The sequence below is a fragment of the Mustela nigripes genome, chromosome 6 (assembly GCF_022355385.1).
Source record: "Mustela nigripes isolate SB6536 chromosome 6, MUSNIG.SB6536, whole genome shotgun sequence".
Lineage (NCBI taxonomy): Eukaryota > Metazoa > Chordata > Mammalia > Carnivora > Mustelidae > Mustela > Mustela nigripes.
Window position 1 is genome coordinate 53,867,360 of NC_081562.1, and position 72,089 is coordinate 53,939,448.

The 72,089-nt window shown below is 35.5% G+C and overlaps 3 protein-coding genes across 3 annotated transcripts in view; all 3 read right to left on the reverse strand.

Annotated features, from left to right (window-relative positions):
- Positions 1-1,441: 1,441 nt before the first annotated feature.
- LOC132020597 (NKG2-A/NKG2-B type II integral membrane protein-like) lies at positions 1,442-9,767 on the reverse strand. The gene is made up of 6 exons (XM_059404739.1): positions 9,649-9,767; positions 9,050-9,130; positions 8,516-8,569; positions 6,780-6,931; positions 1,840-1,943; positions 1,442-1,596 (listed from the first exon to the last, which is right to left on the reverse strand). The coding sequence occupies exons 1-6, from the start codon at positions 9,716-9,718 to the stop codon at positions 1,476-1,478; spliced, it is 582 nt and encodes a 193-aa protein (XP_059260722.1). The 5' UTR covers positions 9,719-9,767; the 3' UTR covers positions 1,442-1,475.
- A 17,233-nt stretch (positions 9,768-27,000) lies between these two features.
- On the reverse strand, positions 27,001-49,025 carry LOC132020598 (NKG2-A/NKG2-B type II integral membrane protein-like). The gene is made up of 6 exons (XM_059404740.1): positions 48,788-49,025; positions 48,306-48,383; positions 47,761-47,814; positions 46,577-46,728; positions 27,727-27,830; positions 27,001-27,483 (listed from the first exon to the last, which is right to left on the reverse strand). The coding sequence occupies exons 1-6, from the start codon at positions 48,990-48,992 to the stop codon at positions 27,363-27,365; spliced, it is 714 nt and encodes a 237-aa protein (XP_059260723.1). The 5' UTR covers positions 48,993-49,025; the 3' UTR covers positions 27,001-27,362.
- Positions 49,026-71,670: 22,645 nt separating this feature from the next.
- Positions 71,671-72,089, reverse strand: part of LOC132020278 (NKG2-A/NKG2-B type II integral membrane protein-like) — a 2,589-nt gene continuing 2,170 nt past the window's right edge. The window contains exon 4 of the mRNA XM_059404470.1: positions 71,671-71,811. Coding sequence (XP_059260453.1) covers positions 71,671-71,811 — 141 coding nt within the window. The remainder of the gene's footprint in view (positions 71,812-72,089) is intronic.

Consider the following 72,089-nt stretch of genomic DNA (forward strand, 5'->3'; position numbering starts at 1 on the left):
CTCAGCCAAATCACAAACTAATGAATGAGAAATAAATACTTGTTTTTATTTTTTATTTTTTTAGAGATTTTATTTATTTATTTGACAGAGAGAGATCACAAGCAGGCAGAGAGGCAGGCAGAGAGAGGAGGAACAGGCTCCCTGCTGAGCAGAGGGTCCAATGTGGGACTCGATCCCAGGACCCCGAGGTCACGACCTGGGCTGAAGGCAAAGGCTTAACCCACTGAGCCACACAGGTGCCCCAATAAATATTTATTTTTTAAAAAGATTTTATTTATTTATTTGTTAGAGAGAGAGAGCGCAAGCACGGGCAGACAGAGCAGCATGCAGAGGCCGAGGCTGAAGCAGGCTCCCTGCCAAGCAAGGAGCCCGATGTGGGACTTGAATTGAACATAAGAAATAAAAAAAAGAGAGAGAGAGAAAAGAAGAGGCTCTTCTTCCTGGTTTCATGGTCTTTTCAAGGTGTTTGGCTATGGCTTGGTTGCCGACTGCATGTATGCAGGAAGTCCTATGTATTTGAACAGACTCTAGCAGGTTTTTGTAGCTAGTCCCAGTCAGTTTCCTATCCTTTGGGAAGGGACTTCTAAGACTCTGACAGGGAATTCCTCCTGCCTGCCAGTCACAGTCTGAGATCCATGCTCACCAGTTTCAGTGTGTGGGTTATGGAGCTGCTCTGTCCCAAGCCAATACCATAGGCATACCTGTCATGAAGCCATGTATAGCCACATTGTCTTCAATAACATCTAAATCTCATCCTCAGGGAGTAGACCTAGCTTTCTCAGAAATCCCTCCTTTCGGTACTCTCCTTTAACCCTAAGGTATTACTATTTTCTTTATATTAGTAGCCTTTCCTCTTAGTAAACTTTCCCTTACAAATAGAAACTAATTGTTTACATCAAACTTCCTCTGGTTTCTGTCTCCTGACTCAATTCTGACTGATTACCTTGCCATCTTGGGTTGTTTAACTCGAATTTGCAGCCCTTATAAAGGTGAGGAAATATGAGCACAATTACTCAATATATTGGGAACTTCACAATAATATTATGATTTTCAATTTATATATATAATTATTTTAGTGAATAGCAAAAGATTAATAAATGTATAATATGTACCTTAGTATATATATTTTTTCACTTTAATATAAATAAATCTTGAAAAACAGTTCAACAACACCAAGGGTGAAACCTCATGTATAAACTAAATTTTGGATGATTATGACACATTGTTGTAGATTCATTTTTGGTCATAAAAGAACCATTCTAGTGAGGGATGTTGATAATGGGGGAGAGGCAGGTGTGTGGACAGGGGCAATAGAAGAAAACTCTGTAACATGCTCTTAATTTTGTTGTGAACATAAAACTTCTCTAAAAATCATATTTGAAAAAGATTCTGAGACAATAATTGCATGGCTTTTGGAGAAATGAGAAACATGTTCTTTATATATGGTGAGATAACATTACACCAAAATTAGATAACTAAAATGCCTGGTGCTTACAAGCATATGTTTTAATTTCTAAACAAGATGTAAAAAAAACTTTCTCCAGTCCAAAAGTGAAATATGGACAAACCCGGTCACTCTCTGATGATACTGCCAACCTGAAATATGAGAATTATACCTCATTAATCTTACCAATATATACCTTATACACCATAGTATTTTGATGAATTAACAATTTAGTTCAACTAATAGTTATATACCTCAATCAGAATATTTCCCATATAATTTACTATGAAAACACTTCAACAATTGTGTTTATATAATTGTTCACATAGTGCTGTTTTTCATTGTAAGATTAATTCTTTTAAGGTACAAAATACAAAAGTTCTTAAGAAACTTACGCTTTGGAAGAGAAAGTTGAGTGTTTTGGCCACACAGATGGATTATTATTGCTTTTCTGGGAGACTCCAAGCCATGAAGAAGAAATGAAGAGGCCTAACAAATGCTGTGAGAAAACAAATTTTATTAGATGTCAAACAGAAACTCATATTCATTTGAATTTTGTAGTAACAAAGTTAATTCTTGCCTTATAGAATCTTTCAAATTTTAATGTTACACAGTAGACATGTTACAAAACTACCTTATAAGTAGGTGTAAGGGAAGACAACAAAATTACAAAGATAACAATTTCAGGGTTCTGAAAATTGATAATTCATGAAATATTTACAGTGGGAAAAAATCCTAGAGATTCAAGTAAGAAGCATCATATTTGTTGCTTAGGATTGTTATTGTCTGGGATTGCTTTGTGGCTCCTCACCAGCCCACCCCAGCTCAGTGATCAAGACGAGTGGTCGTTTTTATAGTTTGGAGAAGCTGCAGAGAGCAATAGTGTTGGTGCCACAGGGGTTAGCAGTGGGGAAGACAGTGAGAGAGCCCACTGACTTTTCAGTTCAACGTGATTATTTTGCTTGGTAATGAATGAGAAAAACATATCCTTTTACTAGTCTGATGTTGTGGTTTTGTGTCCAGCACTGTGACACCCCCAGAAATATAATGGGAAGGTCTGATAAAGGAAAGTGTGACTGAAGAGATGACATGAGCTCTCTATACACTCTTGGCTGATAGAAAATATGTGCATGGGGAGAGGAGACCAAAATGATCCTAGTAGGAAGTAAAGGTGAAGAAGACTTGAGAACTGCTATAAAGGTATGAGGACTCCCTTTCTACACTCATGTGTGCACGTGTATATGTGTGTGTACACATACACACACATACACACATCACCTGAAAGAGGGTGGAAGCCCTACTGTCTTGTCATATTTGAATACAGACTTTAATATATATTTTTAAAGATTTTATTTATTTATTGGTCAGAGAGAGAGAGAGAGAGAGAGAGAGAAAGCGCACAAGCAAGCAGAGAGGCAGGCAGAGGCAGAGAGAGAAGCAGGCTCCCCCCTGAGCAAGGAGCCCAATGTGGGACTCGATTCAGAACCCTGGGATCATGACATGAGCTGAAGGCAGCAGCTTAACCAACTGAACCACCCAGGCATCCCTGGATACAGACTTTAAAAAAAATGATGGTTGACACCTAAGCTTAAAATTCACAAGGATCATCCCAGGAAGATAGGCTAAAAAATAAAAATAAACAATATGAATTTGGAAAAAACTAAAAAAAAATATCAGGAGATCAACTTTAGAGAAAATTCTGCAGTAAAGTTTATTCAACATACAAGAAAATAATAAATCTATGAAAAATGAAATAGAATGAATGTTCACTAAGGTGTATTATCAAAAATGTCTTCCAAAAAATTAAGAAATGGGGCAGCTGTGTGGCTTATTCGGTTAAGCAACCAACTCTTCATTTTGGCTCAGGCTCTCAGGCTTAGGCTTCATTGTGATCTCAGGCTCCTGGGATCAATCCCCACATCAAGTTCCATGCTGAATGTGGAGTCTGCTTGGGTTTCTCTCTGTCCCTCTCCCTCTGTTCCTCCACCCACTTGCACTGTCTCTTTATCTCTCTCTTGCATTGTCTCTAAAACAAAATAAAAATATCTTTAAAGGGAATTAATACACACAAAAAACTGGAAAATATCTTCCATGCTATGAGAAAGCATAGGCCAATAGAAATTTCTACTGGGATAAGATGTTACATTTGTTAGAAAAAAAGTATTTTAAAGTAATATTTATAAATACATGTAAATTATAAAGAAAACAATGTTCAAATAGTTAAGTGAAGATATGATGGCAGCAATATAGTAAGTAGGAAATATCAATAAAATAATAAAACTCTATGAATAAACCCCAGAAGATTCTGAGTTTATGAATACATACTTGAAATGAAAAATTCACTTATTAGCTCTATAGATTATGTGATATGCAGAAGAAAAAGTTGGTGAAATTGAGGAAGGAGTAAAAGAAGTTATTCATCCTATAAGATGAGAGAGGGAAGAAAAGAGAAAAATTAATAGAGTTCATAGATCTTCAAAACAGCTTCAGGAAATCCAACATAGGTCTAAGTACAAACTGACAAAAAAGCAGAACAACAATCTTAAGTCATGATGAGTAAATACTTATTAAATATCATCAAAAAATATTCATGGACACCACAGGCTAGGAAACTACTAATGGAATGATTACATACAAATCCACATCTCAAGGTATCATAATGATACCACCAAAAATCATTTGCAAACACAGACAAAGAAATGCTCTTGAGGGAACAGGGTGGATTATGAGGTGACTTAAGTCAGTGTGAACATCAGGGAATGGGTGATAATATCCTCCACCTCCCACAGCCTTAGACCACATCATCTACCGCAGAATCTGTATCTGCCCTGCACCCTGCACACTATTTCAGATGGGAGTGGATAAAATCAGCCAGACAAAGGAACACAAAGCCCAAGGTCCTATATCCTTTATGGAACCAAACTTCAAAATATATCCAGACACATAGTCCATGTATTTTCATTTTGATAAGGATGCCAACAGGGAAAGGACAGTATTTTTCATAAATGGTGACGGGAAACTGATTATCCCTATGCACAAGAATGAAGGTGGAGGCAAAGACTTACACCATATACAAAAGTTAACTCAAAATGGAGAAAAGACCTAATCATAAGTGTAAAACTATAATTCTCCTTGAAGAGAACATGGGGAAAAGTAAACATCATATTCGGGAATGATTTCTTGGGTCTGTCACCAAAATCACAGACCACAAAGGAAAAATTCACTGTAGGCAAATGTAGCACATCAAAACATTTTTGTGCACCAAAAGGTATGATCAACAAAATGAAAAGACAGAATGGGGAAAAACGCTTGCAAATCATACATCAGACAAGGGGTTCATATCCAAAATATATAAGGAATCCTACAGGTCAGTAACAACAACATATCCAAATAAGGCAATTAAAGAATGTGCAAAAAAAGTGAATAAACATTTTGTCCGAGAAAATAAATGGGGAAAATTCTTATGAAAGATGCTCAGTATCCCTAATGATCAGATAAATGCAAATAAAAATCACAAGTTGTATTTGGTAGGATGTTTTCAATTTTATGTCTAGCTTTAAGCCTATTTGCACATTTTCATAGTATTTTCTTTTGGTAATTTTACTGTAGTATAATGTGTATACAAATGAATGCTCATGGGATACATGCCAATAGCTGGTTGAATTTTCAAGTGTCATAATCGTATGAATGACAAAATGAATATTTTGAACTGCCAGTGAATACTCTGAACTGCCATTGCTAACTAACATCATCCCACAGCATCACAAAATATAAATTCCAAGTGGATCATAAACCCTAATTAAAAGTAAAAAATAAAGAAATAAAGAAAAAAGGTAAATCTTGGAAGTAATATAAGAAATTATATTCCTGAAATAGGTCCAAAATAATCACTAACATCCAAAATGATAAATTTATCTCTCTCTTCAATGATAACATTGAAATTCTGATCATTAAAAGACTCCAACAGGGGAGTACAAATGCAAGTCACAGCTATGTCCATCTCCTAAAACTCTCATAGCTAAAATATGACAAGGTCTAAGAAAGGAAAAGAAAGCACCACCTAAAAGAAATGAACAAGAGACACACTCGAGCACTTCTCATCCTCACAGAGAATATCCAAATGATTCACAGACCAAAAAAAGATACTATTTGCATAAGCACCAGAACTTATTGTATTATTTTTTCTAAGACCATTGAATTTTGGATAACAAGATTATTCTGTACAATGTGTATTTACACAATATACTAGAATAGTATAGGGATAATTAAATATATTAAAAGAAACAAATAAAATTGACCATGTAATTTTATACTAATGGTTAAAAGAAACAGTATTATAATTATATGTAAACACAATCATAATGTTACATTATACATTATTATTTATTATGACAAGTACAATAGTTACATTCCATAAATATAATATACTATATTCTATGTGGTTATGTATAATAAATTAGCATAAATACAGTTTGTGGGAAAGACATATAAAGGTTGGAGTGCCTGCGTGTCCCCATCTGGCTCTTGTTTTCAGTTCAGGTCATGAGCTCAGGATCCTGAGATCCAGTCCCAAGTTGGGCTCTGTGCTTAGCACAGAGTTTGCTTGAGATTCTCTGGCTCTCCCTCTCCATCTGCTCCTCCCTATGGTCTCTCTCGATAAATAAATAAATAAATAAATAAATAAATAAATAAATATTTTTAAAAGACATAGAAATGTCTTTTCATAAAGTGATTATTTATAATTCCCACATACTAAAAAGGAAATAAGTTTCTGAGAATAGTTTTTCAAGGACATATTCATTTAAGACAGCAGCGGTGAAAATTCACAAACTATATACAAATGTGATAATATATATGGACCACAATATCATGTGAGAGTGAAAGGAGACACACATACAAATGGTCACTGCATGATTCCATTGATATAAAGTCCAAAAACAAGCAAAGGTATTTCACATTGTTAAAATGGGTGGGACTGTATAAAGACTTGAAACTTCTATTTCATGCCTGATTTGTAATTACGTGGTTCTAACTACTCTGTGATCAAGTTGTACAATCATATGTTTAGTTTCTTTGATGTGTGTAAAATTAAATAGTAAAGTTATTTCAGGTAAAAGAGCATTCATAGAAGGAGGATTTTCTATTAAAAACAAGAACTGATAATTGTCAAAGGTACAATAAAGGCATAAAATATAAATACAATACAGTAGTCAAACTATGGAATAGTAACAGACTTCAAATAAACTAGAAATATGTACACAAAGATGAATGAACTCTAAAAATATAATTTAATTGATAAACTTTTAATAAAATCTGAAAGCATCTGAAATCTCACCAATTCTTCTTCATCCTCTATGGAGAATAGGGTAGAGTTCTCAGAAGCGCAGGCTGACATACTCTCATTCCATGATTTTCTTTCAGTGCTAATGTAATAGCAATTGATGGAATGTGTCATCCACTCTTTTGGACAATGGCTACAGCTATATACTGAACAAAGGTTATGAGGCATTATCCAAAAACTTTCAAATTTTAAAAATTTACAACGTGTATGCTTTCACATGTATATGACTTATCCATGCACCCTCACAAGCAAATAAAAATGAAACAAAACACAAAAACACTCAAAGAAGAGTCATACTTTCATACCCTAATTTATGTGCCCATATAAAGCAAACAGACAAAAATGTCCATCTCTATATGTCCTTTGTGTCACTGAACAAAATCACTTTTTTGGCATTGTAAAGTGACTTATCTCTCAGCATCTTTTTTAAAAAAGATTTATTTATTTATTTGACAAACAGAGATCACAAGTAAGCAGAGAGAGAGGAGGAAGCAGGCTTCCTGCTGAGCAGAGAGCCCAATGTGAGGCTTGATCCCAAGACCCCGGGATCACGACCCAAGCCAAAGTCAGAGGCTTTAACCCACTGAGCCACCCAGGCGCCCATCTCTCAGCATCTTATAGCAGGAGGAAATTCAAGACAATTGATGACTATGGGTATGGTGATTTTATGAAATAGTTTTTAAGGTTTTATTTATTTATTTGTCATATAAAGACAAATACAGAGCACAAGCAGGGGGAGCAGAGGAGGGAGTGATGCAGGACTCAATCCTTGGACCCTGGGATTATGGCTAGAGCTGAAGGCAGACACTTAACTGATTGAGCCACACAGACATCCCATGGGTATAGTGATTTTAAATGAGTATTTCTTTATACTGTTTCATAAGAAGTAGTATTCTCCTATAACCATGATTTCTAAAAGTTTATTACATGATTTTCTAATTTATTTTCCCCAAGAACATCTATCATAGCAGCAATATCCACAATAGCAAAACTGTGGAAAGAGCTGAGATGACCTTCAGCAGACAAATGGATAAAGAAGATATGATCCATATACATGATGTAATATGTATATGGTTGAATATTACTCAGCCATCAGAAAGGACAAATACCCAACTTTTGCATCAACATTGATGGAATTGGAGGAGATTGTGCTAAGGGAAACAAGTCAAGCAGATAATGTCAATTATCATATGGTTTCACTTATTTGTGGAACATAAGAAATAGCACGGAGGACATTAGGAGAAGGAAGAGAAAAATGAAGGGGAGAAAATCAGAGGAGGAGATGAACCACGACAGACAATGGACTCTGGGAAACAAACTGAGGATTTAGAGGGGAGGAGAGTTGGGGGGATGCGTTAGCCCAGGGATGGGTATTAAGGAGGACACGGACTGCATGGAGCATGGGTGTTATATGCAAACAATTAGTCATGGAACACTACATCAAAAACTAATGATGTATTTTTTATTTTTTATAAACATATATTTTTATCCCCAGGGGTACAGGTCTGTGAATCACCAGGTTTACACACTTCACAGCACTCACCAAAGCACATACCCTCCCCAATGTCCATATATAAAATATAAAAAATAAAAAATTAAAAAAAAACTAATGATGTGCTGTATGGTGACTGATAACATAAAGAAAAATTCTATTATCATATTTGTCTAACCTATGATAGAGATAAAATAAAAACTGTACTAATATCGGAATTTTGAAAATGATGATGTACCTTTCTGGATCCTTGTTTCAAGAGATATTTTGTTCTGCTCCGGTCCATCAGTAACTAGAAAAATTAAAGCAATCCTCATACAAACTTAATATTAAACTAAATAAAGCACAATGATTTGAGTTTCTTAATTTGAATTTTGGTGTATTGTTTAGAATTAGAAAAGTCTGTAATAATTTTGATTTTACAGTAAGTAATTAATAAAGTAATGAACTTGTTGGAGAAAATAATTAAAAGGCTTAAAGAACCAAAACTCAGCACTTACAGTATTTGGTTTAACCAATCTCAAGAATTAACCCATGTTTCTCAATTACATATGTATTTTTTTCTACAACCATTGTTATTTATACTTTTGAGAAATTCAGAATAAGTGCTTCACACTTAGTCTAAATGCATACATGAAAAAGAAAGTTCCATTAATGGTACTTGAAATGTTTAGAGGCACTGATGATCATTCAAACAAAAAGTGCATTCTTGAATCATTCAAAGGTTTACTCACAGGGAAGAGAAGTTACAATCATTCAAAGGTTTACTCACAGGGAAGAGAAGTTATCATTCTTGCTACAATGTACATCAAGACAAAGGAGATGATTCCCAAACTCCCAGCAACGATCTTCTCTAGAGATAATGGCAGGTATGTGGGGAGAGAAATGAAACAGTGAGAAAGGATAGGTGGATAAAGACTAAAGTTTAGACAGTTTACATACAAGAGAACCAAAGATGCAAAGGGAATCATAGGTATAAACATGGACCACAAACCCATATCTACCATTGTAATCTTCCTCACAATATACCATTTAACTGTTAGTAAGCATAATGCTCCGTGAGTTGTTCGTCAAGGACTGTGATTTACAACAATGCTGGAGTAAATTATTCCTCAGATCTCAAAAATAAGATTACCTTATTCCAGCTTCAAGTTCTGATCCTCACAAATGAAAAATACATGAAATCATTCCCTACTCTTCCCCACACATCTGCACCCCAAGTTCACATCCTAGAACAGTTGTGCCTTACTGTGTGCTTTATTTTTGCAGTGGGAGTTCTTGTCATTCCCTTGCAGATCTTATTTTGAAGATTTAATTCTGCACAGACGATTCCTTGCTCAGTTACTGAATTAGAGATTTTAGTGCCCTTACCTTTGGACTGTTGTCTTCTTGCATTCTTAACCAGATTTGGTTCTGAGAGGTTTTCTCTCTGGTTATTCATTTCAGCAGCTGAGAGATCTCAGGGCCTGTGCTGTATGGAAACTGGACTGATGTAGTTGACAAACAGTGTAGGTAATGACAAGAGCCCTGCTGGAGTCACACCAGGTGGAGTGCGAGGTAAGTGGTAACACTCCTTTGTAGTTGAATGATGTAAAACTCTGGTTCCGATTTCCTCAGAGCTTGAAATAAGGGTTTCATCAGATAATAAGTGATTTTTAAAATGATATTCTATGTTTGATGCAATATTATTGTGTAGCAATGAAAAGCAATAAATTAGTGAGGAATAAAGAAACTTGTAACAAATGACGCCCTTATTAACCTAAAGTCAGATTCCATAACACATTTTAACACTGCTAGAATAGCTGGGTCAAAACTAAAATGATGTTATTAGGAAACAATGAGACTAATTTTCTATGATAAGTTTTAAAATCCATGGATGGTTAAAGATTGAATGTTCTAAAGTTGGGGGAATAATAGTGTTAGTGTATTCAAGAAATTCCTGAAGTAAATTACTTTTATTTGGTGACTTATATATACTTAATAAAAGCATTGAGGTATTATCAAATGAATTTTTATTTTGAATAATTGTGGAATTCTGGAAATCATTAAATTTTGAAGAAATATTGTATCTGGTGAAAAATGCTACATGATATGCTAAACTTATCCAAAACATAAACAATACTGAAAACAAAACAAAACGACAGAAAAGATTTCTTAAACTCCTTATTTGACACCAGAAAATGGAAACTGATAATGGCCAACATATGAAACTGTAAAATGATAAATAAAAGTAGAGATCAGTTATGGAAGAATAGTGTTGTTGTGAACTCAGAAACAATCTATGGTTGTCAAAGGCAGTGAAGGTAACTTTATTGGGTAATCAATTGTAATAAATCAAATTTAGTATTTAATTTAACTTTTAATATTTAATATAATTTTAATATTTAATTTAAATTTAATAATTCACACAATTGACTCCGCAGTCCGTGAACTCTAGAATCACTTCTGGCTCTCAAAGTTACAGTGTGTGATCTTTTAAATGTTATTTCATGTCCAGCTATCTAGTTTACTAATCTATAATGGGAATAAAAATATGTAAGCTGTGATACATGTAAAACACCTAGATTAATCAGATTTTTTAAGTCTTGTTTTAATTATATTTTTAGCACCATACCATATTACTGTTTCTGACTCATATCAGTTAGACCATGCAACATGATTCATGGGAGTGTTTGTTTCATCAATGCAGTAAAACTTTGCAAAGTTTTGTTCAAATGCTTTAGAAATCTTATCATTGTTTATAGGTAAGTTTAAATTACCATATTATGGAAGTTTCCTCATCCTGATATGAAAAATTAAACTGGTTTTATTTAACTAAGAAAGTATATGAGGAATTATAGTTAGTCTTCATGCTTGCAAGATTGTATTTTAAAAACTATTTTTAAAGCCTGGGCTAGGTTAAATATCAAAAATATGTGTAATTATATGATGTCAGATCCAAATTAACTGTACCTTGTCATGCATGATGCTTATAAGATTTCACTTGAAATTATATTGATTTATAAACCTTTATTATATGTGTGTGTATATACTTGATTACTTCTCCACGGGCAAGAATTTGAATACTTCAAGAAATTCTCTGACATATTTCATATTTACTCCTGTTTGTGACCCAGAATTGTTAGAATAGGGATAATCAGTGTCCTCTGTGATTTCACTGTGTATTAGTTGTACCTCAGGTGTATCCCACCCAGCATTTGTAATCTCACACTAAATGAGGTGCTGTGAAGTGTGTAAACCTGGTGATTCACAGACCTGTACCCCTGGGGATAAAAATATATGTTTATAAAAAATAAAAAATTAAAAAAAAAATGAGGTGGCTAGGAGAGAGACAGTGGAGGAGTGACACATACCTTCTATTGGGCAGAAAGTCATGCATCTTGCAGTGGGAGACCAGGTTACTCTTGTAAACAGATAGTATCTGTGGTCTTCCCAGACCGCCAGCTCTCAAAGTTTTCAAAGTGAAGCAGTAGTAGAAAAGGTAGATTCTTTATCAATGTGTGACTTAAAATTTGAACAGGAAATCCTTACACTTGGTCTGTTTTGAAGACACTATCTCATCACACACCTCCAGAATGTCCGAGACTTTCAGCTTGTGGTGTGTCAGTTAATTGCGACATGACTCTGAGAAATGTTTATGTTCCACAAGATTCTGGGGTCAGAGGCTTGACCACCCATGCTGTTAGCTTGCTTTTTTCTCAGTCACAAATGCTGAGACCTGAAAATTCAGGTCTTTTAATAGTATGTAAGCTCTATTTTCACACGGGTTGCGTAGTCTTGGCATTACATACTTTCTTTGTGTCCACCTCAAGTTCTTTCATTACTGTTTTATAGTACTCAGAGCACAGATCTTTTACTTCTTTTGTGAATTTTATTAGGTAGCTCATGATTTTGGTGCAGTGGTAAATGGGGTCGATTCCTTGATTTCTCTTTCTGCTGCTTTATTACTGCACTACAGAAATGCAACAGATTTCTGTACATTTGATTTTATACTTTGTGACTTTACTGAAGTCCTGGATCAGTTGTAGTAATTTTTTCATACAGTCTTTTCGGTTTTCTCTATACAGTATCATGTCATCTGCAAATAGTGAAAGTTTGACTTCTTCCCTGCTGATTTGGATGCCTTTCCTTTCTTTATGTTGTCTGACTGTTGAGGCCAGGACCACCAGTACTATGTTAAATAACAATGGTGACAGTGGACATCCCTGTCTTCTTCCTCAATATAGAGGAAAAGCTCTCGATTTTTCTCTATTGAGGATGATATTAGCTGTGCATGGTTCATATGTGGTCTTTATTACTTTTAATTATGTTCCTGTATCCCTACATTACTGAGGTTTTTTGTTCTTTGTTCTTTGGTTTTTATAAATTGTGAATTGATGTTGCACAAGGTCAAATGCTTTTTCTGCATCTGTTGAAAGGATCATATGGTTCTTACTTATTTCTTCCTGTTTTGGGTTTGGTAGTTCATGTTTCAAGGAATTTATCCATTTCAGGTTGTCCCATTTGTTGGTCTATGTTTTTTAATAATATTTCTTATAATTGAATTCCTGTGATGTTGGTAGTAAAAAAATCTTGCTCATTCTATGTAAAAAGCACAGTTACACACATAGCACAAAAAGAGAGAGATAACATATTTTTGGTTTTGAATTTTCATGGTGATAATGTGTCTGTAAAGACTCCTTGGTTGGAGGTTTGGAGTAGATAATGAAGAAAATATTGACCAATGCTATATTACAAAGCATGTTGGAAGAGGGCTCAAATCACCCAGGTTTTTGTTAAGTAAGGCTGTCCCTTCTTTATCAAGAAGCAAGATCACATGAGTAAGATGCTCTGATTATACTTTACTAGTCTCAACTTGGCATATAGATGAAATTCAAGAATTATGAGCAAAAAAAGGGAAATGCAAAATCCTACAGGCAAGATATGGGGTGGTCTGGACTAAGGTAAAGCATGGCAATGGTGATAAGAGATTGGACTCTGGAATACTTTGAAGTCAGTGTTAACAAGACTCTAATGTGAGAATGTGGCATGAGAAAGGAGAGGAGTCATGGATGAAGCATGTGCTGTACCTTGAGTATCTGAAAACAGATAAAATCTGTTTCCATTCACTAAGATGGAAAAGACTGTACATGAGGTAGTTGTGATTAGGAGACTGTGTTTGGATTGGATATGTCAAGTGTGACTAATCCATTAAACACACAAGAGGAGCAGTTGAATAGGGACTCAAATATCAGTGCCCTGAGATGAATGGTGAGGTTTGGGGCAGAAAGCATAAAATTGGGCTCTTCAGCTTGCATGTGTTGCTTAAAACTACATAACTGAGAATACCACCGAGGAACTTAAAGTGGATATAAGTAAGAGGAAGTTCTAGGATAAGCTCTGCGACTCTCTCATGTAAAGAGGAAGAGGAGAAGAGGTGAAATCAGCAACAAGACTAAAGGTGTAATGATGAGATGGGACTCAAATCTAAGAAAAGGTATTGCCTTGAGTACCAAGTGAGAAACTTGTTTCTAGTAGGAATGAAAGACCCACTCTTGTCAAATGCTGCTGCTAATCACTAAAATGAGATTTTATTATTTTATGTATAAAATAGGGAATTATTCCAATGAATAATTGGGGCAAAAATCCAATTTGTCATAGTTTTTAAAGAAAATGGAAGGATGGAAATTAAAAATAGTTTTACTATGATGCAGCATGGTGTTCATTAAAGGTATCTTTTCCAATAGTGATGAACTGTGTTTCTTGAATGGGAGGATCCAGTGGACTACCAGTCCTGACTACCACCACATATGCTCTCTTCCAATATGGCTTATCTGAATTTTCCCTATGATCCTGACCCATGCAGCAAATGTTATCCCTCATGCCTAAGTAGCTTTTATAGTTTCTCCCTCCTTTTCTCTTGTTTTCAAGTGTTCATTCAATTCACTTACTTTCTCCTTAATTCTTTCTAATTTGTTCTTTAATCACTACACCAATTATTCTTTTAAATGTTTTGATTTACATTTCTAGAATACTTCTTTTTGGCTTTTTCAAATTTCTCTGGGTTTTCCCCATCACCCAACCCTCAGACACTAACTTCTTTTTTAATGGTCCCTCTGTATCCCTTATACATTTATTGACCCTAAATATTTTTACTTTATAATCAATATTCAAGAATTTTATCATTTGGGTTTTTTTCTCTTTTACTTTTCTTCTCCTTCTCTTTCTTCTTCTTTTTTCTTTTTTTTTTTTTGAATGATTTTCAATTTTTATTGTAGCTTCCAAATCCTCTGTGGCCTGGGTTGAGAATAGCCACAGAACTTTATCTTCAGCAAAAATGATCACTGAACTCTGGGAAATTATTTTTGTCTATGATAAACTGTACATATAGGGATTTTTTTCTTTACTATGTGGAAGATAATGGCAATGATTATGTGGATGAAAGATAAGGGCTTTATTTTTTATCTGCTAATTATATTTGGAGATTTAAAAATAAGAAACATAACACTTCTTTTTAAACCCATTTCTTTGTAGTCTGGGAAATACTATATCCATTTCAAGGGAAGGCAGCCTAAACTGAAATGCCAAAAAATACTAATTTAATCTAGATAGCACGTATTTATGGTGAACAACAACAACAACAAAAAACAGAGTAGGAATTTGGGATAGAAGAATTCTTTTCTTAATGATATCATTTATATATTATTCATAGTATATAAGTGTTAATTCCAAAATTACATACTACTGGATTTATAATTTATTTGTTCTTTGTGCACTCTGTGCCTGCCTTCTCTGGGATTATTTGAATATTTTTTTAGAACTCCATTTCAATTAGTACATTGGCTTCTAGACTATCCCTGTTTACATTTTATTTTTAGTGGTTGTTCTAAGATTCCAGTATATACTCTTTTTTTAAAATTTATTTTTTATTTATTTTTGGCATAACAGTATTCATTATTTTTCACCACACCCAGTGCTCCATTAATTCCATGCTATCCTTCTGTCCATACAACCCCTCTATAATACCCACCACCTGGCACCCTGACCTCCCACCCCCTGCCCCTTCAAAACCCTCAGATTGTTTTCAGAGTCCATAGTCTCTCATGGTTCACCTCCACTTCCAATTTCCCCCAACTCCCTTCTCCTCTCTATCTCCCCATGACCTCCATGCTATTTGTTATGCTCCACAAATAAGTGAAACCATATGATAATTGACTCTCTCTGCTTGATTTATTTCACTCAGCATAATCTCTTCCAGTCCTGTCCATGTTGCTACAAAAGTTGAGTATTCGCCCTTTCTGATGGAGGCATAATACTCCATAGTGTATATGGACCACATCTTCCTTATCCATTCGTCCGTTGAAGGGCATCTTGGTTCTTTCAACAGTTTGGCAACCGTGGCCATTGCTGCTATAAACATTGAGGTACAGATGGCCCTTCTTTTCACTCCATCTGTATCTTTGGGGTAAATACCCAATAGTGCAATGGCAGGGTCATAGGGAAGTTCTATTTTTAATTTCTTGAGGAATCTCCACACTGTTCTCCAAAGAGGCTGCACCAACTTGCATTCCCACCAACAGTGTAAGAGGGTTCCCCTTTCTCCACATCCCCTCCAACACATGTTGTTTCCTGTCTTGCTAATTTTGGCCATTCTAACTGGTGTAAGGTGACATCTCAATGTGGTTTTAATTTGAATCTTCCTGATGGCTAGTGATGATGAACATGTTTTCATGTGTCTGATAGCCATTTGTATGTCTTCATTGGAGAAGTGTCGGTTCATATCTTCTGCCCATTTTTTGATATGATTTTCTGTTTTATGTGTGTTGAGTTTGTGGAGTTCTTTATAGATCCTGGATATCAACCTTTTGTCTGTACTGTCATTTGCAAATATCTTCTCCCATTCCATGGGTTGCCTCTTTGTTTTGTTGGTTGTTTCCTTTGCTGTGCAGAAGCTTTTGATTGTGATAGAACAAATTAATAAGAGAAGAGAGAAGAACCATATGGTCCTCTCAATTGATGCAAAAAAAGCATTTGACAAAATCCAGCATCCATTCCTGATTAAAATGCTTCAAAATATAGGGATAGAGGGAACATTCCTGAACTTCATAAAATCTATCTATGAAAGACCCACAGTAAATATCATCCTCAATGGGAAAAAGCTTGCAGCCTTTCGTTGAGATCAGGAACATGACAGGGATGCCCACTCTCACCACTCTTGTTCAACATAGTATTAGAAGTCCTAGCAACAGCAATCATACAATAAAGAGAAATAAAAGGTATCCAAATTGGTAATGAAGAAGTCAAACTCTCTCTCTTCGCAGATGACATGATTCTTTATACGGAAAACCCAAAAGACTCCACCCCCAAACTACTAGAACTCATACAGCAATTCAGCAATGTGGTAGGATACAAAGTCAATGTACAGAAATCAGTGGCTTTCTTATACACTAATAATGAAAATACAGAAAGGGAAATCAGAGAATCGATTCCATTTACTATAGCACCAAGAACCATAAGATACCTGTGAATAAACCTAACCAAAGAGGTAAAGGATCTGTACTCGAGGAACTACAGAGCACTCATAAAAGAAGTTGAAGAAGACACAAAAAGATGGAAGACATTCCAGTATATACTCTTAACTTTCCACAGTCTAGGTAGAATTAGTTGTCCAATTTAAGAATCCTGTATGGAACAGGTTTGTTGATCTTCTCCTCTACCCATTATGGCATATAGTTGTCATATGTATTACTTATTATGAACATTGTAAAAACAGGAAGAATCTTACAAATTTTGCTTTGAATAGTTAGCACACTGCAAGGAAACTAGCAGAAGAGTGTCTTTCCTATTTACCTAGATATTTATAACTTTACATATCCTTATGCTACCCTAAATACCCAGTTTTCTTTTTTTATATTTTTAATTTTAATTGATTAATTTTAATATTATGTTCAATTAGTCAACATATACTGTATCATTAGTTTTTAATATAGTGTTGAGTATAACACCCAGTTTTCTAATGAAACTTACATGTAAACCTGACAAGTTTCCTTTCTTTAACACTTATACTGCAGGTCTGCTGGTGATGGATTTTCCGAGAAGTTTTTTGAAAATGTCTTAATTTTCATTCATCTTTAAAGCTATTAATGATATCAAATTCTGCGTTAGCAGGGTTTTTTTTTTTTTTACTTGAGATGATTATTTTATTATCCCCTACATTTAATTATTTCTAATGAATTTCTAAGCATATAAAGTGTTGTTATTCTGTCATTGCTTTCAATATTTTTTGTCTATTTCAGAAGTATAACTACAATGCCTGTAATTTAATTTTTATTTGTTTTATTTGGGTTTTGCTGGGCTTTCTGAATTCAACTTGGTGTTTTTCAACAAATTTGAATTAGCTTCAGCCATTATTTCTTAAAATAACCTTCTGCTAATTGTTTCCCTTTCCTTGTAAGATGCTAATTACATGTGTTATAACTTTTGATATTATCACGTTGATCTCTCTTGTGAAAAATATTTTTGGGGCACCTGGGTGGCTCAGTGGGTTAAGACTCTGTCTTCAGCTCAGGTCATGATCTCAGGGTCCTTGGATCGAGTCCTGCATTGGGCTCTCTGCTCAGCAGGCAGCCTGCTTCTTCCTCTCTCTCTCTGCCTGCCTCTCTGCCTACTTGTGATCTCTGTCTGTCAAATAAATAAATAAATTCTTTTAAAAAATTATTTTTGATCCCCTCTCAGATTCCATTATTATTCTTATCCAAGCCAGAGCATTTGAGGAGGACAAAAGCTAAATATTTGCATATTGCTTTAAGAGGATCCACAAAGAAGCAATGGTTTTAATTAAGAGGAGAGGAACAACTTTTAATGTTAAATTCTTATTTTATCCATAACTTAAAACCCATTAATTTTCAGAATATAAAATTTTCAGATTAATAAATTTGTTACACAAGAGTGGACAGACACAGCTTTGTCCTTTTCATTTTTTTTGGAACTGAGTGCCTGCAAAGAATACACTTTCTCCTCTGCTGCAACCACAGTAAATTATAAAAGGCACCATCTTTTCTGAATCTAGTATGGAAATGAGTATTGCTTATCTCTGGGAACTAGAATAACAATCCCATAATATTCAACACCTAATGTATATTCTCAGAAAGTTAGACACAGAGAAAACTACCATGTTGATCTTTATTTCCCTGAATTATCTGAGACTTTCTTTTTTCTTTTCTTTCTTTCCTTTTCTTTTCTCTCTTACTCCTCTTTCTTTCTTTCTTTCTTTCTTCCTTTCTTTCTTTCAAGTTTCAGAGGTAGAATTTAATGATACATTATTTGGCTATAACACCCAGGGCTCATTACCTCAAGTGCCCTCCTTAATGACTACCACCCAGTTGTTCCTTCCTCCTATCCATCTCCCCTCCAACAACCCTCAGTTTTTCTCCTAGAGTTTAGCATATCTTATAGTTTGCCTCTCAATTTTCATCTTATTTTATATTTTTTCTTCACTTCCCCTATGCTTATCTGTTTTGTTTCTTAGATTCCATATATGAGTGAAATCATGGTATTTGACTGTCTCTTACTGACTTATTTTGCCTATCATAACACCCTCCAGTTCTATCCACATCATTGCAAACAGTGCAATTCCATTCTTTTTGATGGCTGAGTAATATTCCATTCTATATATACTACTTCTTCTTTATCCATTCACCTCTTGACAGACATCAAGACTTTTTCGATATTTTGGCTATTGTGGGCATTTCTGCTATAAACACTGGGGTGCATGTGCTCCCTCAAATCACAATGTATCCTTTGGATAAATACCTAGTAGTGTATTTACTTGCTGGGTCATAAGGTAGCTCTATTTTGAACTTTTTCAGGAACTTCCATACTGTTTTTCAGAGTGGCTGCACCAGTTTGTATTCCTATCAAGAATGGAAAGAAGTCAAACTTTCACTCTTATTAGATGACATGATAGTTTATGTAGAAAATCCAGAGAACTACACCAAAAAAAAAAATAAAAAAATAAAAATCACTAGAACTCGTACAGGAATTCTGCAAAGGTGCAGGATATAAAATCAATGCACAGAAGTCAATAGCATTTCAATATACTAGCAATGAAACAGAATAAGTAGAAATCAAGGAATTTATTCAATTTACAATGACACCAAAACCCATAAGATACACAGTAATAAACCTAACCAAAGGGTAAAGGACCTGTAATCTAAAAACTATAGAACACCTATGAAAGAAATTGAGGAAGACACAAAGAAATTTAAAAACACTTCATTCTCATGGATTGGAAGAACAAATATTGTTGAAACAGCTATGCTACCCATGGCAATCCATGCATTCAGTGCAATCCTTACCAAAACATCACAAGAATTTTTCAGAGAGCTAGAACAAACAACCCTAAAATTTGTATAGAACAAGAAAAGCCCCCAAATAGCTAAGGGAATATTGAAAAAAGAAAGCCAAAGCAGGAGGCATCTCAATTCTGGACTTCAAGGTATGTTGCAAAGCTATAATCATCAAGAGAGTATGGTCATTTTTTAAAAAATTTATTTATTTGAAAGTTAGGGGCTGGGTATAGGCGAGGGAAAGAGAGTCATAAGCAGGCTTTGCAATGAGTATGAAACTGAACACAGGCTCCATCTTATGATCCTGAGGTCATGACCTGAGCCAAAATCTAGAGTCAGACACTTAACTGACTGCCCCACCCACGCACCCCTCCATGACTCTTCTTATTCTGACTTCACACTTGATTAACTTCCTGAAAATAATGTTCAATGTTTACATATCTCCAGTGCTTTTGGTGGATCCTCCACTTAAGCTCACTCTACCAAAGACTTCCCATGGCTTCTTACATGGGAGCATGTAAGATGTTAGGCACTTTTTCAGAAGTATGCAGATATGTAAAAATACTTTGGGAGAAAATTGGAAGGCTTTCCACATGAGAATGTTAATATTAAGTAGTTTGTCTCTTACTTTTCTCCATTCTCCATGGTAAGAACTACATATATGTAGATGGGATACTCAGCACTGGAAGGAAAAGGGAATTTCATTGTCTTCTTCTTCTAGGCACCATTAGGTTCCCCAAATCTAGTAACCAAACAGGCTATCTTGCCAAACATTGAAAATTCATTTAAAAACATCTCCAATTCCAAGAAAGACAACCATTATATACGTCCAAAGTAAAACTCTGGGTGAGGAGGATGGGGTTCTTGACCAATAAGAGAAAAATAATTGCAGCTTGATTTCAAAAATGGAAATGCATGTACAGAAATCTTACTCTTGTTTAGGGTCCATACATAAACATGTATTCCATTTTTAAAACCCTGTTTTCAAATTCAAGTATCTTTTTGTACAGCAAAGGAAACAGTAGACAAAACCAAAAAACAACTGATAGAATAGGAGAAGATATTTGCCAATGTCTAATCAGATAAAGAGCTAGTATTCAAAATCTATAAAGAACTTAACAAACTCAACACCCAAAGAACAAATAGTCCAGTCAAGAAGTGTGCAGAAGACATGAACAGACATTTCTCCAAAGTGGACATACACATGGCCAATCGACACATGAAAAAATATCCAACTTCACTCAGCGTCAAGGAAATAAAATCAAAACAAAGAGATACCATTTCACTCCAGTCAGAATGGCTAAAATTAGCAAGTCATGAAATAGCAAATGTTGGTGAGGATGAGAAGAAAGGGAAACCCTCTTAAACTGTTGGTGAAAATGCAAAGTGGTGCAGCCACTCTGGAAAACAGTATGGAAGTTCCTCAAAAAGTTGAAAATAGAGCTACCCTAAGACCCAACAATTGTGCTACTGGGTATTTACCCCAAAGATATAAATGTAGTGATCCAAATGGGGCACCTGCACCCCAATATTTATAGCAGCAATGTCCACAATAACTAAAGTATGGAAAGAGCCCAGATGTCCATTGACAGATGAGCAGATAAAGAATATGTGGTATATATTATACAATGGGGTACTATCCAACCATTAAAAAAAATGAAATATTACCATTTGCAAGACATGGATGGAACTAGAAGGTATTACACTAAGTGAAATAAGTCAATCAGAGAAAGACAATTATCCTATGATGTCACTTACATGTGGAGTTTCAGATACAAAACAGAGGGTCAAAAGGAAAGGGAAGGAAAAATAAAACAAGATGAAATCAGAGAGGGAGGCAAACTATAGGAGATTCTTATCCATAGGAAATAATCTGAGGTTTGATTGAGGCGAGGAGATTGGGAGATGGGGTAACTGGGTAATGGACATTAAGGAAAGCATGTGATGTAAAGAGCACTGGGTATTATATAAGACTGATGAATCACTGAACTCCACCTCTGAAACTAATAATGCACTATATGTTAATTGAATTTAATAATATAAAAAAACAAATAGTTCATTAAAAACGAATGGCAGAGGAACACAAATTAATAAAAGCTGCTAAAGATAGAAAAAATATTTAAAAATGCTAATGTTTTTGATCTTCATGATGGAAGTGATTAAGTCAGAATATATATCTGATGTCCAGTTAAACAAATATATTATAACAATAGAAATTGGATGGGTGAAAGAAGAAGTCAGTTTCAGACCTTTAGTGTTCTTGGAAATCAGTCTTTATTTGAATATTTCAAAAAACAAAATATGAAGATACCACATATAGCAAGAACATCATGTGGTTAGCCTGCATTTTAAGGATCTTCAGGCATTATATTATTGATTTCTTATGTCAGCCCTATCAGATGATTACTATTATGGTCATCATGTTATAGATGATGGAAATGAAGCATCAAGTTCTTAAGTCAAAATGACTAACCTAGTGAATACTTTTGTGCCAAGAGGGACTGTTCAAATAATCTTCAAGCAATTCTGTGAATAACTATATCTATCATATTTTCCAGGACAAGACACTGACCCAGAGCAGTCATGTAATTGACACACAAGCCTAGTGTGTGCATTTAGAAATTACACTGAAGAGGCCTGATTTCATTGTCAATGTCCTTAAACTTTACCCCATACTACGTATTTCCATTTGTAAATTGACCCAGGACCCTAGTACAAGAATCTATGTGATGATGTTTAGTACTATACAAAACTACAAGAATTTTGGCACAGAGGAAAAAAAACTAGATGGGGAGATAAGAAAGTACTTGGTTTTCCATTTATTTCCTAATATTTTTCTTTCACAAACTTCTCTATCTCATGAAATAATAATGAAAAAAATAATCTTATAGCTATTATGGTAGATTAGGTTGTTCAATAAAACTATATTTCTACTATCTGATCACTTTAAAAAGAGTACACCTTGAAGAAATTCAATGACAGATTCAGCCCTGTGACTTGTTTTCACAATATAATGTGAGTGGGAATGTGATAACTTATGAGTTCAGAGTCCAGGCATTAAGGAGCACATTTCTCCCAACTGCTAATCTCTACTATAAAATGCTATACCAGGTATCCTGATCTTCAAAGAAAAAAATATATCAAAAAGGTCTGAGCTGAATTTGGAGTCTGGAGTCAAGCCCATGCCAAGCCTCGATCAACTAAAACCCACCAAAGCACAAACTGTTGATGAGAAATAAATGCTTATTTTTCAGAGAGTGTACAGTCTTGGGCTGTTCATAACACAACTTTACCAATTAGGTACAGCTCCCATTTACATATTGTATGAATTTGATTTTAAATATTCATATAATTGTTCTATCAGAGTATAAGAAATCAGTACAGAGAATATAAAGAATAAGTTCAGGGACACCTGTGTGACAGTCAGTTAAGCTTCTGCCTTCAGCTCAGGTCATGATCCCATCATCTCGAAATCCAGCCCCATATCAAGCTCTCAGCTCAGTGTGGAGACTGCTTCTTCTGTTCTCTCTAGTTGCTGCTCCCACTGCTTGTTTTCTCTTTCTCTCTCTCTTCCAAATCAAATAATCTTTTAAAAAGAAAGTGTATTATTAGTTTTTGAGTGTTGAGTTTGAGAAGTTCTTTATAGATCTTGGATATTAGCCCTTTATTTGTAATGTTATTTGCAAATATTTTCTTCCATTCTGTGGGCTGCCTCTTAGTTTTGTTCATTGTTTCCTTTGTTGTGCATAAGCTTTTTATCTTGATGGAGTCCCAAAAGCTCATTTTTGCTTTTGTTTTACTTGCCTTTGGAGACATGTCTTGAAAGAAGTTACTGTGGCTATATCAAAGGGTAACTTCCTATTTTCTTCTCTAGGATTTTGATGGATTCCTGCCTCACATTGAGGTCTTTCATCCATTTTGAGTTTATCTTTTGTATGGTATAAAGGTACAGTCCAGTTTCATTCTTCTGTATAGAGCTGACTAATTTTCCCAGCACCATTTACTGAAGAGATTATCATTTTTCCATTGGATATTTTTTCCTGATTTGTCAAAGGTTATTTGACCATAGTATTGAAGGTCCATTTTTGGAGTCTCTATTCTATTCTGTTGGTCTATGTGTCTGTTTTGTGCCAATACCATGCTGTATTGGTGATGCCATCTTGGTGATCACAGCTTTGTAATATAGCTTGAAGTTAGGCAGGTGATGTCTCCATCACCTTTGTTTTTGAATTTCATCCTTCCCTTGGCAACTCAGGGTCTTTTCTGGTTCCATATAAATTTTAGGATGTTTTGTTCCAGCTTTTTAAAAAAACTGACAATGGTAGTTTAACAGGATGACATTGAAAGCATCAGTAGTTCTGGGGAGGATAGACATTTTAACAATGTTTATTCTTCCAATCCATGAGCATGGAATATCTTTCCATCTTTTTGTGTCTTCCTCAATTTCTTTCATAATTGTTCTGTAGTTTCTAGAGTATAGGTCCTTAACCTCTTTAGTTAGGTTTATTCCCAGGTACCTTATTGTTTGTGTTGCTATTGTGACTGGAATTGATTCTTTATTTTCTCTTTCTATAGTTTCTGAATAAGAAAGCTACTGACTGTTGTGCATTGATTTTGTATGTTGCCACATTGCTAAATTGCAGTATGAGTTCTAATAATTTGGGAGTGGAATCTTTTGGGTTTTCCATAAAGTATGATGTCTTCTGTAAGGAGGGAGAGTTTGACTTCTTCTTCGCCAATTTGGAGACTTTTATTTCCTTTTGTTTTCTGAATGTTGTTGCTAGGACTTCTAGTATGATGTTGAACAATAGTGGTGAAAGTGGGCATCCGGTCAAAAAATGAGAAGTCATGAACAGACACTTCTCAAAAAAGGCATACAAATGGCTAACAGACACATGAAAAAATATCCAACATTACTACCCATTAGGGAAATGCAAATCAAACCCACACTGAGATAACCACCTTATACCAGTTAGAATGGCAAAAATTAACAAAATAGGAAACAACAAAAGTTGGTGAGGATGAGAAGAAACAGAAACCGTCTTACACTATTGGTGAGAATGCAAGTTGGTACAACACTGGAAGACAGTATGGAAGTTCCTCAAGATGTTAAGAATAGAGCTACACTATGACCCATCAATTACACTACTGAGTATTTACCTCAAAGATACAGACATAGTGAAATGAAGGGGCATGTGCACCCCAATTTTCATAGCAGCAATGTCAACAATAGCCAAACTGTGGAAGGAGCTGAGATGTCCTTCAACAGATTAATGGATAAAGAAGATGTAATATATATACACAATGGAATATTATTCAGCCATCAGAAATTATGGATACCCACCTTTTGCATCTATCTACATGGATGGAACTGGAGGGGATTATGTTAAGTAAAGTGAGCCAAACAGAGAAGGACAATTATAGTTTCACTCATATGTGGAACATAAGCAATAGTATGGAGGCCTATAGGGGAAGGGAGGGAAATCCAAAGGAGGAGAAATCAGAGAGGGAGATGAACCATGAGAGACTATGGACCCTAAGAAAAAATCTGGAAGTTTCAGAGGGGAGGAAGGTGGGGGAAGGGATAACAGAGAGATGGGTATTGAGGAGAGCACATGCTGTGATGAGCACTGGGTGTTATACTTAACTAATGAATCACTGAAAACTGAATCAAGGACAAATTATGTACTATACACTGGCTAATTGAACATAATTGAGAAAAAGGGGGGAATCAATGACAACCAACTAATGAATCATTGAACACTACATCAAAAATTAATGATGTACTTACTATATGATACTTAATAAAAAAAATGACAAAAAAAAAGAAAAAAAAATCATCAAAACAGGGAAGTCTGAAAAACTGCCATAGAAAGAAAAGCCTAGGGAGACATGACAACTCAATGTAGTAATGTGGTGTCCTGAATAGAATTCTGGTTCACAGAAAGGACATAGGTAAAAACTACAGAAATCTAAATAAACTCTGGACTTTAGCAATTAAAAAAGAATATGTGTAAAAAGAAAATGTCTATATTCAAAGAGATAAATATTTATAAAATATGGATTTATTTTGCAAGTAATAACTGTGTTCAATCTCTCTCCCTCTTGTAATTGAACTGAGGTAGAAATGTCTGAATCATTATCAAATTCCTAAGGTTTGTCATGAATTCTGGCAAGAACTAGCTATTGGACTCACACAGAATCTTTATACTTTTATTCTTGTTTTTGTCAACATTTAACATTTTATTTTTGCATCAAAGTATTTTCTAGCTTGGGTAAAGGCAACAGAAGTGGGGACTTGGGGAATTTAATAAAGCAGGATGTCTTTTAAAATATCTGAAATCCAGGTAAGGAAAATAACACACAAGAAAAAGTAGTGAAGGACATTGGTTATTAATGATTGAGAAGAAACCAATCTCTACCATAAATAAACCTAATTTGGTAGTGCTCCACTAAAAAAGATTCATAAAATACCCTTTCATTCCATTCTGTAAGGATGTGGGACAGATGTGAATGGCTCTTATATAGTAACCCTGTGGTTGTTGCCTGATAACCCTGAGTGCCTTTTAACAATTTAGTATTCTTGGCTTCATATCTACCCATCCCTCTGTGCCCTGTTCTCAGATAATGGAGCAGGATCCTATAAACTTCTCTCCCTTGTTAGCTCATATGAGGTTGAGTTTTGCTGGTAAAAGACAATTGAGAGACCCTGTAAGAGAAACGGCTCTTCTTCCTGGTTTCATGGTATTTCCAGGGTGTTTGGCCACTATGGCTTGGTTGTCAGCTGCATTCACGGGGAGGTCCTGTGTATTCACCCTCCAGCAAGTACTTGTGGCCAGTCCCAGTCAAAGCTTCCTGCCCTGTGCGCCATCCCTCCTAACAAAGGTTCTTCCTGACTGCCAGTCACAGCCTGAGATCCAGCCTCACCAATTTCAGCCTGTGGACTGTGGAGCTGCTCTGTCCCAGGTCAACACAATGAGCATCTCTGCCATAAATGTGTGTATCCATCTTGTCTTCAATGATATCTAAATTCCATCTTCAGAGTAGACCTGGTATCACAGTGATCTCTCCTTGGGGTACTCTCCTTCAACATTAAGAAATTCTTTATGATTTCCTTTATCTTAGTAGCCTTTCTTCTTAATAGGCTTTCCCTTACAAATAGGTAATAGTTGTTTGCATCCATCTTCCCCTGATTCAATTCTGACTGATTACATTACCACTCTTGTTGTTTAGCCCTCATTTGCAGTCCCTATAAGGGTGAGGACAAACCAATTTATTTGGAAATATGAGTAAAATTCACTTTATTGGGAACTTTACAATAATATTATGATTTGTAATATATATATATAATTTATTTTAGTGAATTGCAAAATCTTAAGAAATGTGTAATATGTACCCGAGTATATATATTTTTTTACTTTAATATAAATAAATCTTGAAAAACAGTCCAACAACACCAAGGGTGAAACCTCATGTACAAAGTAAATTTTGTATGATTATAACACATCGATGGATATTCATTTTTGGTCATAAAAGAACCATTCTAGTGAGGGATGTTGATAATGGGGGAGAGGCAGGTGTGTGGACAGGGGCAATAGAAGAAAACTCTGTAACTCCCTCTTAATTTTGTTGTGAACATAAAACTTCTCTAAAAATATATCTGAAAAATATTCTGAGACAATAATTGCATGGCTTTTGGAGAAATGAGAAACATGTTCTTTATATATGGTAGCATAGCGTTATACCAAAATTAGGTAACTAAAATGCCTGGTGCTTACAAATGTAGGTTTTAATTTCTAAACAAGATGCAGAAAAAACTTTCTCCAGTCCAAAATTGAAATATGGACAAACCCGGTCACTCTCTGATGATACTGCCAACCTGAAATATGAGAATTATACCTCATTAATCTTACCAATATATACCTTATATACCACAATATTTTGATGAATTAACAATTTATTTCAATTAATAGTTGTATACCTCAATCAGAATATTTCCCATATAATTTACTATGAAAACACTTCAACACTTGTGTTTATATAATTGTTCACATATTGCTGTTTTTTATTGTAAGATTAATTCTTTTAAGGTACAAAATACAAAAGTTCTTAAGAAACTTACGCTTTGGAAGAGAAAGTTGAGTGTTTTGGCCACACAGATGGATTATTATTGCTTTTCTGGGAGACTCCAAGCCATGAAGAAGAAATGAAGAGGCCTAACAAATGCTGTGAGAAAACAAATTTTATTAGACGTCAAATAGAAGCTCTTATATTCATTTGAATTTTGTAGTAACAAAGTTAATTCTTGCCTTATAGAATCTTTCAAATTTTAATGTTACACAGTAGACATGTTATAAAACTACCTTATAAGTAGGAGTAAGAGAAGATAACAAAATTACAAAGATAACAATTTCAGGGTTCTGAAAATTGATAAAAGCTCCATAATTCATGAAATATTTACAGTGGAAAAAAAACCCTAGATATTCAAGTAAGAAGCATTTTATTTGTTGCTTAGGATTGTTATTGTCTGGGATTGCTTTGTGGCTCCCCACCTGCCCACCTCAGCTCAATGATCAAGACAAGTGGTAGTTTTTACAGTTTGGAGAAGCTGCAGAAAGCACTGGTGTTGGTGCCACAGGAGACTTGATGAGCAGTGGGGAAGAGAGTGAGAGAGCCCATCGACTTTTCAGCTCAATGTGATTATTCTGCTTGGTAATGAATGAGAAAAATGTATACTTTTACTAGTCTGAGGTTGTGGTTTTGTGTCAAGAACTGTGATGCCCCCCCATAAATATAATTTTGTGTCAATCACTGTGCCCCCCCCCCGTAAATATAATAAGAAGGTATGATGAAGTGTGACTGAAGAGATAACATGAGCTCTCTACACACTCCTGACTGATGGAAAAAAATATGTGCTTGGGGAGAGGAGACCAAAAATTAAAAAGATCCTAGTAGAAAGTAAATGTGAAGAAGATTTAAGAACTGCTATAAAGTTATGAGGACTCTCCACACATGTGTGCGTGTGTGTGCACACACACATTCACACACACACACACACACACACACACACACACATCACCTGAGAGAGGGTGGAAGTCCTAGTGACTTGTGGCATTTTAACACAGTCTTTAAAAAAAAAAATAGTGGTTGACATCTAAGCTAAAAATCACAAGGATCATACCCAGGAGGATAGGTTAAAAAATAAAAATAAACAAGATGAATATGGAAATACTAAACAAAAATATCAGGAGACCAACTTAAGATAAGTTGGTTTATGCAAGTTGGTTTATGCAAACTTGTAAGTTTATGCAACTTACAAGAAAATAATAAATCTAAGAAAAATGAAATTGAATGTTCACTAAGCTACATTATCAAAAATGTCTTTCAAAAAATTAAAAAATGGGGCAGCTGGGTGGCTTATTCGGTTAAGCAACTCTTTTTTTTTTTAAGTTAACATTTCTTTTTTTTTTTTAAATTTCTTTTCAGCGTAACTGTATTCATTGTTTTTGCACCACACCCAGTGCTCCATGCAATCCGTGCCTTCTCTAATACCCACCACCTGGTTCCCCCAACCTCCCACCCTCTGCCCCTTCAAACCCCTCAGATTGTTTTTCAGAGTCCATAGTCTCTCATGGTTCACCTCCCCTTCCAATTTCCCTCAACTCCCTTCTCCTCTCCATCTCCCTTGTCTTCCATGCTATTTGTTATGCTCCACAAATAAGTAAAACCATAGGATAACTGACTCTCTCTGCTTGACTTATTTCACTCAGCAGTGAGACTCTTCCAGTCTCATCCATGTTGCTACAAAAGTTGGGTATTCATCCTTTCTGATGGAATCATAATACTCCATAGTGTATATGGACCACATCTTCCTTATCTATTCGTCCATTGAAGAGCATTTTGGTTCTTTCCACAGTTTGGTGACCGTGGCCATTGCTGCTATAAACTTTGGGGTACAGATGGCCCTTCTTTTCACTACATCTGTATCTTTGGGGTAAATACCCAGGAGTGCAATGGCAGGGTCATAGGGAAGCTCTATTTTTAATTTCTTGAGGAATCTCCGCACTGTTCTCCAAAGAGGCTGCACCAACTTGCATTCCCACCAACAGTGGAAGAGGGTTCTTTCTCCACATCCTCTCCAACACATGGTGTTTCCTGTCTTGCTAATTTCGGCCATTCTAACTGGTGTAAGGTGATATCTCAATTTGAATCTCCCTGATGGCTAGTGATAATGTTCATCATCACTAGCGATTAAGCAACTAACTCTTGATTTTGGCTCAGGTCGTGATCTCAGGGTCCTGGGATCAATCCCCACATCAAGTTCCACGCTTAGCATGGAGTGTGCTGGGGTTTTTCTCTGTCCCTCTCCCTCTGCTCCTCCCGCTATTTGCACTCTCTTTATCTCTCTTGCTCTGTCTCTAAAATAAGATAAATATATCTTTAAAAGGAATTAATACATACAAAGTCCATGAAAATATCTTCCATGCTAAGAGAAAGCATATGCCAACAGAAATTTCTACTGGGATAAGATGTTACATTTATTAGAAAAAAAGTATTTTAGGGGCGCCTGGGTGGCTCAGTTGCTTAACCATTGCCTTCAGCTCAGGTCAGTATCCCAGAGTCCTGTGATTGAGTTCCATATCAGGCTTCCCCTGCTCTACAGGGAGCCTGCTTCTCCTTCTCCTTCTCCTTCTGCCTGCCACTCCCCCTGCTTGTGTTCTCTCTCTTTCTCTCTGTCAAATAACAAAATCTTGAAAAAATTATTTTAAAGTGATATTTACAAATATATGTAAATTATAAAGAAACAGTGTTCAAATAATTAAGTGAATATATGATGGCAGCAATATAAGAGTAACAAGTATCAACAGAATAATAAAAATATATGAATAAACCCCAGAAAATTCTGAGTTTATGAATACATATTTGAAATGAAAAGTTCACTTATTAGCTTTACAGAATATGTGATGTGCAGAAGAAAAAGTTGGTGAAATTGAGAAAGGTATAACAGAATTTATTCATCCTATAGAATGAGAGAAAAAAATTAATAGAGTTCATAGATCTTCAAAAGAGCTTCAGGAAATCCAGAAGATCTGAGTACAAACTGAGAACCACAGAGACAGAAAAAAAGCAGAACAACAATATTAAGTCACAATGAACAAAAAACTTATTAAATACCACTTTAAAAATATTTATGGAAACCACAGGCTAGAAAACTAATAGGATGATTACATACAAATCCACATCTCAAGATGTCATAATGATACCACCAAAAATCATTTTCAAACACAAAGTAATGCTCTTGAGGGAACAGGATGGATTATGAGGTGACTTAAGTCAGTGTGAACATCAGGGAATGGGTGATAATATCCTCCACCTCTAGCAGCCTTAGACCACATTATCTACCACAGAATCCATATCTGCCCTGTGCCACTTCCAGCCGGTGATGGGAGAAGAATTAGGCACAAACAAGTCAGCTGCAAGAGACTGGGAGCAGCGGACAACAGTCGAAAAGGACTGCTGCCAGTCTCTTGGAGCTGACTTGTTTGTGCCTAATTTTTCTCTCGTCGCCGGCTGGAAGCGGCAAGTGGCGCCTGAACAGGGACCAGACCAGACCCGATCTGATCAGAAATAAAACAGGAGAAGAAGCCCCAACGTGAGTTTTGCACAGCCGTGCCATTTTCCCACTGGTGGGTTGTGGGCCATTATCGCAGGGTATGGGTAATCTAGAGAGCAGAAACGGTTATCGCCTTTATGTTTATTTATTGAGAAGGCTCCAGAAAGCGGGAGGAGCAAAAGTCAGCGAGGGCCAACTTATGGAGCTTTTAAAGGTAATTAAAGAACATTGCTCCTGGTTCCCTGTATTAGGGACTTTAGATTTACAAACATGGGGAAAAGTAGGTCACGAATTAAAACCTTTGTATACTAAAGGAAAGGAAATTCCAGTTACTATATGGCCTACTTGGACCCTCATTCGCTCCGTTTTGGAGCCTTTACAAACCCCTGATTCGGAGAGCGATAATGAATGTTCAGGAGAAAGTGAAAAAGAGGAACATGAACATGCCATCCAGGAGGAGAAAGAAACTATTAAGGCCACCAGAAAGGAATATAGAAAGGAGGAAACTCCTCCTCCTCCTCCAATAACAGAACAAAAGGTGCCCACGGCACTGTCGCCAACAGCTCTGCTGTTCTATAAGAAGGCACCATTTAATGAAAAAGATGAAAAGTACATGCTATCTGCTGTTCAGAAAGGCCTCCTTGAAGCACAGAGAGCGGGAGACCTAGATGTCTTACATTTTAATTTCCCAGTTATTATTACAGAACATGTTGTTCCAGGACATGATCCTAACAACCCTAATGGTATATGTCCTAACAACCCTAATGGTATCTATGAGGCCAAGCATGAGCAATTTCCCTTCAAATTATTGAAGAAACTAAAACAGGCAGTACAAAACTATGGGGCTAATTTTTCATTTACAATGGGAATCATTCAAGGCATCGCAGAAGGCAATCGACTTATTCCGACGGATTGGTCATTGCTAGCAAGAACAGTTCTATCTCCAAGTGAGTTCTTGCAGTTCAAAACATGGTGGCAAGATCAAGCAGAAATAGCAGCTGCCCATAATAGAGCTTATAACATTCCTATTTCCATAGAACAGCTCATGGGTCTTGGACCATGGGCCCAGGTTCAAGACCAGGTATTAATGAATGATCAAGCTGTTGAGCAGCTCTGGCGTTGCTGTTTGAGAGCATGAGAAAGAATAGAATCTCAGGGAGATAAATGCTCTTCTTTTCAAAAAGTGGTACAGGGTCCAAGAGAGCCCTATACTGATTTTATTGCAAGATTACAGAGGCTGTCAGAAGACAGATAAATAATCTTGAGGCTGAGGATACCATTATGCAACTGTTGGCTTATGAGAATGCTAATTCTGATTGTAAGAAGTTGCTAGCACCCTTTAAAGGCAAGGGAACATTGACAGATTATATTAAGCTATGCCAAGGAGTAGGAACAGAAACCTATAAAGCTGATTTGTTAGCTCAAGAAATGGCTGCTCTGACCACAGGAAAATTTAAAGGACAGTGTTTCAACTGTGGGCAAGCAGGGCATACTAAAGCTCAGTGTAGGCAAAGAGGAAAATTCCCTCTGCAAAATGTAAAATAAAACACCTGGTCTCTGTATGTAATGTAAAAAGGGAAACCATTGGGCGAGTCAGTGTCGTTCTAGAGTTGGCAAGGATGGATACCCCTTTCAGGGAAACTTATTTCAGTGCAAGCCCTCAGCCCCGAAAAACAAGAGGGCCAATTCTCCCATAACACCCAGCTTTCAGACAAATGTATCATTTTAAATTTATTACATGCCCCACCTGGTAGTGCTGGATTAGATCTCCCCATCCCCAGAGATGATCTTTTAATGCCTACCAAGCTTCCCGTTAAAATTCTAATTAACATTTATGGCCCTCTATCAAAGGGGACCACTGGGTTACTTTTGGGAAGATCAAGCCTTACTTTAAAGCGAGTGCTAGTTCATACTGGTGTTATTGATTCAGATTATACTGGTGAAATTTCAGTGGTGTTAACTACTGTGGCGCCATACCGTTTTCAAAAAGGAGACTGCATTGCTCAGTTGTTGCTTTTACCCTATCTCTGGGGTCAATCTAAAAATAAATAAAGAAACTCCGATGGGTTTGGGTGTACTGGAAAGGCAGGAGCATATTTGACTGAGAAAATATATCAAGAAGACCAATTTGTCATCTTAAAATACAAGGAAAGAAATTTTCAGGTCTAATTGATACTGAAGCTGATGTGTCTATCATAAGCTCATTACACTGGCCTAAGAAATGGCCATGCAATTCCTCTCCTGTTACTATTACAGGATTAGGACAGACTGGCAATGTGCATCAAAGCGCCAGTATTCTTTTCTGTGAAGGCCCCGAGGGTCAAAAGGGTTATCTACAACCATATATTGTAGACTTACCCATTAACATTTGGGGGCGAGACTTACTAAGTCAATGGGAAGCCTCTCTGGTTTTACCTTCCCCTAAGCAGGATTCCCAGATTTTTCACTGAGGGCCACTGCTCCTGAACCCATTAAGTTAAATTGGAAGGATGACAAACCGGTTTGGGTGGAGCAGTGGCCCTTACCACAAGAGAAATTACTTATTTTGCAAGCCTTCGTGGAGGAACAGATAGAAAGAGGACATATTGAAGGATCTCATAGTCCTTGGAATTCGTCAGTTTTTGTTATTAGGAAAAAAATCAGGGAAATGGAGACTTTTAACAGACCTATGTGCAGTTAATTCTACTATCTAACCCATGGGGTCTCTCCAACCTGGATTGCCTTCGACTAATCTAGTCCCACATGAATGATCAATAGTAATCATAGATATACAGGGTTGCTTTTATACTATACCACTTGCTAAGGAAGACTGTCCTCGTTTTGCTTTTACTATTCCCAGTATAAATTTAAAAGAACCAGCCAAACGATATCAGTGGAAAGTTCTTCCACAAGGAATGCTGAATAGCCCCACTATCTGTCAGGAGTATGACAAAACTTATACAGACAGTTAGAGATCAATTTCCACAAGTTTATCTTATCCATTGTATGGATGATATATTATGTTCAGCCTCCGATAACATGCAATTGCAGGATGCATTTAGAATGCTTCAAATGCAATTTGAGAAATACAAACTAATTATAGCTCCAGAAAAAATACAAGTTACCACACCTTTCTCGTATTTGGGGTTCATTATGGACAGGACGTCAGTTAAACCCCAAAAAGTTCAAATCCGTAGAGATAAAATTACAACCTTGAATGATTTGCAAAAGTTATTGGGAAACATTAATTGGATAAGACGTAAAATTGGAATTTCCACATATGCTTTACAGCATCTTTTTGCCTCTTTAAAGGGGGATCCTAATTTAAACAGCCCCAGGACCCTATCAAAAGAGGCTTTAAAAGAATTACGGTTTGTTGAAAGCCAGATTCATTCAATGCAAACGGACAGAGTTCAACCTGGAATACTGATAAATCTTCTCATTTTTCATACCCCACATACACCCACTGGATTAATTATCCAGGAAAAATTAATTGTAGAATGGATCTTTCTCCCAAATAATACTGTTAAAACACTCATTATCTATATATACCATATTGGCAATATTATTCAATTAGGAAGGAAAAGAACTCAGCAAATACAGGGGTATCATCCACAGGTTATTGTTCTGCCTTTATATAAGGCACAAATTGAAATTGCATTCCAAAATAATTTAAACTGGCAAATTGTTCTTAGTGGCTTTACTGGAGACATTTCTTCTCATTATCCCTCTTTACCTATTGTTTCCTTTTTAGAATTACTTCTAAAATCCAATAACAGATGCCCCTACTTACTCTTCTGATGGCTCTGTTAAAGGTAAAGCTTGTTATTATGGTCCTACTTCAAAAGTCATATCTACTACTTGTCTTTCAGCGCAAAATCAGAATTAATGGTGGTTATTGCATTGTTTCAAGATATTTCTTCTGCATTTAATCTGCCATCTGATCTGTTATATACAGTGTATGTTTTGCAGCTATTGAAACTGCTACTATTTCTACTTCTGATGTCTCCCTCCATTCATTATTTTATCATTTGCAATCCCTTATTCACCAGTGCTCTGCTCCTTTTTATGCTACTCATATCTGAAGTCACACTGGCCTTCCAGGGCCATTAGCTAGAGGTAATGAAATAGCTGATTCTCTCATTTGCTCAGCTTTTCAGGAAGCCTCCAATTTTCACTGTCTTACGCATGTTAATCAAAAAGGACTTCGGCATAAATTCCCTATTATTAAGGAGCAAGAAATTCTATTGTCCCCTCCTGCCCTTCTTGTGCTGCCATCAATCTGCCTACACAGCCAGCGGGTATCAACCCACGAGGCATAACAGCCAATGAGATATGTCAGATGGATGTTACTCACATCCCTTCATTTGGGAAACAACCTTTTGTTCGTGTCACTATAGACACATACTCCGCTTCATATGGGCTACAGCTCAAACAGGAGAAACTGCTGCACATGTTATCAGACATCTCCACTCTGCTTTTGCAGTCATGGGAATGCTTAAAGCCATAAAAACTGATAATGCACCTGCTTATGTTTCCTATAAGTTACAGTCCTTCTTTAAACTATGAAATATTAAACATTCCACTGGCATCCCATATAATCCTCAAGGTAGAGGAACTGTCAAACGGGCTAATCAAATATTAAAATTACAGCTTCATAAACATAAGTAAATACATGGTTCTCCTCAAGAGGTATTAGCGCAACTTTTATTTACTCTTAATTTTTTGAATCGTGATGATAAAAACACTGAAGCAATAGAAAGACATAAAAATATATGTTTATAAAAAATAAAAAATTAAAAAAAAGAAAGACATTTTAGTAAACTAAAACAAGATAAAATTTATCCTCCAATCTGGTGGAAAAATATTATTTCTGGTAACTTAGTTACCTGGGGAAAGGGATATGCATGTGTATTACCCAATGGGGCTGTCGAGCCCATGTGGGTGCCCTCTCATTTTATAAAGGTTCGTCATGAACAAGAAGTTCAAATTCGAACCGGTCTCACCTATCATCAACTTCGAGAATCTCACCTTAAAGAACACTCAGGTCACGTTACCTGGGACAGACAGAGCAAAGATTCCAACTTGGGGCCAGATAAAGAAACTGACCAAGAAAGCAGAGGAAGTTCTGGAGAGTGAGGAACATCCTCTCACCCCTAACAACATGGTGGTAACTATTATGGCTCTCATCACGGTAGCCATAAGTCATCCTGGATGTTATGCACAAATAAATAACTTTACTTATTGGGCTTATATATCCAATCCTCTTCTGCTCCGTCCGGTAGAGTGGGGAGAAGATACAATACCAATTTATTTGAATGCTTCAAAATGGGTACCTGGAATTTTGGATCCTAGATTGCCTCTATTGCCCTCAGAGGAGGGAACAAATATTAATCTTACTTTTGGATATCAGAATAGGCCAATATGTATTGGCAATCATTCCAGTTGTCTTGTCCCTGCACACTATTTCAGACAGGAGGGGGTAACATCAGCCAAAGAAACACAAAGCTGCAGGTCCTACATCCTCTATGGAACCAAACTTCAAAATACACCCAGACACATAGTTCATGTATATTCGTTTTGATAAGGGTGCCAAGTCCATTCAATAGGGAAAGGTTGGAATCTCATAAATGATGCTGGGAAATTTACTATCCACATGCAAAATAATGAAGGTGGAGGTTACCATTTACACTATGCACAAAAATTGACTCAAAATGGACTGAAGACTTAATCCTAAGATGTAAAACTATGACATTTCTTAAAGAGATCATGGAGAAAAGTAAACATCATATTAGGCAATGATTTCTTGGGTATATCACCAAAATCATAGACTGCAAAGGAAAAGCTCACTGTAGGCAAATGTAGAACATCAAAACATTTTTGTGCATCAAAGGGCATGACCAAAACAATGAAAAGACATAATGGGGAAAAATGTTTGCAAATCATACATCAGACAGGGGTTCACATCCAAAATATATAAGGAATCCTACAGGTTAGTAACAAAAACAAAACCAAATAACCCAATTAAAAAATGGGCAAAAGAATTAAATACGCATTTTGTCCATGAAAATAAAAAGTGAAAAGGCTTATGAAAAGATGCTCAGTATCCCTAATGATCAGATAAATGCAAATAAAAACCACAATGAGATATTTCTTCATACTCCGTAGGATGGAATCTATCAAAGAAAAAAAGTGTCAGTGAGAAGGTGGAAAAAGAGGACCCTTGTACACTGTTGGAAGTACAAACTGGTCAGCCATTATGAAGAAGAGTATGGAACTTCTTGAAGAAATTAAAATAGGATTACCATATGAATCAGCAATCCCACATGTAGGAAAATATCTAAAAGAATTGGAAGCAAGATCTCAAAGAGCTCTCTGGGCACCCATGCTCACTGCTGCATTATTCATAAAAGCCAAGTGGTAGAAGCAGGCCACGTGCCCACTGAGGGAGGCAGGAATCAAGAAAACATAGGACACACATAACATAATAATATTCAACCTTAAAAAGGAAGGAAATCGTATCACATGGGTGAAACTGCAGGCTGTTATGCTCAGTGAAATAAGCCAGTCTCCCTCTCTCTCTCTCTCTCTCTCTCTCTCACACACACACACACACACACAAAATACATGATTCCACTTATATGAAGTATCTAAAGCAGTCAAGCTGAGAGAAACAGAAAGAAGAATGGTGGTTGAGGGTAAAGTACAGAAGGGAAATTATTGTTTAATGAGTAGAGAGTTCCAGTTTGAGAAGGCGAAAGTTCTAGGGATCTGTTGGGCAACAATGTGAATATACTTATCACTCCTAAACTGTGTGCTTAAAGTTGGTGAAAATGTGTGGTATATTTAAATGTAATGTAAGATGTGAGAGAGTGTATGGTTCCCACCATATGACAGCATGGAAAAAAACAAAACTCTGGAGACATTGAAAATCGGTTAATGGTGTTTTGTGGGGAAGGGAGGATGGATAGGTGGAGCACAGAGGATTCAAAGCAACAAAACTATTCTGTATAACTTCACAATGGTTGGTACTTGTCAGTACATATTTCTTCAAACTCATAAACTGCACAATATCAAGAAGATACCTCAAAGTACACTATGGCCTTTGCATGACAATGAGGTGTCAATATATTTTTATTAACTGTATTAAAAGAACCACTCCACTGAGGGATACGGAAAATGAGGAAGTCTACCCACTGTGGGTGTACAGACTCAAAGACAGTAGGAGAATACAAGAAATCTCTGTGCTTTGTCTCTGATTTCCTGTGAACCTAAAACTGCACTAAGAAAACAGTATATTTCTTAACATGAATAACGTGGTAAATTTTACATTATGTGGGTTTTTTTTTTTTTGCTACAATTTATAAAATAAAAGGCAAATATGCAAAAAGGGTGATCTTGACAACAGGCGGAGAAAACTAATTCTTATATTTAGGAAAATAACAATATGATTAACAGGTGAATTCTCAACAGTAACAAGGAGGAATAAGAGACAAGGCAGGTCAAATCAAGAGCTGAAATACGAAAAGAAGAAGAAACAAAACAACTTCTCTCCCACACAAAACCCCCATATAAACACACAAAAAGAAAAAGACTTTTCAGATATGTATTGTAAATTCAACAAAACCATCTTTCAAAAAAGAGGGTGCATAGAGGCACCTTGAGTGTGGGTCTCTTGATTTTTGGCTCGAATTATGATATCAGGGTCCTGGGATTGAGTTCCATGATAAGCTCCTTGCTCAGTGGGAACTCTGCTTGAGGATTTTTCTCCCTCTCGCTCTGCCCTCCCACATTCACACTTGCTCCCTCTCCTTCTCTGTCAAATAAATAAACAAATCTCTAAAAAGGAATAGAGGGTGCATAAAGACCCCAGGACACAAAACTTAAGAAAATTTCTACTTAGTAGACCTGCTATCCAAAAATATTCTTCAAGTTAAATGCAAATGATGGCAGATGGTAATGCATATACATGAGAAGGAATAGATCAGCAGAAATAGTATGTTGGTAAATTTTAAAATATGTTTATGTATTTCAACTCTTAATTGCTTTAAAGGATAAGATTATTTAAAGCCATCATTATAACAATATATAGTTGGATGTATATCATATACCTTATTATTTTTAGCATTTGTTAATTTTTTTGTGTAAAGTCACCTTAAATGCTTCATTTCAAATCATTAACATGAAATCATGAACAGAGTGTAGGAAAACACATGCATGATGGGTGTTCAGAAACCAGTACTAGCTCGCTTCAGTACAACATGGTTGGAAGTACATGTTTTCCAATCTTTCTGAAAGTAGAGTGTTCAATGAAACATTTCCAAATGTTGTAAATATTGTCTATGTTGAAATGGTGTAAATAGAAGAAGCAATTACCATTATTATACATGGAAAATTTGTTCAGCATTCCCTGATCCAAAAAATAACTTCTCAGGTTTTTCTTATACTTTAAGACACATTTTGCTAATGCATGCATAAAATAAATTGAAATGAAGCATAGATGCTGAAAAACACCATTCAAAGTTATGCTTGATACTGAGATGCTGAGTATCGTTTCTTAGGAAGGAACCTGATGGGGTCCCTCTCACTACTTGGGGTGTGTGCTGCCTCTGTAACAGCAAACCCAGCACTGAACACAATTTTCATTTTTTGCCGTTTTCCCTAAAAACAAAAATCCCCTTCAGATTTCTGTTGCTCGGGGAAAACTGCCACTAACATAGGTCTTTCATAAAAGCAAAGTGACATTACACAAATTTTTGATAAGTTGAGGTATACCTGTAATAATTAGGATCAGGAAATGGGTTATGTTACTGTTCATTTAATATATCTTATCAGAATTTAGTCAGAATTCATTTGAAGTAAATGGCGACCAGTTAATAACATGTGTGTAAAGAGTCCCATCAGTAAGATGGAGAACTAGAATGTCCCAATGTTTATCTGTCTCACAACAAACAATAAGAATAATTACTAAACAGCTTCAAACTAAATACAACTCAGGAAAATCTCTAAACCAAAAACCAGCAAGAAACCTGATAGAGTTCAAAAGTCCAGGATGACGCCATAGAGAGTAAAGCAAGAATTTTGACTGTATCACCGAACCCTTTAGCTGAGAGTGATTGAGCCCTGCAGGAATCCCCTCAGAGGAAGTCACCACATGGAGAGAAAGAGAGCGGGAGACTCCAGGAAGTTTCACCTTTAGGGACGTCTGTGGCTTTTGCATCAAAAGTGCCCACCAATGCTGATCCTGATTGATGGAACACCCCAGAGGGCCTTACACTGCATCTACCCCAGAGGCTGGAGCTGTTGCTACTGCGAGACATGACTTCAGGGACCCTAGTTGTTACTCTTAGGTTTGGGCAGATGCTGCTGCTGTGCTGAGTCCCATCCACTGGGTCCATGTCAAGCGTCTGGGTCTTCACTGTAAAGGTGCTCCTGCTGCTCTGAACCACACCCCTATCCCAGGCTTGGACTCTGAACTGCCATTGCTAATACCAGGTTGCTGCTACTTGGACATTTTCCTTCACCTAGTTTAAGGCAGTTTAAGTGACCCATCATTGCTAGTGGCAAGCTCCGACTGTCTTGACCCCATCTTTTAGGTGCCCATAGCAGGGCTCTGAGTCCTTATTACTGATACCATACTGCCGCATCCCAAGACACTCAGTTCTCATTTCACAACCTAAACTACCATTGCAAGAGCTCCATCCCAGCTCCCTCAGTCCTGACACATGGCTATGACTGGCCAGCACTCGGTCAAGGTGTAATCTAACATAATCATTGTGATCATACTGCAATACACAGTGTATCAAATGAACACAATGTATGTCTAAAATACATAGAATGCATTATGTAAACTATATCTCAATAAAACCAGACATAAGCTATATTTGTGATACCTACACCAACTACCAAGGAAATAGCTTAAGAATATAGCTAAGACATTAATAGAAGAATTAAAATGGAACACTAAAATAATATATATTTAATTCAAAAGATATCACATAATGTGGAAGAAACCAAGAGATTAATACATAATAAATAACAAATGTCAGACTTAAATCCAACTAGCCCAATATTCACATTAATGTAAATTAAATAAATATTCTAATGAAAATATAGAAGTTGTCATCCCAAACAAAAAAGGAAGATCCATCTATATGCTTTCTGTAACAGACACACTTTAGAATCAAAGGCACAAATAGGTGTAAGAAAAGATTAGAAAAATATACCCCTGACAAACAGTAACTGTGTATGTGAGCAAAGAGGGCTATCTTAATACCTAAGTAGCTGTTAAAATAAGAAATATTATTAGAAATTAAAAGAAACATTTCAACATGTTAAGGCTCTCAATATAAGAGGAAGATAAAGCAATGATAAACATAGATTATTCACCTGACAACAGAATCCAAGCCTCAAACACATGAAATAGAAAGTGACAGATTTGGAAGGATAAATAATTCAATGAGCATAGTTGAAGATTTAAAAGCTCTTCTGTCAGTAGTGAGAGAACAGCTAGTCAGAAAATCAGGAACCCTATGGAAGTCTGTTCTGTAAGAACCGGTTTTACATAACTGACATGTATAGAAAGGGGTCTAGGTCATAAACAGGGATGGAAATTTTCAAAGTATAGTGTCTGAAGACAAAGGAACATTAGAAGCAACAACAGAAGGAAATATGGGCTATTTTCAAACGTGGAAAAAGATACATTTCTGAAAAATCTCCAGTTCAAGGGTGAAATCTTTGAAAATACCCTTTACTGGATGATACTAACCTAAGAATACATCAAAACCTTATGTAGGATTGAATGTAGTGTTTAGAGACAATTTGTAGCTTTGTCATTTACACTCAAAAGGAAAAAATGTTATAAAAAGCCTGGTCTGAAGAGTTCCCTTTCAAGAAAATATAAAGAAAAGAACCAATTAGAACTACAGAGAAAGAAATAATAACATACATTTAGCTGAAAGATGATTGTGAGGTATGTATAGTAGAATAACTCAGGGAAGCCTCGAATGGATCAATACCCAAATATCCAAGGGCATCAGCAATAGGATGGATAAATACTTTGTAGTAGAATCAGGCAATAGATCAGAAATGAGTTTGGACAATTTGGAAACTTCATGCAACTCTATGGATGAATTGCACAAGTTTAGCTTCTCTTGAAAATATCAAAAATAAACTCTGCATACTATATGGTTCCATTTATATAAATGTCTTTTTTTAAATACAGGTAAGAACTTGAAAGGGACAATTTGCAGTGCTGCTAAAATTAATTTACACATTGCTGGTGATGGTGACACTTGAAAATGCAGCCATCAGGTGGCAAGTGTCCCATGGGCATCCATCTGTAAGTACATTATATCACAATAAAATTACCACAAGAGAATATTATGAAAACGTGCACAACTATTTAAAACGGGATTTTCATAAAATTGAAAAAATCCTAGAAATACAACTTGTGAAGACTGAAACAAAAAGAAATAAAAATATCAAGTGTCTTATAACTCCTAATACATTTTTATCTGTCATTCTGAAAGCTTTCCACACTCAGTGACAGAATATTGAGATGTTTATGAATGAAGAAAATGTAAGGCAATTAAAAACCAAAGACCCCTTGTAGGGTAGAAAAAGAAGCTAATAGAATATGTGATATGTGCATTTTTTTTGGACTCCTATGTTTTTTTTAAATTTATTTTTTATTTTCAGCATAACAGTATTCATTATTTTTGATGGGAATATTTAAAAAATGAAATTATGTGTCAGTGGCAATAATAAATATATTCAGACAATATATAAAAATAATGGATTATGACATAAGTAGATTTATTAAAGCAATACCATCCTGGATTTACATTTACAATTCCATCAGCTTAGTCTGTCATATTAGCAGAGTAAACAAGGTCAAATAATGTGACATCTGTGGTGCAAAAGGCTACAGATAAAACTAATGTTCATTCTTTTTATTTTTTTATTTTTTTTAATATAATTTTTTATTTTTTATAAACATATATTTTTATCCCCAGGGGTACAGGTCTGTGAATCACCAGGTTTACACACTTCACAGCACTCACCAAAACACATACCCTCCCCAATGTCCATAATACCACCCCCTTCTCCCAAACCCCCTCCCCCCAGCAACCCTCAGTTTGTTTTGTGAGATTAAGAGTCACTTATGGTTTGTCTCCCTCCCAATCCCATCTTCTTTCATTTATTCTTCTCGTACCCACTTAAGCCCGCATGTTGCATCACCACTTCCTAATGTTCATTCTTAATTTTAAAATAGCTTTACAAAGATAGAAATAAATATGAAATGATTCAATGATCCAGAATATATATGATAACTCTGAAAAAGAACTATTATAAACCCACTGTTTAAAAAAGAGGTTGTTTTTAAAGTGTGATATTGACATAAAAATACATAATGATATTAATAAAATAGATTATAAAGTGCAAAACTATACCCACATACAAATGGAATGCAGGTTTCAACAACATTGCAGTCATTCAGTGGAGAAAGTAAGTTTTTTCAGCATATGTTGTGAAAACAATGGAGTATCAATATTACTAATAAATATATACTTTATACTATGTACAAAAATATTAAAAATTGATCATCCTTAAGTGTAAATGATAAAATTTCAAGAAGATGGATGAGAAAAAAAATGCCTGACCTAAAACTGGGCAGACATTTCTCAGAACACCAAAAATATGATCCATGAAAGAATAAATTGATGAAGCGTGGCTCATCAGGATAATTTCTACTTTTTGAAGAGAAAAGAAAGACAAGTCATAGACTTGGAGGAAATATTTGTATATCATACATCTAATAAAAAGCCTTGCTGTCAAGATATAAAAAGAATTCTCAAAATACAGTAACAGAAACTAAAAATATAATAAGCAAAATATTTCAAGAAATGACTTCATCAAAAAATGTGTATGGGTGGCAAATGAGTACAGTGAAAGAAGTCCAACAATATTAGTCTTAGGAAAATTCATATTAAAACATCTGTAGATCAGACGTCCTCTTCCTTCTACTGAATATTGCTAAAACCCCTGGACTTTACATACAGGACAGCATACGAAGATTCAGAAAGATGATGAGAAAGCAGATAGACCTGCACACTTCAGACCCAAGGAATGACATGGCAATGAGCTCCCTAGAATTTCTCTTTCTTTTAGATGTCCCAGTCTGGTGCCAGAGAGGCTGACAACTCACAGACCCACGGGGTACAGGCAACAGCCCTCAAAATGTTTTTTTCTCTCTAGCAAAATAATGGAAGAAATGCATGCTAGAAAGACAGAAAAGTTTTAGACTAGTGCATTATCTCAATCAAATGCTTCAACTGTCCAGGAAAAATACTGCTCAGGAATGCAGGTGAATTATAGCATTCTCTGAAAAAGGAAAACTAAGAAAATGTGTCACCACCAGACTCACTCTGAATGAATTGCTAAAGGGAAATATCTAAACAGAAATTAAACAATGAAAGAAGAAATCTTGGATCATCAGGAAGAAAGGGACAATAAATTAAAGAATAGAACTACCATTAGGGCTAATGGACTTTCCTTCACCTCCTGTGATGTCTAAATTGTTTGATATTTGAAGCAAAATCATCGGTTGAAGCAAAATTATAACATCCATGATTCTCAGCATAAGTAGAGAAATATTTAAGACAATTTTAGTATAAATGGGACACAGTAAAGTACATAACAGAAAGTAAGGCTTTACATTTTACTGAGAGTGTTGTGGGTTGTGTAGACTGTGTAGACTGATATATGTGTATACAATTACCCATATAAACATATCTAATACCTATACTACTTATATAAAGTATGTTAGAGCATATATGGATGTATATTTATAACTTTATATGGATGTATAATTAAAGCTTTTATAAATTTAAATTTTTAAGTTTTAAAGATTTTTAAGTTTTAAGATAAAGTTTTAAAGTTTTTATCCACTTGGATCTTCTTAATTAGGTCATGACATAGAAAAGTATAACCTTCACTTTTATCTCATAGCATCGTAAATACATCACTAAAAATAAATTCCAATTGGATCATAAACCTTAAATACAGTTTAAAAAATAAAGAAATAAAGAAAAAGGTAAATCCAGGAAAGTCATGTAGGAAATTATATTCACGAACTTTGACTAACTTCTGAAATCAGTCCAAAGTACTCACTAACACCCAAATGATAAATTGGGTGATGGTAACATTATTTTTTTTTAAATTTAAATTTAATTGGCCAAGGTATAGTACATCATTAGTTTTTTTATTAAAATTCTGATCATAAAAAAACTTCAGTAAGAGTAAAAATGCAAGTCACAGTTATTTTCATCTCATAAACTCAAACAAGTGCTCATATCTAAAAGCATGATGAAAACTAATAAGGGAAAAGAAACACCATTTGGGAGAAATGGGCAAGGAATACACACAGGGATATAATGCTGTATTTCTACATTATTATTTTATTATGACAAAACATTTCTATTCCCTAATTATATTATATACTAAGTCATTATGTATAATAAATTATAAATATAATATATGGAAAAAATAGAAAAGGCTTTTCATAAAATAATTATTCATAGTGCTTTCATACTAAAGAGGAACTAAAATTCTGAGACTAGCTTTTAGAAGGTCCTATTCATATTAGACAGCAGTGAGCATTCATAAACTCTAGACAAATGCAATGGTATAGATGGATTACAATATCATGTGAGAGTGAAAGGAGACACCCATAAAAATACATACTCCATTATCCCATTGATGTAAGGTCTGAAAATAAACAAAGTTATTTCACATTATTAAAATGGGGAGGGCTGAGGCACCTGGGTGGCTCAGTGGGTTAAGCCTTTGCCCTCGGCTCAGGTCATGATCTCAAGGTCCTGGGATCGAGCCCGGCATCGGGAATCTCTGCTCAGCAGGAAGCCTGCTTCTCTTTCTCTCTCTCTCTGCCTGCCTTGTGATCTCTCTGTTTGTCAAATAAATAAATAAAAATCTTTTTAAAAATGGGTAGGGCTGATAGAGGCTTTAAACTTCTAATTCATGCTCTGATTTATAATTGCATGGTTCTAACTACTTTGTGAACAAGTTGCACAATCATATGTTTAGTTTCCTTGACATGTGATAAAATTAAACAATAAAGTTATTTCAGGAAAAAGAGCATTTATAGAAGCAGGGTTTTCTATGAAAAGCAAGAACTGGTAATTGTCAAGTGTACAATAAAAATTTAAAAATATAAATAAAATATCACAGAGTTAAACTATGGAATAGTAACAGACTTTAAATAAGCTAGAAATACATACACGAAGATGGATGAACTCTAAAATATAATATTAATTGATAAGCTTTTAATAAAATTTGGAAACATCTGAAATCTTACCAATTCTTCTTCATCCTCTATGGAGAACAGGGTAGAGTTCTCCAAAGCGCAGGCCGACAAACTCTCATTCCATGATTTTCTTTCGGTGCTAATGTAATAGCAATTGTTGGAATATGTCATCCACTCTTTTGGACAATGACCACAGTAATATGCTGGACAAAAATTATAAGATATTCTCCAAAAAGGTTCAAATATTAAAAAATGCAAATTGACAACTGACATATGTATATACATGTGTATATAACATATCCATGATCCCTCACAAGCTGGCAAAAATAAAACAAAATACACACGTGATACACTCAGAAGAGTGAGGCTTTTGCCCTAATATATGTGCTCATATAGAGCAAATACACACACACACACACACACACACACACACACACACACAAAATCTCTAAATGTCTTTTGAGTACTGAATAAAACAACTGTTTTGGAATTGTAGAATGGTTTATCTTTTATCATGCTATAGCAGGAGGAAATTTAAGATAATCAATAACTATGGGTATGATGATTTTGTAATTTTTTAAAGGTTTTATTTATTTATTTTATATATTTTAGTTTTTTAAAAGATTTTATTTATTTGTCAGAGAGAGAGCAAACAGAAGCGGGGCAGTGGCATGAGGAGGAAGAGGCAGGTTCCCCATGAAGCAGGAAGCCTGATGCTGAACTGGATCCCAGGACCCTGAGATATGACCTGAGCAGCTGTTAAGGCTGATACTTAACCAGCTGAGCCACCCAGGCATTCCATGGGTATGGTGATTTTAAATAGTATTTCATCATACTGTTTCATAAGTAATAGAAGTAATAATAATAAGTAATAATAAGTAACAATAAGCAATACTTTCCTATAATTATTATTTCTGAGAGTTTATTACATGATTTTCTAATTTGTTTTCCTCAAAAGAATCAATTATCAGGGGTGCCTGAGTGGCTCCGTGGGTTAAGCTCTGTCTTTGGCTCAGGTCATGATATCAGGGTCCTGGGATTAAGCCCACATCAGGCTCTTTGCTCAGCAGGGAGCCTGCCTCCCCCTCTCTGCCTGCCTCTCTGCCTACTTGTGATCTCCGTCTGTCAAATAAATAAATAAAAATTAAAAAAAGAATCAATTACCATCTTTTCCTAACCTAAGATAGAGATAAAATAGAAATTATACTAATAACAGAATTTTGAAAATTTTGTACCTTTCTGGATCCTAGTTTCCAGGGATGTTTTGTTCTGTTTCGGTCCTTCAGTAACTAGAAAAATTAAAGCAATACTCATACAAACTTAATATTAAACTAAATAAAACAGAATGATTTGAGTTTCTTGGTTTGAAAGTTGGTATATTGTTTAGAATTAGAAAATTCTATAATAAAATTGATTTTACCAGTAAGTGGTTAATGAAGTAATGAACATGTTGGGGGAAAAAACTCAAAAGCTTAAAGAACCAAAGCTCACCACTTTTTACAGCATTTTGTTCAAACAATCTCAAGAAGTAATTTGTATGTCTCTATAAGTTGCCTCCTATAACTTGCTTTTGAGGTATGAAGTCTGAATATATGTATAATACTCCCTATAATTATTCTATTATTTCTACGTTTGGCAAATTCAGAGTAACCATTCCACACTGAAAGCACACATGCATTAAAATGAGATAAGACAATACCATAGTACTGTGCAATATTTCGATTTACTGATGATCATTAAAGTGAAAAATTCTCTTTTAGACATTCAAACACTTACTTACTGGGAGTAACCGCTATTGTGACCATAGTGGACATTAAGATAAGGCAAATGATCCCCAGGACCCCAGCAATGAGCTTCCCTGGACATAAAGGTAAACAGTTGGAAGAGAAATGAAAATAATGAGAAAGGATGGGCAGAAATAATCTTTTAGGAACTGTACATACAAGAGAACCAACAAGATGCGCAGAGAATCATATAAAAACTTTCACTCCAAACCCATTATAATCTTCTCAGAATGTAACATTTCTGTGGCAGTAAATTTATTACCTCAGGAGATGTTGGTAAAGATTACAAATTACAACAAAACTGGAACAAAGTTAGTCTTCAGATATCAATTACAACACTATATTGCAACTTCAAGCTCTGATCTTCAGAAATGAAAAATAGGTGTCATTCCCCACTCATTCTCTGCACTTCTACTGCCCAACTGCACATCATAGTACATATACTACAGTTATACTGTGTGTGTATTACATGTTTTACCTTTGCAATGGGAGTTCTCGCTGTTCCTTTGAGGATTCTGAGAAGCATTTTGAAGATTTGAAGCGTCTTGAAGAGTTAATTCTGCATATGTTATTTCCTGCTCAGTTTCTGAAATAGGACTTTTAGTGCCCTTAGCTTTCACTTGCTGTCTTTTGGAACCCTTAACCTGACTGAGTTCTGCATAGGTAACTCCTTGGTTATTCATCTCTGCAGCTGCGTGGTGTCAGGCACAGGGCTGAATGGGACTGTACTGAAGGACTTGATGAACAGTGTATGTGATGAAAAGATTGCTGAGATAGTCACAGTGGGTGGAGTGTGTGGTGACTGGTAGTACTCATTTGCTGTTGAACAATGTAAAATCTGGTACTAATTTTCTTAGAGCATTTCATGATATAAGTTATTTTTACAATGATATTCTATGCTTGACACAATAGTATTAGTTGGAAAAGTGTAAAGCAATAAATTAGTGAAGAGGAAAAGAATTCAGGAATAATATTGTCCTTATTAGTTTAAGGTCAGAATCCCCTAAAACATTTCAACATTATTAGAATAACTGGTTTAAAATTAAAATGCCAAATTAGAAAAAAAAAAGTGCTGCATCAATTTTGGGGGGCAATTTTTATATCAGGTGTTGGTTAAAAATTGGTATTCTGAGATTGGGAATACAAGTTTAGTACATATAGGAATTTCCTGGAGTAAATTACTTTTATTTCAACAATTACATTTCTTTACCTAAAAGGTAATGCAGCCCCATCAAGTGAACTCTTATTTTGAATAATTATGGAGTTCTGAGAAATCATTAAATTTTAAAAGAAAGATTTTATATGTCACATGACACATTAAACTTTTCCAAAACCTGAACCATATTGAAAACAAAACAAAACAAAACAAAAAAACCCATATACATATTTAAAGATTATATTTATTTACTTGAGAGATAGAGAGTGTTTGTGTGAACATAGAAGAGAGGGAGAAGCAGACTCCTTGCAGAGCAGAAAGCCTGACACTGGACTCGCTCCCAGGACCCTGAGATCATGACCTGAGCCAAAGGCAGATGGTTAATCAGTTGACTGAGTCACACAGGTGCCCCCAAACCCGTATTTTTAAAAAGCACTTATTAACCCAGAAGTTGACGGTTGATTTAATGGCAAAGAGTGAAAGCTTAGAATGATAAATAAGAGTGTAGATTGTGGGGCACTTGGGTGGCTCAGTGGGTTAAGTCTCTGCCTTTGGCTGAAGTCATGACCTCAGGGTCCTGGGATCAAGCCCCACGTGGAGCCTTCTTCCCTCTTCTTTCTCTGCCTGCCTCTCTGCCTACTTGTGATCTCTGTCAAATAAGTAAATAAACAAACAAACAAATAAATAAATAACAAATCCTTTAAAAAATTAGTGTAGGTCATTTAAAGAACACTGGTGGCACAAACTTCTAGAAATGTCTACGAATGTCAAAGGCAGTGAGGGTAGCTTTAGTTGTATAACTGATTCCACTATTTGAAATCAATGTAATTTCATAATTCAGTAATTTCAATGTAATTTCATAATTTCAAATTAATTTCATAATTCAGTCAATGAGCTCTGCAGTTAGTAAAAGCTGGAATTACTCCTGGCTCTCAGTCTTACAAAGTATGAGTTTTAAGAAGTTACTTCCTGTCTAGTTATTTAGTTTTTACTAATCTAAAATGGTAATTAAAATACGTAAAACATAGTGCAGATAAAACAGTTAGTATTTCATCTGGCTTTTCTAAGCTCTCAAAAATATATCAGTTATTTTAATTATTTTTAACACAATGGCCACTTTATCATTACTGACTCATATCCTTTAGAGCATGTAACATTAGACAGGAGTGTCTTTCAATATCAAATAACTTTTTTTGCCAAGCTTTGACTTGAACATTTGTATCTAAGCTTAAATTAGCATTTTTACAGAAGGTACTTCATCTTCCTTTTTATGAAAAACCAAATTGTCTTAATTTATCAAAGCAAATGTTTGACCATTTGACCATTATGATTTGATTGATTCATTTTAAGAATTTATTTTTAAAGCCCAAGGTAAATATCAAATAATATAGTAACTATACCTATAATTGATCACAAATCCAGACTGTTCCTTCTCATCATGCCTATAGGATTTCACTTAAAATTATATTGATTTACAAACACAATTTATGCCTGTGGATATATACTTAATTACTTCTCTACAGGCAAGAATTTGGATATTTTAAGAAGTTCTCCAGTATATTTCAAATTAATTTTTGTTTGTCACCCCGAAATGTTGGAATAAAGGTACCGATGTTCTCTGTGATTTGATTGTGTTTTAGTTGTGCCTCAGGTGCCTCCCGTCCAGCATTTGTATCTCCCACTAAGTGAGGGGCGTAGGAGAGGGACAGCAGAGGAGTGACACTTACCTTCTGCTGGCCAGAAAGTCAGGCATCTTCCAGTGGGAGACCAGGTTACTCTTGTAAACAGACAGAATCTGTGGTCTTCACAGACTGCCGGCCCTGTGAGAGAGCTCAGAGTGAGGCAATAAGGGAAAAAGGCAGATTTCTCATCAATGTGTCACTTAAAATTTGAACAGGAAATCCTTACACTTGGGCTATTTTGAAGACACTTTATCTCATCACACACCTCCAGAATGTCTGAGACTTTCAGCTTATAGTGTGTCATTTAGTCTGTCCCTTGGCAAGTGCCTCTGAGAAATGCTTATGTTCCACAAGATATTGGGGTCAGAGACTTAACCATTAGGCTGGTAACTTGCTTCCATCTCAACCACAAATACTTGAGAACTTGGGCTTGTGAAAAATGTTTTAGATGTTTAAATTTTACTGTTAGGGTTTCTACATGTTTTTTTTAAAGATTTTATTTATTTATTTGACAGACAGAGATCACAAGTAGGAAGCGAGGCAGGCAGAGAGAGAGAGGAAAAAAGCAGGCTCCCCGCTGAGCAGGGAACCTGATGTGGGGCTCCTGAGATCATGACCTGAGCCGAAGGCAGAGGCTTTACCCACTGAGCCACCCAGGCGCCCCAGCATGACATCATGCTTGTTTTTCTTGCACCTTTGCTATGTCATATCTATTAAACTGAAAATATTTTAAAATAATCATCCCTTTAACAGGTATTTAATGCTTTTGACACTAATTCTTAAGACTCACTACATTTTCATCCTTATTGTAACTGCCACAAGGACATAACTTCCAAACTTCCCTTCTCAATTTTTCTACCTTCATTTTTAACATTCCTGAATTTTTATTTTTATTATTTTTAAATAAGTTATTTAGGTTTCTCCTGAAACAATTATGCTTGTGGGAGATAAAGCATTAAAATAAAAAAAAAAACAGCATCCCAGAGATTTGAATATTAAATAATTATTCATATTATTCATTGATTCATCCCCCAATGATAACTATTTTAATGAGAATAGTTGTATTTTGATAAGAATAATGATTGTAAATGAAAAAACTATAGGTCTTACTATATAGCAGGAAAATGAAAGCAATACTTAAAAATTTCACTTAATTCAAAAAATTAAGATGGACAGAGAAGGTACTTTTAAAACACAATTAAACATCATGTGCACATCACATAATTTTTTTGGACTTTTTTAAAAATTTTTTTTCAGCATAACAGAATTCATTGTTTTGGCACCACACCCAGTGCTCCATGCAATATGTGCCCTCCTTAATACCCACCACTGGGCTCCCCCAAACATCACATAATTTTTAAAGATATTTGCAAATATGTTTCTATTGCTCTGTAGTTCTGTTGTTTTGGTTTAGTTTTGCAAAGTAGTTGAGAATATTTTCTGCTTTTTTTAAAATTTTTTTTTATTTAAAGATTTTATTTATTTATTTGACAGACAGAGATCACAATTAGGCAGAGAGGCAGGCAGAGAGAGAGAGGAAGGGAAACAGGCTCCCTGATGAGCAAAGAACCCGACGCAGGGCTCGATCCCAGGACCCTGAGATCATGACCTGAGCCAAAGGCAGAGGCTTAACCCACTGAGCCACCCAGGCGCCCCTATTTTTTACTTTTTTAATTTATTTCTAATAATGTGTAGTTTACATACAATATCATATTACCTCCATGTGTAGATACAGTGATTCAACGTTTATATACTTTTATGATCATTATAAAACTCATTACCATCTATCACCATATAAAATTAATACAGTGTTATTGACTGTAGTCCTTGTGCTATAATTTGTAGCCCTGTGACTTCTTTTGTAACTGAAATTTTGTATTTCTTACTTCCTTTTACCTATTTCAGCCATCCCTCCATGCACCTGCCCTATGGCAATCACAGTTTTGCTCTCTCTTTATATGATTCTGTTTCACTTTTTTTGTTTGTTTTAGATTGCATATTGTTAGTCAAAACATATGGTATTAACTTCCTTTATCTGACTAACTTCATTTGGCATAAAATCCTCTAGTTCTATCAGTTTTGTAAAAAATGACACACATTTGTTTTTATTGCTGAGTAATATTCCATTGTGTATATGTACTGTTTCTATTTACTCATTCGACCATAGATGGATACCTGGGTTGCTTCCATATCCTGCCTATTATAAGTAATGCTGAATAAACATAGGGGGCACCCATCTCCGCAAGTTAATGTTTTCATTGTCTTTTGATCCTCTGAAATGGATATTCTGGATCTATGGTATTTCTATTTTTAATTTTCTGAGGCATCTCTATACTGTTATTCATCATGATGGCACCAATTAAAAGTCCCACCAGAAGTATACAAGGTTCTCTTTTCTGCACATCCTCACCAGTATTTATTATTGCTTATATTTTTAACTCTGAGAGCATTTTGCCAATCACTGTGGTTTTGATTTTCTTTTTCCTGGCAAGTATAATGTTGAGCATCTTTTCAGGTGTTGGTTGGTCTGTATATTTTCTTTCAAAGAAATCTGTTTAGGTCCTCAGCCCATTTTTTAATGTTTGCATTTTTTTGAGATGTAGGAATTCCTTATATATTTGGATATTAAGCTCTTGTCAGATATATCATTTACAAATACCATCTACCATTATTTACTGCCTTTTTGTTTTGTTGATGGTTTTCTGGGCTGAGCAAAAGCCTTGTAGTTTTGTTTTGTTTTGTTTTTTGTTTTTATTTTTTTTATTTTTTATAAACATATATTTTTATCCCCATGGGTACAGGTCTGTGAATCACCAGGTTTAAACACTTCACAGCACTCACCAAAGCACATACCCTCCCCAATGTCCATAATCCCACCCCCTTCTCCCAACCCCCTTCCCCCCAGCAACCCTCAGTTTGTTTCGTGAGATTAAGAGTCACTTATGTTTTGTCTCCCTCCCAATTCCATCTTGTTTCATTGATTCTTCTTCTACCCACTTAAGCCCCCATGTTGCATAACCACTTCCTCATATCAGGGAGATTATATGATAGTTGTCTTTCTCTGCTTGACTTATTTCGCTAAGCATGATACGCTCTAGTTCCATCCATGTTGTCGCAAATGGCAAGATTTCATTTCTTTTGATGGCTGCATAGTATTCCATTGTGTATATATACCACTTCTTCTTGATCCATTCATCCATTGATGGACATCTAGGTTCTTTCCATAGTTTGGCTATTGTGGACATTGCTGCTATAAACATTCGGGTGCACGTGCCCCTTTGGATCACTACGTTTGTATCTTTAGGGTAGATACCCAGTAGTGCAATTGCTGGGTCATAGGGCAGTTCTATTTTCAACATTTTGAGGAACCTCCATGCTGTTTTCCAGAGTGGCTGCACCAGCTTGCATTCCCACCAACAGTGGAGGAGTGTTCCCCTGCTAGAACTTGTACAGGACTTCAGTAAAGTGTCAGGATATAAAATCAATGCACAGAAACCAGTTGCATTTCTCTACACCAACAACAAGACAGAAGAAAGAGAAACTAAGGAGTCAATCCCATTTACAATTGCACCCCAAACCATAAGATACCTAGGAATAAACCTAACCAAAGAGGCACAGAATCTATACTCAGAAAACTATAAAATACTCCTGAAAGAAATTGAGGAAGACACAAAGAAATGGAAAAATGTTCCATGCTCCTGGATTGGAAGAATAAATATTGTTGTTTTTTTTTTTTTTAAAGCCGTATAGTTTGATGTACTTTTTATTTCTCATTTTGTTGCCCTTCCTATGGAACCAGACTCAAAAGAATAAAGTTAAGGCCTATCTCCAGAGTTTATTGCCTGTGCTTTCCTTAGGAGTTTTGTGGCTTCTGGTTTTACACCTACATCTTTAATTCATTTTAGGTTTATTTTTGCTTATGGTGTAAAAAGGAAGTCCAGTTTTATTCTTTAGCACATAGTTTTCCAGTTTTTTAAACACCATTTACTGAAGACTCTTTGTTCCCCATTCTCTATTCGTGCCTTCTTGTCATATATAGTTGATCATATAAACAGGTTTATTTCTGGGCTTTGTATTCCATTCCTTTGATCTCTGTTTCTATTGTTGTGCCATACTGCTTTGATTGCTAAAGCTTTGTAGTATAGTTTGAAGTGTATGTGCATGTTACTTCCAGTTTTGTTCTAAAAGTTCCACACAAACTGTTAAGATAATTTATTCTTGTTCTGTGAAAAATGCTGTTGGGTTTTCATAGGGATTACATTGAATCTTTATGTTTTTTTGCAAAATATGGATATTTTCACAATATTAATTCTTCTACTCCATAAGCAAAGTATATCTTCCCATCTATTTATTTGTGTCATATTCAAATTTCTTTATCAGTGAATTTTAATTTTCAGACTATAGGACTTTTACCTCCTTGGTTAAATTTATTCTTATGGAGTTTATTCTTATAAATAGAATTATAAAGGGGATTGTTTTCTTAAGTTCTATTTCTCCCGGCTTTTTACTAGTGTATAGAAATGCAACATATTACTGCATATTAATTTTATCCTGCCTTTTAACTAATTTCAGTATCAGTTGTAATAGTTTTCTGGTGGAGTCTTTAGGTTAGAGAATCATGTCATATGAAAATAGTGACAATTTAACAATTTCATTATCAATTTGGATGTATTTAATTTCTTTTTCTTTGCAGATTACAGTCTTTTCAGGACCTCCACTACTTTTTAAATAAAACTGGTACAAGTGATCTTAAAAGAAAACCCTTTGTCTTTTCACTTTGAGAATGATGTTAGTTGTGGACTTGTAATATATGACCTTTATTATATGGAGGTATGTTCCCTCTCTACACACTTTTGGGAGTTTTCATCATAAATGGTTGTTGAATTTTGTCAGTCTTTTTCTGCATCTATTGAGATTGCCATATGATTTTGATCTTTCAGTTAGTTAATGTCGTGTGTCAAGTTGCTTGATTTGCAGATATTGAACCATCCTTTCATACATGGAATAAATCCCTCTTGAACATGGTGTATGATCCTTTCATTGTGTTGTGGACTTCAGTTTGCTAAAACTTTAGTGAAGATTTTTGCATGTTCATCAGGAATTTTCTCTTCTAATATTCTGTGTGTGTGTGTGTGTGTGTGTGTGTGTGTGTGTGTTGCATGCTTGTTTTGTTTTGATATCATGGTGATACTGTCCACACAGAATGAAGTTGGAAGCTTTCCTTTGTCTTCATTTTGGGAAAAATCTGAGAAGAAGAGGTATTATCTCTTAATTTAAAGTTTGTTAGAGGGGCTCCTGGGTGGCTCTGTGGGTTAAATCCTCTGCCTTCAACTCAGGTCATGATCCCAGGGTCTTGGGATTGAGCCCCGCATCAGGCTCTCTGCTCAGCAGGGAACCTGGTTCCTACTCTCTCTCTGCCTGCCTCTCTGCTTACTTGTAATCTCTGTCTGTCAAATAAATAAATAAAATCTTTAATAAAAAAGTAATAAAAGTTTGTTAGATCCATTCTTTTTGTAACACCCAGTGCTCCATGGAATCCATGTATTAAGTCCTCCTTAATATCCATCATCAGGCTCGCCCATATCAAAAACTAAGGATGTACTATATGGTGACTAATGTAACACAATAAAAAAATGATGAAAAAATAAAATATGATAATAGTTTGTTAGAATTCATCTGTGAAGCCAACTGGTCTTGGATATGTGTTTGTTGAGAGTGTTTTGACTATTGATTCAATTCCTTTACTATTAGTCTGTTTAGATTGTCTGTTTAGGCCTGATTTAATCTTGAAAATTTGTAGATTTGTAAGAATTGGTCCATTTCTTCTAGATTTCAGTTTGTTGGCATATGATTGGTCAGAGTAAGTCTATTACACTCTTCTGTATTTTTGAGGTGTTTGTTGTAAGTTTTCTTCATTTCTGAATGTATTTTTGGGGTTGCCACTCTTTTTCCTGATAATTCTGCTTAAAGTCTTATCATTTTTTTTTAATTTAAAGATTTTATTTATTTATTTATTTGACAGACAGAGATCACAAGTAGACACAGAGGCAGGCAAGAGAGGAGGGAGCAGGCTTCCTGCTAAGCAGAGAGCCTGACACGGGGCTAGATCCCAGCATCCTGAGACCCAGACTTGAGCCTAAGGCAGAGGCTTTAACCCACTGAGCCACCCAGGTCCCCCAAGTCTTATCAATTTTATATATTTTTTCAAGGAAACCATTCTTCATTTCATTGATTTTTTTCTATTTTTTTTTACTCTCAATTTCATTTATTTCCACTCACATAGATTTTGAAGCATTGTGATTTTCATTTTTCTCCAGGGAGTTTTAATTTTCTTCTTCTTTTTTTTTATTTTAAATATAATTACCAACATATACTGCATCATTATTTTCAGATATAGATTTCAGTTATTCATTAGTCACTTATAACTTAGAACCCAGTTCTCATCACATCACATGCCCTCCTTAATCTTCATCATCTCCCTACTACCTCATCTCCAGCAGCCCTCTGTTTGTTTCCTATAGTTAAGAGTATCTCATGGTTTGTCTCCCTCTCTGATTTCTTCCCATTCAGTTTTCCTTCCCTTCTCCCATGATCCTCTATGATGTTTCTTATATTCGATAGATGAGTGAAATCATATAATGATTGGCTCTCTCTTATTGACTTATTTCATTCAGCAAGATACTGTCTATTGCAATACACATCAATATAAATGTTAAGTATTCATCCTTTTTGATGGATGAGTAATATCCCATTGAATTTATATGCTGTATCTTCTTTATCCATTTATCTGTCGATGGATATTTAGGCCCTTTCCAAAGTTCTGCTACTCTGGACATTGCTGCTGTTTATGAATATTGGGGTGCAGGTGCCCCTTGGGATCTCTACATTTATATCTTTGGGAGAAACACCAGTACTGCAATTGCTGGGTTGTAGGATAGTTCTACTTTTAACTTCTTGAAGCACCTCTATACTGTTTTCCCATTTGGTTGTGGTGAATGTACTGTTGGATCCTATTGCTAGTATCTTGGTGAAAATTTTTGCATACATGTTCATTATGGATACTGGTCTGTAATTTCCCATTTTGGCTGGGACTTTGTCTGGTTTTGGGATCAAGGTAATGCTGACCACATAGAATGAGTTTGAAATTTTTCCTTCCATTTTTATTTTTTGAAACAGCCTCAGAAGAACAAGTATTAATTCTTCTTTAAATGTTTTATAGAATAGGAAGATGCCACAATTCCATATACTGTCATACTTTATGGAAAATAAAAATGTTAGACAATTAAAAAATAAATACAAATTTAAAACATCAAAGCAAAAAATTAGGTGAAATTAAATCCAAATAAGGAAGATGAAAGAAAACAATGAATAGTAAAAAATCATGACAAAGAACAAAAGTGCAGTGGAGAGGATCAAAAAAGAGATTCTCTTTGAAAAGACAAAATGGACAAGACTGCCAAAAAACTAAAGACAGAAATCATTTATATCCAGATTAAATTTGAGAATACAGTATTGTTTTAAATAAAAACAATGTTAAAAGGCAGTAAATACATATTATTAATAGGTTTTAAAATCCATAGGTAATAGAAAATTCCCAGAAAATGAAAATTACCAAAGTAAAGTATAATAAAAAGCAACTTGGGCAAATCTACCATGTGTTAAAGAATTCGACTTGATTATATAAACTTTCTTACAAAATCATTCTACTCAGAAGTCAGATGGCATCACTAGTGAATAACAACACTTCAAAAATATTGATCACATCCCCCAACCATTATGATACAGTTGTGTGTATTACAATCTAGAAACTTTGTAAACACTGGAAGACCCTGTTGCAAACTTTGCTGTGAATAGACATGCATACTTAAAGCAATTATAAAAGGTTGTCTTATATTTTTTTTCTTTTAAAGGTTATTTATTTATTTATTTGACAGACAGAGATCACAAGTAGGCAGAAAGGAAGGCAGGTGGTGTGGGGAAGAAGGCACCACTTGTCTTATATCTTTATACAGATATTTATAATATTTCATGCCCTTATTACCTTCCCAAATACTTAGTTTTCCATGTGGTACTATTACCCTTAGCCTGAAGAGTTCCCTTCCTGTAGCACCTCTTCCAATGCAGGCTTGCTGTTGGTGGATGAGTACTTATTTGAGCATGACTTAATTTACATTTATTTTGGAAGGCTATTAGTGACATAGCATTCTGGGTTGGCAAGTTCCTTTTCCTGAGATGAATATTCTATTATCTTCTGAATTTCATTGTTTGTAGTTATTTTTTGGGCATATGAATTGTTGTTATTCTCTCACTGCTTCAAGATTTTCTTTTTATCTTTTTGAGAAGCATAACTATAGTATGCCCACTTGTGACTTAGTTTTTATTTATCTTATTTGGGTTTTGCTGGGCTTCCTGAATTTAACACATTTTGCAAAAAATTTGAAATACATAGTTTTTTTAAAAAATTTTATTTATTTTTTAAATTTCTTTTCAGTGTTCCAGAATTCATTGTTTATGCACCACACCCAGTGCTCCATGCAATACATGCCCTCCTTAATACCCACCACCAGGCTCCCACCCCCTGCCCCTCCAAAACTCTTAGATTGTTTTTCAGAATCCACAGTCTCTCATGGTTCATCTTCCCCTCCAACTTCCCCCAAATCTCTTCTCCTCTCCATCTCCCCATGTTATTTGTTATGCTCTACAAATAAGTGAAACCATAAGATAATTTACTCTCTCTGCTTGACTTATTTCACTCAGCATAATCTTTTCTTGTCCCTTCCATGTTGATACAAAAGTTGGGTATCCATCCTTTCTGATGGAAGCATAATACTCCATAGTGTATATGGACCACATCTTTCCTATCCATTTGTCCACTGAAGGGCATCTTGGTTCTTTCCACAGTTTGGCGACTGTGGCCATTGATGCTATGAACACGGGGATACAGATGGCCCTTCTTTTCACTACATCTGTATCTTTGGGGTAAGTAGTGCAATTGCAGGGTCATAGGGAAGTTCTATTTTTAATTTCTTGAGGAATTTCCACACTGTTCTCTAAAGTGGCTGCACCAACTTGCATTCCCACTAACAGTGTAAGAGGGTTCCCCTTTATCCACATCCTCTCCAACACACGTTGTTTCCTGTCTTGTTAATTTTGGCTATTCTAATTGGTTTAAGGTGGTATCTTAATGTGGTTTTGATTTGAATCTCCCTGATGGCTAGTGATGATGAACATTTTTTCCTGTGTCTGATAGCTATTTGTATGTTGTCATTGGAGAAGTGTCTGTTCATGTCTTCTGCCCATTTTTTGACATGATTATCTGTTTTGTGTGTGTTGAGTTTGAGAAGTTCTTTATAGATCCTGGATATCAGCCCTTTGTCTGTATTGTCATTTGTGAATATCTTCTCTCATTCCATGGGTTGCCTCTTGGTGTTGTTGACTGTTTCCTTTGCTGTGCAAAAGTGTTTCAAAAAAAATTGAATAAGATGGAAAACTTCCAGACCCTTTTTATGAAGCCAGCATTACCCTGATACCCAAACCAGGGAGAGGCTCCACCAAAAAGGAGAATTTCAGACCAATATCCCTGATGAATACGGATGCCAAGATTCTCAAAAAGATCCTAGCTAATAGGATCCAACAGTACATTAAAAAGATTATCCACCATGACCAGGTGGTATTTATCCCTGGGTTGCAATGGTCGTTCAACACTGATAAATCACTCAATGTGATAGAACAAATCAATAAGAGAAAAGAGAAGAGCCACATCATCCTCTCAGTTGATGCAGAACAAGCATTTGACAAAATCCAGCATCTGTTCCTGATTAAAATGCTTCAAAATATAGGGAAAGAGGGACCATTCCTCAACTTCATAGATCTATCTATGAAAAACTCACAGGGAATTTCATCCTCAATGGGAAAAAGCTGACAGCCTTCCCTTTGAGATCAGGAACACAATAAGGATGCCCACTCTCACCACTCCTGTTCAACTTAGTATTAGAAGTCCTAGCAACAACAATCAGACAACAAAGAGAAATAAAAGGTATTCAAATTGGCAATGGAGAAGTCAAACTCTCTCTCTTCACAGATGATGTGATACTTTTTATGGAAAACCCAAAAGACTCCACCCCCAAACTACTAGAACTCATACAATAATTCAGCAATGTGGCAGGATACAAAATCAATGTACAGAAATCAGTTGCTTACTTATACACTAACAATAAAAATACAGAAAGGGAAATTAGAGAATCAATTCCATTTACTATAGCACCAAGAACCATAAGATACCTGGAAATAAACCTAACCAAAGAGGTAAAGGATCTGTACTCAAGGAACTACACAACACTCATGAAAGAAGTTGAAGAAGACATAAAAAGATGGAAGAGCATTCTATGCTCATAGATTGGAAGAATAAACATTGCTAAAATGTCTATACTGCCTAGAGCAATCTACACTTTCAATGCCATTCTGATCAAAATTCCACTGGTATTTTTCAAAGAGCTGGATCAAACAATCCTAAAATTTGTATGGAATCAGAAGAGACCCCAAATTGCTAAGGAAATGTTGAAAAAGAAAAGCAGACCTGGGGGCATCACGTTGCCCAATTTCAAGCTTTACCACAAAGCTGTGATCACCCAATACAGCTTGGTACTGGCACAAAAACAGACACATATACCAGTGGAACAGAGTAGAGAGCCCAGATATGGATGAACCCTCAACCCTATTATCAAGTAATCTTTGACACAGCAGGAAAAAAAACGTAGAGTGGAAAAAAGACAGTCTCTTCAATCAATGGTGCTGGGAAAATTGGACAGCTATGTGTAGAAGAATGAAACTCAACCATTCTCTTACATCATACACAAAGATAAACTTGAAATGGATAAAAGACCTCAACATGAGGCAGGAGTCCATCACAATCCTAGAGAAGAACATAGGCAATAACCTCTCTGACATCGGCCACAGCAACTTCTTTCAAGACATGTCTCCAAAGGCAAAGGAAACAAAAGTGAAAATGGATTTTTGAAGTACATAGTTTTCACCATTTTTTCAAATATTTTCCTGCTAAATATTTCCCTCTCCTTGTAAGATCCTAATTACACGTGTCAAACTTTTGATATTATCACATTGATCTGCTTTAAAAATATTTTTGCTCCTCATCTCAGATTGGATTGTTACTCTATCCAGTCCAAAGCATTTGTGGGTACCAAGATATCATGTTGCCTTAGGAGGAGCCACAAAGTAATAATGGTTGTAGTTAAGGAGAAATGCTCCTAAATGTAGGGTAGAGCGACACTATTTAAATGTAATGACTTATCTTATTCATAAATTTACAACCATTAGTTACCCAGAAATAAAATTTTCTGATTAGTAAATTTGGTACAGAAGATTGGATCAACACAGCTCAGTCCTTCTTGCATTATCTCTGAAACCGAGTGCCTGGAAAGAATACATTTTCAGCTCTGCTGCAACAGTAAATTTTAAAAGGGCACCATGTTCCACTAAATTTAGTACTGAAGTGAATATTGTTAACTCAGGATCTAGAATCAAGCCTTTATGTTCAACACCTAATGTATACTCTCAGAAAGTTAGACACAGAAAATGACCATTTTGATCATTTATTCCAGACTTCTGCATGATTCCTTCTATTCTGTATTCACTCTTGAATACAACATGCTCTTAGTATTGCTCCATATTTATATATCTCCATTGCTTTTAGTGGAACCACTAGATCAAGCTCAATTCACAAAATAATTCCCATGGCTTTATGGGTACACATAAGACGTTAGGCACCTTTTTATGCACGTGTTTAGATAGATAAAAAATTGGGGGGAACTTTGGAAGGTGTTTCACACCAGAATGTATTAAGCAGCCTCTTATTTTTCTCCATTTACAAAAGCAAGAAATGCATGTGCTGATGGAATGCTCCAGAATTCAAAGGAAAAGGGCATGTCAGTGTTTTCATCCTCTAGGACCATGTAGGTTCCCCAAGTGTCAGTATCAAAAGGGCTACCTTATCAAACCTTGACAATTTGTTTCAGATTTCTTCAATTTCAAAGAGATAGCCCTTACATATGTCCAACTAGAACACGGAATGTGAAGACTGGGGTTCTTGACCAATGAGAGAAAGAACAGAATTGATTTCCAAAATGGATATGCATGCCCAGAAAAAAATTACTCCCATTAATTCTCCATACATGACATACTGAATTTCTCAAAAATCTGTTTGAAAATACGAATATCGGGCACCTGGGTGGCTCAGTTGGTTAAGCCTCTGCCTTTGGCTTGGGTCATGATCTCAGGGTCCTGGGATAGAGCCCTGCATCAGGCTTCCTGCTTGGCAGGGAGCCTGCTTCCGTCTCTCTCTCCGCCTGCCTCTCTGCCTACTTATGATCTCCCTCTGTCAAATAAATAAATAAAATCTAAAAAAAAATGCAAATATCAGACTGGTTAATTCAGATTATATTTCTAATGCCTGGCTATTTCTTTGAATGCAAAGAAGAACACAGTTATAGATCACTGGTTTTCTTGGAAAACAGCCTTTATTGAATAGTTAGTAAAGCAAGGTATGAAGACATCACATATAACCAGAACATCATGTAGTTAAGCTGTATTTTAAGGATCTTCAGACATTATATTATTGATCCTCAGATCAGCCCTATGAGGTGGCTACAATTATCATCATCATGTCACAGGAGGTGAAACACAAAGATCAAGTTCTTAAGTCAAAATGACTGATCTAGTGAATATATAAGATAGTCTGTTCTTCTAAAAATAAAATATGGAAAAAAAGATCTGGGCTGAATCTGTAGGCTGGAGCCAAATCTATATATGCCCAGCCCCAATCAACTAAAACATAACTGAACCACAAACTGGTGAATGAGAAATAAATGCTTATTTTTAAAATGTCAATACAATTTTGGGCTGTTTGTAACTCAACGTTAGCAATTAGTTACAGCTGCCATTTACATGTATATGAAATTGATTTAGAATATTCACATGATTTCTCTATCCAATCATGAGGAATAAGTACAAAGAATATGAATATATCTTCAAAGAGTTAAATGTATGTAAAATATGGATTTATTTTGTAAGTAACTATCAAGTTTAACCTCTTTCCTTTGAATTAGGGTAGAAATAGCTCTGAATCATGATCAAAGTAATAATGTTTGTCCTGAATTCTGGCAATCACTACCTGTTCAACACACACAAATATCTCTATACACTTAATTCTCCTTTTCTTTACTATTTAATGTTTATTTTTTCAATTCATAGTGTTTTTTTAGCATAGTAGTAAAAAGTGACAGAGGTGGTGATGTGGATAATTTAATAAGACAAGATCTCTTCCAATATTTTTGAAATCCGGTTGAGGAAAACAACACACAAGAAAGAGTATCAACCTTTTGTCTGTACTGTCATTTGCAAATATCTTCTCCCATTCCATGGGTTGCCTCTTTGTTTTGTTGACTGTCTCCTTTGCTGTGCAGAAGCTTTTGATCTTGATGAAATCCCAAAAGTTCATTTTCTCTTAGTTTCCTTTGCCTTTGGAGACATATCTTGAAAGAAGTTTTTGTGGCTGATATCAAAGAGATTACTGCCTATGTTCTCCTCTAGGATTCTGATGGATTCCTGTCTCACATTGAGGTCTTTTATCCATTTCGAGTTTATCTTTCTGTATGATGTAAGAGAATGGTTGAGTTTCATTCTTCTACATATAGCTGCCCAGTTTTCCCAGCACCATTTATTGAAGAGACTGTCTTTTTTCCACTGTATATTTTTTCCTGTTTTATCAAAGATTATTTGACCATAGAGTTGAGGTCCATATCTGGGCTCTCTACTCTGTTCCACTGGTATATGTGTCTGTTTTTATGCCAGTACCATGCTGTCTTGGTGATCACAGCTTTATAGTAAAGCTTGAAATCAGGTAACGTGATGCCTCCCGTTTTATTTTTGTTTTTCAACATTTCCTTAGTGATTTGGGGTCTCTTCTGATTCCATACAAATTTTTGGATTATTTGCTCCAGCTCTTTGAAAAATACCGGTAGAATTTTGATCCGAATGGCATTAAAAGTATAGATTGCTCTAGGCAGTATAGACATTTTTACAATGTTTATTCTCCCGATCCAAGAGCATAGAATGATCTTCCATCTTTTTGTGTCTTCAACTTCTTTCATAAGTGTTCCATAGTTCCTTGAGTACAGATCCTTTACCTCTTTGATTAGGTTTATTCCCAGGTATCTTATGGTTCTTGGTGCTATAGTAAATGGAATCGATTCTCTAATTTCCCTTTCTGTATTTTCATTGTTAGTGTATAAGAAAGCCACTGATTTCTGTACATTGACTTTGTATCCTGCCACGTTACTTAATTGCTGTATGAGTTCTAGTAGTTTGTGGGTGGAATCTTTTGGGTTTTCCATATAAAGTATCATGTCATCTGCGAAGAGAGAGAGTTTGACTTCTTCATTTCCAATTTGGATACCTTTTATTTCTCTTTGTTGTCTGATTGTTGTTGCTAGGACTTCTAATACTAAGTTGAACAGGAGTGGTGAGAGTGGGCATCCTTGTCGTGTTCCTGATCTCAATGGGAAGGCTGATATCCAGGATCTATAAAGAACTTCTCAAACTCAACACGCACAAAACAGATAATCATATCACAAAATGGGCAGAAGATAGGAACAGACACTTCTCCGATGACATTACAAATGGCTATCAGAAACATGAAAAAATATTCGTCATCACTAGCCATCAGGGAGATTCAAATTAAAACATTGAGATACTACCTTACACCAATTAGAATGGCCAAAATTAACAAGACAGGAAACAACGTGTGTTGGAGAGGATGTGGAGTAAGGGGATCCCTCTTACACTGTTGGTGGGAATGCAAGTTGGTGCAGCCACTTTAGAGAACAGTGTGGAAATTCCTTAAGATATTAAAAATAGAACTTCCAAATAGCATGGAGGACATGGGGAGATAGAGAGGAGAAGGGAGTTGGGGGAAATTGGAAGGGGAGATGAGCCATGAGAGACTATGGACTCTGAAAAACAATCTGAGGGCTTTGAAAGGGCAGGGGATGGGAAATTGGGAGCCAGGTGATGGGTATTAAGGGGGGCATGTATTGCATGAAGCACTGGGTATGGTGCAAAAACAATGTCTGTTAGGCTGAAAAGAAATTAAAAAAAAAAGGAGTATCAAAGGACAGTGGTTATTATTCAATGAAAAAAATCTATCTTTACTAAGTAATGAACACAATTTTGGTAGTATTGTACTAAAAGTAATTCAGAATATACATTCCATTCTCTGAGGACCTGGGATGGATGGGAATTGTTCTTATATAGCTACCCTGTGATTGTTGCCTGATAACCTTGAGTGCCTGTTAATTATTTAGTACTCGGCTCCAAATGGATCCCTCAGTGCCCTGTTCTCAGACAATGGAGCTAGATTCTATGAACTACTCTTGCATGTCAACTCAGAAGAGGTTGAGTTTTGTTGGTAAAGGCATTGTCAAGACACAGCAACAGAAAAGGCTCTTTTGGTTTCATGGTGTTTCAGGGTGTTTGGCCACTATGGCTTGGTTGCCAGGTACATGCAGGCAGAAGTCCCGTGTATTCAGCCTCCAGCAAGTTTGGCGGCCAGTCCCAGTCAATTTCCTGTCCTCTAAGAAGTGCCTCCTAACACTCTGGTGGGGAAATTCTTCCTGCTTGCTAGTCACAGCTGGGATCCATCCTCACCATGGACAGGTGTAGACTATGGAATTGCTCTGTCCCAGGCCAATCCCATGAGCATGTCTTCCATGAAGTTGTGTGTGGTTACATTGTCTTCAATTGTATCTAAATTCCATCTTCAGAGAGTAGACCTGGCTTCCCTGTGATCTCTCCTTTGATTACTCTCCTTCAATCCTAAATTATTCTTATTTTATCTTAGTAGCCTTTCCTCTTAGTAGGCTTTCTTTTACAAATAGATAATAATTGTTTGCCCCAAAGTTCCCCTGGTTTTTTGTGTCCTGACTTAATTCTGACTGATAACCTTGCCATCCAGGGCTGTTCAACACTCATTTATAGCCCCTTTAAGAACTAGGACAAATCAATTATTTTGGAATTATCAGTAGAATTATTCACCTTATTGAGGAATTTACAAAAAGAGTGCTTGATATTATGATTTATAATTTAAATAGAATTCATTTTAATAAATAGCAAAAGCTTAAGAAATACATGAACTGTATATGAGTATTTATTTTTTATATTAGTATGACACCAACACCAAGGTTGAAACTCCCGGTACACTTTGGACTTTGGAAGATATGATGCATCATTGCAATTTCATCCTTGTAAAAAATGACCATTCTACTGAGTGTTGCTGATGATGGGAGAATCTGTCACGTGTGCAGACATGGGCAATAGAGGAAATCTCTGTACTTTTGTCTTAATTTTGCTGCGAACCTAAATTTGCTCTTAAAATAAGATCTTAAAAATATTCTGAGAAAGCAACGGCATTGTTTTTGGAGGAATTAGATAGTTCTTTAGATGGTGACAGAGCGTTATCCCCAAATTAGGTAACTAACTTCTGGTGCTTACAAACATATGGTCTTAATTCTAAGCAATATTCATTAGATATTATCTTTGAACTGAAGATGAAAAATGTACAATTCTTGTCACTCTCTGAAGATACTGCTGGTCTGAAATACAGAGAATTACATTAATTTAGTGATAAATACCATAATATTTTGATGAATAAATAATTTATTTTGACTAATAGTTAAGTAACAAATCTAAATATTTCCCTTGTCATTGTTCTATGAAAACACTGCAACATTTGTGTTTTCTAGTTGCTCACATATTAACACTTTTTCTTGTAAGATTAATTCTTTTAAATCCTAAAATATAAACATTCTCAGGAAACTTACATTTTGGAGAAGAAAGTTGTGCCTTTTGGCCACACAGATGAATTATTATTGATTCTCTGGGAGCTTCTAATCCATGAAGATGGAAGGAAGAAGTGCAACAAATACTGTGAGAAAGCAGATTTTATTAGAAATCAAATAGGAGCTCTCATACTCGTTTGAATTTTGTAGTAACAATAAAGTTAATTCTTTCCTTATAGTATCTGTCTATATCTATATTTTTTGTATCACACTGGACACACTAAAAAAAATATCCTACTAGGACTAAGTAGGAGGAGAAACTGACAAAGATAACAATTTTGGGTTTCTGATAAGTGACAAAAAGTTTAAAAATACTTTGTGAAATGTGTACATTGGGAAAAATCCTAGAGATTCAAGTAAGAAGAAGCACCTTGTGATTTTCTTGTGTAGGACAGCTCCTGTGCCTCCTTCCAACCCCCTATCACCCTAGCTCAGTGATCAAGAAGAATTGTAGTTTTTACAGTTGGAGAAGCTGCAAGTAGCAATGGTGCTGGTGCCACAGGGAGACTTGGTTAGCAGTTGGGAAGGGGGAATAGGAGTCCATTGGTTTTCTAGCTCAAAGTGTTAATTTTGCTCAGTCATGATGAGGAAAAATCTTACTTTTTTTTTAGTCAGAGCTTGTGGTCTTTGGGTCAATCGCTCAGACTCCCATAAATACAATGGGAAGACACTGTAAGGCAAAGTATGACAGAATAGTTGACCTGAGCTCTCTACACATTCTTGGCAGATGGAAAAAAAAAAATCTGTGCACAGGGAGAGACCAAGATGAACCCAGTAGAAAGTAAAAGCTGAAGGATACTTGAGAACTGCTAGTGAAGTTATGAGCATTTTCCCCCAAACACACACACACTCACACACACACACATACTCACATGCACACATACCATATGGCAGAGGGTGAAGCCCTGATGACTTGAAGTGTTCAAACACAGACTTTTAAAAGAAGTAGTGGTTGATATTTAAGGTACAAAATCATAAGGATCGTACCCAGGAAGATAGGTTAAAAAAGAAAAAAATTAATGTGAATTTGGAAGAACTGAACAAAAATATCAGGAAGCCAACTTAAGAGGAGAAGATTCTACAGTAAAGTTTATGCAACTTACAAAAAATAATAAATCTATGAAAAATTAAAGAGAATGCAGGTTTATTGAACTCTATTGTCAAGAAAATCTATCTAAAAAATTGAACTGTATTGTCAATAACATCTACCTGAAAAGAAACTGGAAAATGTTTCCCACATTAAGGGGAAAAAAAGCCACATCAATAGAACTTTTACTGGGATAAGATATTACATTATTAGAAAGAAGTAATTAAAGTAATATATATATATATATATATATATATATAAATTAAATAAAACTTTGTTCAAATAATTAAATGAAAATATGATGGCAGCAATATAGCAAGTGTGATTTATCAATAAAGAAATCAAACTATATGCCTAGACCACAGAGAAACTCTTGCTTTATATGTACCTGAAATTAAAAATTTAATAAATTGGCTCTACAGAAAATTTGAGACACAGAGCAAAATGTTGATGAAATTGAAAAAGAAGTAAGAGTATTTTTCACCCCATAGTATGAGAGAGAAAAATTCACAGAGTTCAGAAATCTTCAAAACAGTATCAGGAAAACTAGCATAGTTCTAAATACAATATGGGAAAGAGAAGAGAGGCAGGAAAAAAAAAAACAAGAAAATCAATCTTATGTCACAATGTATGAATAATTTCCAAATATTATTTAAAAATATTTATAGACCTCAGAGGTTTAGTAAACTGAGAGATGTGCACATGGAAATCCACATCTCTGGTGCCTCGGTGACTCAGTCGGTTAAGCAGCTGCCTTTGGACCAGGGTCCTGGGATAGAGTCCCCTATCCGACTCCTGTCAGCAGGGAGTCTGCTTCTTCCTCTCCTTCTATGCATCCCCCTTTTCACACTTCCACGTGCTTTCTGTCTTTCTCTATTGCAAAAATATGTAGATTTAAACATCTTTAAAAAATAAGTTAAAAAATAAATCAGCATCTCAGGAAGATGGCTGGAGAACACAAAGAAATACTCTTGAGGGAACAGGGTGGATTAAGATGTGACTTAAGTATGAAAATCAGGCAATGGGTGATATATCTTCATCAGTGTTAGAATCCATATCTGCCCTGGACACTATTTCAGACTATGGAGAAGAGGTAACCTTAGAAAGATAGAGCAATAGGAAGCCCCCAGCTTCTTTAAAAATAAGTAAATAAATAAAAGTTAAATAATAAAGAAAAAAAGGTAAATTCAAGAAGTAATATAAGAAATTATAATCATGAACTTTGACTACCTTCTGAAATAGATCGAAAATAATCACTAACACCCCAAATTGATAAGTTGGATCATGATAACATTGAAATTCTGATCATTAAAGGATTCCAGTAGGGGAGTAAAAATGCAGGTCACAACTATTTCCATCTCATCAACTCACAAAAGCACTTCTATTTAATATATGACAATACTAGGGTGTGTGCATGGCTCAGCGGGTTAAATATCTGCCTTCAGATCAGATGATCCCAAGGGTCTGAGGTGGATCCCCACATCAGTCCCCCTGCTCCATGGGAAACCTGCTTCTCCCTCTCCTTCCTTCTTGGGCTCTCTCTCTCAAATAAATAAAATCTTTAAAAAAAAATTACAAGGACTAAGAAGGGAGAGAATACACCATCTAGGTGAAATGGGCAAGAGACACACCTGAGTACTTGTCATTCTTATTGAAGAGAAAATCTTAATGTTTCACAGACCAGAAAAATGATACTGTTATATAATCAACAGAATTTTTTTATTAGTTTCTCTGAGACAATTGAGTTTTGGATAGAGGGACTACCTTGTATAATGTATATTTACACAAAACACTAGAAAAGTGTAGGGATAATTTAACATATCTATGTTCATACAATTTCATACTAATGCTTAGAAGAAAATGTATTATAATTATAAATAACATTATAATATATTTATACAATAGTATTTTATTATTACAAATACAATATTTATATTCCATAAATATAATAGACTATTTTCTATGTAAAGTATAATAAAATTATTATAAATGCGATTTGTGGAAAAAAATATGTAAGGTTGGTTGGCTCGTTGGTTAAGCAATGACTCTTGTTTTCACCACAGGTCATGAGTTCAGGGTGGTGAGATCCAGCCCCGCCATGGACTCTGAACTCAGCACAGAGCCTTCTTGAGATTCTGTCTCTCTCTTTCCATTTGACTCTTCCCACATTCTCTCTCTCTCACAAATAATAAATAAATAAATAAATATTTTAAAAGGACATAGAAAAGGCTTTTCATAAAATAGTTATTCATAATACCCACTGACTAAAAAGGAATTACATTTCTGAGAATAGATTTTAAAAGGTTATATTCATATAAGACAGCAGTGAAAATTCACAAACTATAGACAAATGCAGTGGTATAGATGAACTACAATAGCACGTAAGACTGAAAGGAGATACACATAAAAATGCACACTGCATGATCCCATTGATGTAAGATCCAAAAATATGCAAATATATTTTATAATATTAAAATGGGCAGGGCTGACAGAGACTCTAAACTTCTATTTCATGCTGATTTGTAATTACATGTTTCCAACTACTTTGTGACCTAGTTGCAGAATCATATGTTTAGTTGCCTTGATGATAATGGTAAAATTAAATAGTAAAGTTATTTCAAGCAAAAGAGCATCTATTGAAGCATGGTTTTCAATGAAAAGCACGACCTGGAAAATACCAAATGTATATTAAAGGTATAAAAATATAAATAAAATATTGTAGAGTCAATCTATGGAATAGTAACAGACCTGGAGTGTACAAAAATATGGATGAATTCTACCAGTATAATATCAACTGATAAGCTTTCTTTTTTTTAAGATTTTATTTATTTATTTATCAGCAAGAGACTGAGGGGACAGAAGGTGTGGGAGTGGCAGGCAGAGGGAGAAGCAGGCTCCCTACTGAGCAAGGACCCTGGGATCATGACCTCAACTGAAGACAGATT

What these genes read in the sequence shown, in the direction of transcription:
- LOC132020598 (XM_059404740.1), bottom strand. Translation starts at nt 48,992, where the DNA reads ATGAATAACCAAGGAGTTACCTATGCAGAACTCAGTCAGGTTAAGGGT. An exon ending in GGAAACTAGGATCCAGAAAG is followed by an intron (nt 46,729 to 47,760) that starts GTACAAAATTTT and finishes ATTTTTGTCCAG; the next exon opens with CATATTACTGTGGTCATTGT. An exon ending in TAGAGGATGAAGAAGAATTG is followed by an intron (nt 27,831 to 46,576) that starts GTAAGATTTCAG and finishes GTTTTCTCACAG; the next exon opens with CATTTGTTAGGCCTCTTCAT.
- LOC132020597 (XM_059404739.1), bottom strand. Translation starts at nt 9,718, where the DNA reads ATGAATAACCAGAGAGAAAACCTCTCAGAACCAAATCTGGTTAAGAAT. An exon ending in TGAAACAAGGATCCAGAAAG is followed by an intron (nt 6,932 to 8,515) that starts GTACATCATCAT and finishes ACCTTTGTTCAG; the next exon opens with TATATAGCTGTAGCCATTGT. An exon ending in TCAACTTTCTCTTCCAAAGC is followed by an intron (nt 1,597 to 1,839) that starts GTAAGTTTCTTA and finishes CTCATATTTCAG; the next exon opens with GTTGGCAGTATCATCAGAGA.